General features: G+C 46.6%; 2 protein-coding genes across 4 annotated transcripts in view; both read left to right on the top strand.

The window, feature by feature from the left end:
• Nucleotides 1–534: 534 nt before the first annotated feature.
• Nucleotides 535–26,515, top strand: PRDM15 (PR/SET domain 15). 3 transcript variants are annotated; one of them, XM_072138820.1, is made up of 25 exons: nt 535–676; nt 6,904–6,949; nt 7,198–7,291; nt 7,539–7,692; nt 7,882–8,134; nt 8,496–8,621; nt 8,963–9,061; nt 9,821–10,051; nt 10,148–10,322; nt 11,134–11,309; nt 11,465–11,559; nt 12,603–12,690; nt 12,850–13,017; nt 14,358–14,473; nt 15,065–15,196; nt 15,283–15,417; nt 19,515–19,678; nt 19,914–19,993; nt 20,065–20,184; nt 20,488–20,619; nt 20,702–20,785; nt 21,833–22,008; nt 22,988–23,062; nt 24,410–24,616; nt 25,883–26,515. In XM_072138820.1, exons 2-25 carry the CDS (start codon nt 6,913–6,915, stop codon nt 26,390–26,392), a joined length of 3,627 nt encoding a protein of 1,208 aa, XP_071994921.1. In that variant the 5' UTR covers nt 535–676; nt 6,904–6,912; the 3' UTR covers nt 26,393–26,515. The 3 variants fall into 3 exon arrangements, with proteins under 3 accessions (XP_071994921.1, XP_071994922.1, XP_071994920.1); XM_072138819.1 differs by having other exon boundaries at nt 536–676; nt 21,830–22,008; XM_072138821.1 differs by lacking the exon at nt 22,988–23,062 and having other exon boundaries at nt 21,830–22,008.
• Nucleotides 26,516–57,433: 30,918 nt separating this feature from the next.
• RIPK4 (receptor interacting serine/threonine kinase 4) overlaps nt 57,434–60,948 on the top strand; it is an 18,608-nt gene continuing 15,093 nt past the window's right edge. Inside the window, exon 1 of the mRNA XM_072138818.1 lies at nt 57,434–57,713. Coding sequence (XP_071994919.1) covers nt 57,532–57,713 — 182 coding nt within the window. The 5' untranslated portion in view covers nt 57,434–57,531. The remainder of the gene's footprint in view (nt 57,714–60,948) is intronic.

Genomic DNA, 60,948 nt, shown 5'->3' with positions numbered 1-60,948 from the left:
TGGGTGACAACCATGGGGGAACTCTCTGGCCATTCAGGACTGCTGGAAAGAAGGGTGACAACCATGGGGGATCTCTCTGGCCATTCAGGACTGCTGGAAAGATGGGTGACAACCATGGGGGATCTCTCTGGCCATTCAGGACTGCTGGTAAGATTAGTGACAACCATGGGGGATCTCTCTGGCCATTCAGGACTGCTGGAAAGATGGGTGACAACCTTGTGAGATCTCCCTGGCCATTCAGGACTGCTGGAAAGATGAGTGACAACCATGCGGGATCTCCCTGGCTATTCTGGACTGCTGGAGAGATGGGTGACAGCCATGTGGAATCTCCCTGAACCTTGAGGACTGCCGGGAAGATGAGTGACAGCCCTACATGTGCTGTTAGTAGCAGGTCTCCTGGAAAGATATAAACTATAAAGGGCTGCTGATTTTTGTGCATCATCACGTGACCCCCATGTCATCACGTGACCCTGGTTATACAGGAGGGTTATATCCAGCTAATCATCACATACCTGCAGGATAGAGGCGGCAGGTGCGCGCAGCCTACAAAAACTACACTTCCCGGCAAGCCTTGCGCGCTGACAGCGCTGCTTCCGGTCCTGCGTGATTTCCGGAACGGATCGGAACCCGGAGTCTGGATTCGGTTCCCCGTACCGGCGGGTTCCCCCCGGAGCAGGTACCGGGAGCAGGTGTGAGGAGGGAGGGAAGGTGGAGCGGCGGGGCCGGCCGGGGTGTGCGCACCTGGGCCGGGGGGAGGTCGGCTGCAGGAGATCTACTCCCTGCTCCCCCCGCTCCAGCTGCCAGGCCGCCTGTTCTTTGTTGCAGCAGCCGGAGGGGGCGTCATCCCCGCAGCTCCGGGATCACAGGCAAAACCCGGCTGTGCGGGCCGATCCCGGAGCCCGGACACCCGGCGCACACTCACGTGTATATACTGTATACTCACCCCCCCGGGGATCTGCCCCGTATCGTTACTGTACCACGGGCAAGATCTCTGCTTGCTGCCATGGAATGTGGATACTACATGTGTCTAGACAGCTGAGGGTTTGTTACAATTGCATCCGGTGTAGATGGTCTACACTCCTCCATGCAGACTGACACATAGTAACAGAAGAACAGCAGTGGAAGACTTGTATTACTGGATGGGTGAAAATGTAACAGATCCTCAGATGTGAGAAATTTGGAGAATTGTGTATTTTTAAAAATAAATTTTATTAACTGCTGAAGATTTTTCAAAAAAGTGAAAGATTAAAGGAAATAAATTGTCTATCCATGCCCTCCTTCCTTCTAAAATCATCTTGTATAATTTATGCTAATGAGCCAGTAGGGTGTTACCAGAGCCCCTCCGTGCTGCAGCTTCACAGGCAATTACACTGTCTCCCCCTGCTCCTTTTAGTACTTCCTGCTGTACTGTCGGTGCTGAAAAAGCAGGGGGACAGTGTGACAGCCTTTGAATCTGCAGCACAGAGGGTTATCAGGATGGATTGTGATGGGAGATTCCCCCTGGACACTGGATGACTGAACAGTAAACGGTTTCTCATTGTCCTTTCCTAAGCGCATACATATTCTGTTTAAAGGGTTGTTTTTTGCAGGACCAGTTGCGTTTGAATGGCGCCATTTATCTATAGCCCAGAAAAGTTGATTACGTTTTATTAACCCTTTCTTGTTGAGTATGGGAAAATTTAATCTGTAAAGCGCCATGGAGTTTGGTGCTATTTTAACAAAGTACCCTCTAATTCTGGACTAGTTTCTATATATTATACATTTATTCTAGCAGTCAATATGATTCGTCTGCTCTGTAAATATGTTGAGGGCGCGTTCACACGTTGCGTTTTGTCCTGCGTTTTCATTGCGTTTGAAACGCATTACAACAGCTGAGATGGGGTGATTTGCCTAATTACATTACTGTGAACGTTTGTGTTTTGTTAACACATGGTTAACAAATGCAAAGAGTAATGTTAACAATGTGATAACAATGCGTTTTGTAAATGGAAACGTTAACAGTAATGTAATTCGGCAAATCACCTCATTTCAGCTGTTGTAATGCGTTTTAAAACGCAACCAGAGCGCAATGCGTGAACGCGCCCTTAGGTTTTTTTTTTAGGTTTTATGACATTTTGACAATAAAACCACTTTTTGGAAGAAATACCTTTTTTTTTTTTTTTTTTTTTTTGTCATTTTCTAACTTTAGGCCGTGGTCACATGTGCTGCTAGCTTTGCGTTCATATAGCAACACTAGTGCACGGGGGAGCGAGCCTCGAGCCGATCGCATATGCGCCCCCCCCCCCCCATGGAAATGCATTTTGGCCAAACGCCCTCCCACTGGATGCGTTTAAAAACGTTTCGAAAAACGGCACATGGGAAACTGGTCGTGATCTGTACTTGTGCTTCATTGACACAGAAAATTACGGGATCCTGTTTTGGGTGCGGCCACACGATCCACTAGGTGTCCGTTCATAGCGCGACGCTAGCGCACAGGGGGCGGTCCTAGGCCCCAACGCACATACGCTTCCAGGGAAACGCATCCGATCGGCTTATCAATCACATGCGTTTCCCTGTTAACGCATGTGCATTCGGGCCGAAGACCTCCCCCTGTGCGCTAGCGTCGCGTTATGAACGGACGCCTAGTGGATCGTGTGGCCGCGGCCTAAGGCCCCTTCCACACTAGCGTTTTTCACGCGCGAGCTCTGCGCGTGCTTTTGACGCGCAGAACTTGCATTGCACTCTGTCCCATTGTTTCCAATGGGCTTGTCCTTATTTGCGTTTTTTTTTCACGCGCGTCAAAATCGCAGCATGCTCTACTTTTGCGTTTCACGCGTGTTTTTCCCGCCCCATTCAAGTCTATGGAGATGCATCAAAAACACATTGCACAGTGAAGAATAGAATAAAAACAGTGAACACAGGCTCATTTAAGTGCAGAACACAGTGCAGAATAGATTACAGATGTTCGGCACATCTGCTTACTTGTCGGGAGATACGCGCGGAGCGGTACGAACAAAATAGTATGTGAAGAACAATATATATGTGTGTAAAGAACACATTGCAGATGTTTGCATACATCTGGTTACTTATCAGTAGACATTCTTTTTCAATTAAATAACACATTTTATTCCTGGACCATGGTCCCTATGAAAAATGCTCGGGTCTCCCATTGATTTAAAAAAAACGTGCGTGAAAAAACGCACCGAAAACACAAGAAATAACGCGCGAATAACGCGCGTGAAAAGCGCAAAAACGCTAATGACTCCAAGGAAAAATGGAACAAAAACGCAGCCAAAAACATCAGTTTTTCACGCATTGCGCCCTGACGTGAAATGCAACGCTCGTGTGGAAGGGGCCTAAGTTTAAGATGCGCTAACACCGTGTTTCCATAAACAAGGTCTTAATGAGATATAAACATAATGTTAACGCTATGTTTAGTTGACGTTTAATACATTGTAAACACTCATCGTGTGCGCCAAAATTCATCGCAAAACAGAAATATTCTGGGAAACCCGATGAAAGTGCGCCGTGCGGACCCTTAGTAAATGAGCCTCCATGTGTGATTAAGGGTGAAGACACACGTGGCGTTTTTAGGCCGTTTTTAGTTGGTGCGTTTTCAGATGGTAAAAAACGCATGCGTTTTTAGCCAGTTTGAATTAAGATAATTGGTCAAACCTGTCAAAAAAGCATGCATTTTTTACGATCTGAAAACTAAAAACGGCCTAAAAACGCCACATGTCACCACCCTAACGCCATCTATGTGAGGAATTGAGGAGACACGATGTCATTAGAATATTCCAGTAGCGCGGCCTCAGGCAGTGTTCACACATTCAGGTTTTTAATGTCATTTTGATGTCCAAACTAGGAGTGTAGGGAAGGAGGAGGAGGAGAAGTTATGTTCTCATCCAGTATGAACCACACCTGCTTTTGGCTTCAAAATCTGCATCAGAAAACCTGATTGTGTGAACGCAGCCTCAGGGCGCGTTCACACGTTGCGTTTTGGTTGCGTTTGAAACGCATATACAACAGCTGATGTGAGGCAATTTGCCTAATTACATTACCGTTTACGCTTGTAAATGCAATGTTAACGCATGCGTTAACGCTTTAACGCGTGAGTTAACATTGCGTTTACGATGCGTTTTGTAAACGGAAACGTTAACAGTGATGTAATTAGGCAAATCACCCCTCCTCAGCTGTTGTATATGTGTTTCAAACGCAATGAAAACGCAGGTCAAAACGCAACGTGTGAACGCAGCATCAGGCTCTAGGCCTGTGACTTAGGGTGAAGACACACATGGCGTTTTTGGGCCGTTTTTGGGCTGTTTTTACTAAGTGCGTTTTCAGATCGTTAAAAACGCATGCGTTAAAAAAAGCATCCGTTTTTAAAAAACGCATGCGTTTTTTGAAAACGCATCCGTTTTTGTCCGTTTTTCCGAAATTGCACAAAGAAAAACGGACAAAAACACATGCGTTTTCAAAAAACGCACGCGTTTTAAAAACCGGATGCGTTTTTTAACGCATGCGTTTTTGACGATCTGAAAACACACTTAGTAAAAACGGCCCAAAAACGCCATGTGTGTCTTCACCCTTAGACTGATTAAACATTTTCTCGTGTGGATCCACCACCTGCATCAATAGCTGCATCCTTCATGGTTGTGCGAGTGTGGGGGTATCATGACGTATCAATGTTTTGGGGGATTTGGATCAGAACTTGGTGTCTGAGGGCGCCTTCACACGTTGCGCTTTGGTTGCGTTTTCATTGCGTTTTAAAACTCATTACAACAGCTGAGATGAGGTTATTTGCCTAATTACATTACTGTTAACATTTGCCTTCACAAAACCGATTGTAAACGCGATGTTAACGCATGTGTTAACAATGCATTAACGTATGCCTTTTGTTAATGCATGCGTTAACATAGCGCTAACAAATGTCAATAGTAATGTAATTAGGCAAATCACCTCTTCTCAGCTGTTGTAATGCGTTTTGAAACACAATGGGGGTCATTTACTAAGGGCCCGATTCACGTTTTCCCGACGTGTTACCCGAATATTTCCGATTTGCACCGATTTTCCCTGAATTGCCCCGGGATTTTGGCGCACGCGATCGGATTGTGGCGCATCGGCGCTGGCATGCATGCGACGGAAATCTGGGGGCGTGGCCGAACGAAAACCCGACGGATTCTGAAAAACCGCTGCTTTTAAAACAAAAAATCTGTCGCGGAGCTTTCACTTACCTTCACTCAGCCCGAGCCGGTGAACTCCAGCGCGTTCCGATGCTTTTCAGCACAGTAGCGCCACCTGGTGGGCGGCGGAGGAACTACCTTAATAAATCCCGGCCGGACCCGAATCCAGCGCAGAGAACGCGCCGCTGGATCGCGAATGGACCGGGTAAGTAAATCTGCCCCAATGAGTGCAGTGTCAGGCTGTATTCACACATAGCACTTTGACAGCACACAATTGAAAAGCTTCACCCACGATCACACAGTGAGTTGACTCCATGGGGCTCATTTACTTACCCGGTCCAGTCGCGATCCCGCGGTGCTTTGTCTGCTGCTGATTCGGGTTCTGCCGGGATTCACTAAGGTCGTGCGCCCGATATCCAGCAGGTGTCGCTGCTGCGCCGCGGTCCGCCGGAGTTCACCTTCTTCCGAGTGCTGATCATGCAACACAAATGGTTTTTTAATATTCCGCGTTCTTTCTGAGTCCGTCCGGTTGTTCGACGGCCACGCCCTCTGATTTCTGGCGTGTGAAATCCGGCGCCGATGCGCCACAATCCGATCGTGTGCGCCAAAATTCCAGCGTAATTCGTCGCAATACGGAAATAGTCGGGAAACCCGATGAAAGTGCGGCGTTCGGACCCTTAGCAAATGAGCCTCCATGTGTGATTACGGGTGATGCCACACATGGCGTTTTGAACTCGTTTTTGGTCCGTTTTTGAGCAGTCCGTAAAAAAAAAAAACGCATTTTTCGGAATTTGCGCTAGTAAAAACGGACAAAAACTGATGCGTTTTCAAAAAACAGATGTGTTTTTTAACGCATGCGTTTTTTAACGTACTGCTCAAAAACGTGTTGTAGCATCACCCTAATGGTGGAGACTTTTTAAATACGTTTAAAAATGCAATAGAAACGCCACAAGTGAACGCGGGCACAGGCTTTGGCCCTGTATCTTCACTTGAATATATTTTGGCCTAGTGTCTTCTGGTTTTACAACGTAAATAGTTTTTTTTGTTTTTTTTTTCTTACTGCCCGTGTAAGGCCGCGGTCACACGTACCGGTAGGCGTCCGTTCGTAACGCGACGCTAGCGCACAGGTGGAGGTCCTCGGCTGGAACACACGATTGATAAGCTGATCGCTTGCCCTTCTCTGGAAACGCATGTGCGTTCTGGCCGAGGACCGCCCCCTGTGCGCTTGCGTCTCGTTATGAACGGATGCCTAGCGGTACGTGTGACCACGGCCTAACTGTGACTGAGAAATCCTCCACATGAGAGACAAAATGGCCGACAGTGACAGTAGTCCATAACCTCCAGTCTAGGAATCCCATTACAACACTTCCAGCGTAACAAAAAGTTACACAATTTTGCCTCTTGGTTGAAATTTTCTTGACCCGTTTGACCAATTATCTTAATTCAAACCGGTCAAAAACGATATGAAAACGCACTAACTAAAAACGGCCTAAAAACGCCACGTGTGTCTTCACCCTTACTGGTGAACAGCATGATAAGGAGGACTGTTTAAATGCCAATTCTATTATGTTGTGAATTTTGTTCCGTGTTCTAGAACAGCAAGTTGTGCACAATGTCAGAAAGTATTGAACACTTAGACATGTACATTCACAAGTTTAGAGAAGGTCAGAGGGCATCTTTACATCTAGTGGTAGTGTATGTGTTGTTGGTTAATCATGTCCTCTTTTTTTTTTTCTTCCAGGGGTGCACAATGTCACAGGAAGAGATGGAGGAGTCGGTGTTTATATGTAAGTGTCCTACAAGCTTTGGGCTTCACATGCAGCCTCTGTTATAGCAAAAAATGATTCCCAAAACAGCGCCACATCTGCGCACAGGTTGTGTCGAGCACTGCAGCTCTGCTTTTATTGAAGTGAATGGGGCTGAGCTGCAATATTGTGTATTACCTGTGCTATTTGTGCTATTTGTGGAAGAAAATAGCTACGTTTTTTAATGTCTTGGACATCCCCTTTAAAGGTCACATGTTGATTGTTTGCAGGGTGTGAAGACTGTGGGCAGTATCACGACTCTGAGTGTCCGGAGCTTGGTCCTGTGGTCACCGTCCAGGACTCATTTGTCCTGAGCAGAGCGCGGTAAGTAGACGCGTACATGCACCTTCACAAGGCGGCAGTTTTCCTGTTGCGTCCCAAAACGCCCAATCTATCAAAATCTAAAATAATTATCCCGTTTGATAAACATTGTATCAGATAAATCGGCTAAATATTTGAATCAATGCTTCCGATAATAATTGTGGGATACTATTTTATGGTGATTTTTCTGGCCCCGCCTCCATTCCTGACAGAGCTCCTCCTCCTTTTCTCATGTATCTTCCACCTTCAGGTCTTCGCTTCCCACCAATCTAGAGATCAGACACTTGGGAAACGGTACAGAGGGAGTGTTTGCGGTTACGCCACTCGTCAAGCGAACGCAGTTTGGACCATTCGAATGCAAGAGAGTTGATAAACTAGAGAAGGATCCGGTCTTTCCACTGAAGGTAAATTTTGGATCCCTTTTTATAGTTTTACATAATGCGCCTCTTGCTCCCCTCTCGCAGTGTGCAATCACAGAGCAAGAATCCTGCAGCTGCATCTCCCTCCTCTCCTCCCTTCTCTGTGTATATGCTATTTCTGCAGGTGTAGGGTGAGGGACTACAGGCGGCTTCAGTTGTCTAGTTTCCTCATAGGTGTTCCAGAAGGACGGGCTGGTGGTGCTGTTTGATACCTTCAGTGAGGATGAATGTAACTGGATGATGCTGGTCCGGCCGGCCACTGATTTCACCCATCAGAACCTGACGGCGTTCCAGCACGGTAACGACATCTACTTCACCACCTCCCGAGATATCGCTGCCGGTATGGAGCTACGAGTCTGGTACGCCGCTTTCTACGCAAGGAAGATGGAGAAGCCTTTGTTGAAGCCGCCAATGCCGTTGCACAATGGTAATGTAATAGAGGGTGCTGGAAGGGGTGTATAGGGTGCTGCATATGCAGTAGTGGGTGCCCTCCACATAGAGAGGTGCCAGATAATGTTACCCTTATTATAAAGGGTCCACATAGCACCCCCTCAGGGTCTCCTGCTGTCGTCTATGCTTATCAGTACGGATCCAACCACTGGGATCCCACCTGATAGCAAAAATTGGGGTCCTGATTACCCAGTCTGGTTGCAATTACATTGCCACTGTCCATGGCACTGCTAAAAACCTTTAATAAATGAGTGTTTTTTGGTTCAGATTTGATTCAGGTTTGATCCATGAATTAATTGATCCTAATTTTAGTTTTTCTTCTTATATTCTCCCTGCAGAGGTCGGATTTCTGTCGCCCGAACCCGAAAAAGAAGTCAACTCCACCTCTTCCAAATCCAACCAGCTCGCCTCAATGACCTCCAAAAAGATGAAAATCATCCGGCCCCCGACCACTTTCACATCAGGTAACTTACCTTTCTGATCTGTAAGTCACAGATGAGGATACAGCAAGGTGCGGATTGTGATGTTCTGCAGCAGCTTGGGTCAGAATGCAGCTGCTGCAGGATGACTATTGTAGTAGATGGCTCACAGGGTAAGACACGGATGGTGCCTGTGCACATGTATGGCCTCTTCCTCCTCTGCCCCAGGCTGGCCGCTGCGGCAGGGGATGAGCGGTGCTGGTTCTGTTCTGCTGCTATAGATAAATATACATATGTCAGTTCTGGTATCACAATGTCTTCACACATCTCAGAGCGGGCGCTGGGGATGACTTTTCCCTCCTTGTTATTTTGCTTTTGTTTCCCAGTGAGCTGCCAGGAGAACAGCGACATCATCCACGTGGAGACCTGTGAGTGGGCATGTAAGGTGTGCAGCACCACCTTCATCGAGCCCAACCTGCTGACAGGTACGGACCAGGGTCATCGCCGTTCAGTATCTTCTGCCTATTAACTCCCTCCTATCCAACCTTTATATGGACAGATCAGCCTTTCACTGCTGTATACTTTGTAAACCTCTTCCCACCATCAATAAAATGGTTGGGGCACATGGGGACATCATTGGGGTGCAGCAATCTATTGGAACCCATTAAAGGCTCCCAGGCCCGTCACCTCTTCTGGTGGAATACAAGTGCAGTAGATAAGTGCAGTACTGTAGTGAAAAAAATATACATGATTGTGGGGTGTGACCAGTAGTGGATTATAATATAGACACTTTAGGCGGTGGCCTTGGGCCCAAGCCTTCTAGGGGGCCCATGGCCTCCAAACCACCCACCAAATTTTATATTGCAAGGGACCTTCACTAATGAAATTGTTGTACATCTGTACAAGCTCACAATACAGATGTACACAAGACGTTTCAGGACCTATCAAGGTCCTTTAAACCACAGATTGAAAGCAGGCAGAAGGGACACATTCTCCATTTCAATCTGCCCCCGGAAATGACCACTGGGATCCCAGATGATAAGCGCCAATAGGCTCATGTTCTCCCATTCCGCTAATTGCCTGGGCCCCCACCTTGTAATCTCATCTCTATCCTGTGCATAAAGGGATGGATCTCTTTGCAGATGAAAAATCCCTTTAAGAAGAAGTCTTGTGGAGAACCCCTTTATTCTTCTTTTGCCTATATTATTGTCCGTCTAACCCTGTAATGTTGTGTTACATTTCAGAGCATCTGTTAAGTCACCTGGAAGAGACTAAAGGTCTCCCCCCTCCCCCTGGGGGCTGTGACCCCTCGTATATAGAGGAGGGGGCTGTGACGGTGCCCCCTGATCAGTCCGTGGTCTGCAGTCCTCCCGCTGTAAGGCCGGAGCTAAAGAAGAAGCCGAAAAGGAGCCGCAAATCTAAAGCTGTGAAGCGCGACATCCCCTTAGTGATTGTGGAGGATGACAGTCCACCAGGTGAGGGCGCCGCTGCTCCTGCTGCCCTATACTGATCAGACTTGTTATATTTCCCACAATTCCACTTGTTACAGGCATATATTGTCTTCTCCCCAGAGCACCACCCTATTCTGTACAGCCCTGTCTTCCCATCGGACCGCGTTGCCGAAATTATCACCGAGATCCCTCCCGACGACGTCCCCCTCCCACACGACTCTGACGACAAGTTCATGGAGCTGATGCTGGGAAAACTGCCGACCAACAACAATAGTAACCTACCTCCTGTCTCCAAGTAAGGGGCGGATGCTATTGTTCTTTTATCATATCTGATTGACCATGTGGACTCTGCTTTATCACTATCCTGCATAGTCACCCAGCTTTCCCTGATACAGGTACAACTAGTAAACTGCATCGCTACATTATTTTATAGTAGCTTCTCCAAGTGCCCTTGGGCTGTATCCTCACACTTCTGTGTTCTGTGCAATGATCTTCTTCGCAACTTCTCATCTCTACACTTGTGTGATTGCTGCAGTACTCAACTAGAAAGCTGCAGCTCTTACTCAGAGGTGTTAAAGAACTGGTCAATGCAGAGAGTACAGAGCACAGCAGTGTGAGGACTTGCCCCCAGTCCATTCCGATTATCTACAGTAAGGCTACATTCACACAACCACAGGGGGACGCAAGCAAGAGAGATATGGTGCAACACATAATTGTGAGCCCCATTGGGGACAGGGACTAGCTGTGTGCAGCGCTACGGAATCTGTGTGCGCTATATAAATAAATTATTAAATCCTCTGCGCACTTGCAGAAGATACAACCCTGGAATATAATTTTTTTTTTCACAGTCCTGCTGCTACCAACATACATTTAGGTCTGATGACACATCTCTCCAGGGACAATACGTAGCACTGTGTGCAGTCTGTATGGTCACTGCTGTCCCTTTATTTTTGGGATATTTAGGATGGAGCTCCAGTGGAGGTTATTGCAGGATAAGGGCCTCCTCTATAGGTGATAATTAGTGACATCCCAGCATGTCAGGTTTTTTTCCTGCCTCCTATGGAAATGTTGAGGTTGTGCTCATACCATTTGCATGCTGTTTGCAGGTTTGCTTTCCACCAGGGCAGTAATAACGTGAAGCGGCTGCTGTCCGGATCGCGGCACACCATGAGAAGAAAGTTTGTGCGCCAGCTGGGGGATCACAAGCGCGTCTTCCAGTGCAACATCTGCAGCAAGGTTTTCCGGAACAGCAGTAACCTGAGCCGCCACGTGCGATCCCACGGTAAGAGGAAATGTCCACGGCTGTATCCCACTACAGGACTGTGAGGGGTTAATGGGGCAAGCACATGCTGCCTTCAGCTGGATATTGGACCCAAATGGTCCCTCATGCTGTTTAGTTCTCGTGCTGAGGGGGGCGCTCTTGTATATTCCTTGTAGGGGACAAGCTCTTCAAATGTGAGGAGTGCGCCAAACTCTTCAGCCGTAAAGAGAGTCTGAAGCAGCACGTGTCCTACAAGCACAGCCGCAACGAGGTGAGTGACCGGGCTCCACGGCCCAAGAGCTGCTCATGCAGAGGAGAAGGTCCTGGTTCTGGTCATGCGATGGACACGGTCCTGATAACTGATTGTAAGGAGCCCCAGAGCTCTGCGTCCATCATATTACACTGCAGGTGAACTGCAAGAACAAGCGGAGATTACCCCGGCCGCTACCAGAAACTGCTTCTAGTTTTCTTTCTTGCACCCTCCCTTCTTTTACAACCTCCATACTCGCCTTAAAGGGGTTTTTCCCCCGATCAAAACTTAGGTCCTATGCCATGGATAGGGCCTAACTTGCTGATCAGTGGGGGTCTTAGTGCTGAAACTCCCATAAATCATGAAAACGAGGGGTCCGATGGGGTGCCATGTACCATAGTCGCTCCGTCCGCAATTTCCATCATCTCCAAAGAGATTAATGGAGCAGAGCGGTCCTGCACGGCCATCTGCTCCATTAGTCTGACAAGGGGTCCGACGGAGATACGCGGGACCCCATTGGACCACTCGTTTTTGTGATCAGTGGGGGTATTAGTGCTAAAACCCCCACAGATCATGAAAACGAGGAGTCCGATGGGGTGCCACGTACCTCAGTGGGACCCCTTGTTGCTCCGTTCGCAATTTCCATCATCTCCAAGGAGATTAATGGAGCAGAGTAGTCAGACAAGGGGTCCGACGGAGATACGTGGGACCCCATTGGACCACTCGTTTTTGTGATCTGTGGGGGTCTCAGCACTAAGACCACCACTGAACAGCAAGTTAGGCCCTAATTCTTTCCATTCATCCTTTCTTCTTTCCCCTACTTTTCCTCTCTCTCTCACATTCTTTTTCTTATTCTCTTTCTTTCTCTCTCTCTCTCTCTCCCTTGTCTATTCTCCCTTCTCCGTCCTCCTGTCTTTGTGTTACTAATGGAGAAGCGTCTCTGTACTTGCTGTATGTTATCCCCTCCAGGGCGAGGTGGTGGAGGAGTGATGGCTGCTCATAGTGGGAGGAGTGCAGACACATGTGACCCGGTTATGATGTATTAATCCTCTTGTCTTCTTCAGGTTGACTCTGAGTACAGACACCGCTGTGCCACGTGTGAGAAGGCTTTCAGGGTGGAGGCGTTCCTGGAGTTCCACAACTGCAGAACAGGTGGGAGCCGCGGCTTGCGGAGTCCTCATTCCTAGAGCTATTTGTTGACATATGGGGGTCTTGTCTTTTGCGGGATGAGGTGTATTCTGGTTGTCAGTCGCCTCGGATCAGGTTTGATCTCAGACGCTTATGATCTGCGTCCTCTCCGTTCCTTGACAGATGACAAGTCGTTCCAGTGTGAGATGTGCTACAGGTTCTTCTCCACCAACAGCAACCTCTCCAAGCACAAGAAGAAGCACGGCGAGAAGAAGTTTGCCTGTGAGATCTGTAACAAGCTCTTCTACAGGAGGGACGTCATGCTGGAGCATCAGCGCAGGCACCTGGAAGGTGGGTGTCTGCACTTGTCATGGGGTGGGCAGATAATGCACCCGCAGATTTATCATATACAGGTGGTCCCCTACTTAAGAACACTCGACTTGCATACGACCCCTAGTTACAAACAGACCTCAGGAAATGGGTAAGTTACTGTACTTTAGCCTTGGGCTACAATAATCAGCTGTAACAGTTATCACCGGTGTCTGTAATGAAGATTTAGTGTTAATCCTGGTTCTTATGACAACCCAACATTTTTAAAATCCAATTTCACAGAGACCAAAAAAGTTCCGACTTACATACAAATTCAACTTAAGAACAAACCTACAGACTCTATCTTGTACGTAACCCGGGGCCTGTCTGTAGTCGAATGGCGCAGAGACCTGCGTGTGCACCCGATACAAGAGCATTGTGTGGATAAGGCCTTCACCATACAGGACGTCTCGATGGCCGTCACCGATTTATACCAGTCTATACAGCGGCTTTCATGATACCTGTCTGCTTCCAGATTTAGGATCTACCTGTATGACTAGTACATGGGGTATCCTCAGGCTGTTTGCAGGTTATATTGATGCATCACATGGAGAACTCCCATGTATTCTGTCGTGTGTGTGGTTTTTTTTGTTTTGTTTTTTTATACCTTCTCTCCATAAAACACTTTTACTGAGCATAAAGTCTAAAAATAACATTCAAAAAAACACACGAAAATCACCAGCCCCTTCAAAAATAAAAACTTATAATCTCACACGCTTTGTACGTACACCCCTGTACCAACCCAAACTAGAAAATTATATAATAGAGTATTTATCACAGACAACAAATTGATTTTTTTTTTTTTTTCTTTCTTTTTTTTTTTAATCATCCACATACATAAGATTAAACACTTTCAAAAAATAAACCCCAAGTGTGTCCCAAAAAATTAAATAAAAGCCACAATGAAAATTAAGTGCAAATCTATGGCGCTCGGAAGTAGATGATTCAAAACCTGTTGTTTTTTTTTTTTTTTTTAGTTTTTGGGTTTTTTTTTTTTTTCCCCCCAAAATGAAAAATATATCTATAAATTCCCTTCCTATGTATTGACCCATAGGAAAAAAAAAAGTTTTTGGATATTTAAGCTCCATGGTTATTGCTGAATTGAAAAATAAAAATAAACCAAAACCTAGATTAGCTTTTTTTTTTAACAAAAAAAAGCAGAAATAGTTTCATTAGTGGGACACATGGAACACAAAGTTGTGCTATTAAAAATGACAATTCGTCCCCAAAAAAACAAGACCCCACACAGCTAAAAGGACCGAAAAGTTGTATGTGTAGTGTGCGCATGGAAAATCTGTTACAAGTTACTTTTACATTCTCAGTCTCCATGGCGCCATCTACAGGAGTGAGGCGCCTGAAGCGGGAGTCGTCCATGCACCAGGCAACAGATAATATAAAGTACAAGAAGGAGCCGTCCACCTGTCCGGTCTGTGGGAAAGTAAGTTAATATTCATATTGGAAAGGGAATTTTTTGACTGTAGTTTTGGTCTTTTGATCTGAATGTGTTGGATACTTGCTGAATATGTCTGATTTTCCAGATAAATGCTTTGTTAAAAAAAATACAGGCGGTCCCCTACTTAAGGACACCCGACTTACAGACAACCCATAGTTACAGACAGACTCCTGTGACCTCTGGTGAAGCTTTCTGAATGCTTTGCTATAGTCCCAGGCTGCAATGATCAGCTCTATGGTGTCTGTAATGAAGCTTTATTGATAATCCTTGGTCCCATTACAGCAAAAAATGTTTAAACTCCAATTGTCACTGGGGCTAAAAATTTTTTTTGGATGGATCTACAATTATAAAATATACAGTTTCGACTTACATACAAATTCAACTTAAGAACAAACCTCCGGACCCTATGTTGTACGTAACCCGGGGACTGCCTGTATATAACACTCCGAGGCAGCTCATTGCATACATATGGTTTAATGCCATTTGTGGTGAGCTCCCTCTAGTGGTGGAAAGAATGTTAGCATTTACCATAATGTAAATTCCATCAGTGTTCAGACACATTTGTTTCTTACCCAGATGTTCTCCTGTCGGAGCAACATGAACAAACACCTCCTCACACACGGGGATAAGAAATACACCTGTGAGATCTGTGGTCGCAAGTTCTTCAGGGTGGACGTCCTCCGAGATCACATTCACATCCACTTCAAGGTATCGGTCCTGTCCAGCTGTCTGTCCTGTCCCTGGGTGTTACTTACAGGCGCAGGACTGTCCTAATACTTGTTACTCGTGTTTAGGATATCGCTTTGATGAACGACCAACAAAGGGAAGAATTTATAGGAAAGATCGGCATCTCCTCCGAGGACAACGATGAAAACTCGGATGGAAGCGCCGACTCTGAGCCCCACAAGTACAGCTGTAAGAGGTGTCAGGTAAGAGACCACTAACCTCTGATTATACTCCAGAGCTGCACTCACTATTCTGCTGCTGGTGCAGTCACTGTGTACATACATGACATTACTTATCCTGTACTGATCCTGAGTTACATCCTGTATTATACCCCAGAGCTGCACTCACTATTCTGCTGCTGGTGCAGTCACTGTGTACATACATGACATTACTGATCCTGTACTGATCCTGAGTTACATCCTGTATTATACCCCAGAGCTGCACTCACTATTCTGCTGGTGGTGCAGTCACTGTGTACATACATGACATTACTTATCCTGTACTGATCCTGAGTTACATCCTGTATTATACCCCAGAGCTGCACTCACTATTCTGCTGCTGGTGCAGTCACTGTGTACATACATGACATTACTTATCCTGTACTGATCCTGAGTTACATCCTGTATTATACCCCAGAGCTGCACTCACTATTCTGCTGCTGGTGCAGTCACTGTGTACATACATGACATTACTGATCCTGTACTGATCCTGAGTTACATCCTGTATTATACCCCAGAGCTGCACTCACTATTCTGCTGCTGGTGCAGTCACTGTGTACATACATGACATTACTTATCCTGTACTGATCCTGAGTTACATCCTGTATTATACCCCAGAGCTGCACTCACTATTCTGCTGCTGGTGCAGTCACTGTGTACATACATGACATTACTTATCCTGTACTGATCCTGAGTTACATCCTGTATTATACCCCAGAGCTGCACTCACTATTCTGCTGCTGGTGCAGTCACTGTGTACATACATGACATTACTTATCCTGTACTGATCCTGAGTTACATCCTGTATTATACCCCAGATCTGCACTCACTATTCTGCTGCTGGTGCAGTCACTGTGTACATACATGACATTACTTATCCTGTACTGATCCTGAGTTACATCCTGTATTATACCCCAGAGCTGCACTCACTATTCTGCTGCTGGTGCAGTCACTGTGTACATACATGACATTACTTATCCTGTACTGATCCTGAGTTACATCCTGTATTATACCCCAGAGCTGCACTCACTATTCTGCTGCTGGTGCAGTCACTGTGTACATACATGACATTACTTATCCTGTACTGATCCTGAGTTACATCCTGTATTATACCCCAGAGCTGCACTCACTATACTGCTGCTGGTGGTGCAGTCACTGTGTACATACATGACATTACTTATCCTGTACTGATCCTGAGTTACATCCAGTATTATACTCCACATCTGCACTCACTATTCTGCTGCTGGTGCAGTCACTGTGTACATACATGACATTACTTATCCTGTACTGATCCTGAGTTACATCCTGTATTATACTCCAGAGCTGCACTCACTATTCTGCTGCTGGTGCAGTCACTGTGTACATACATGACATTACTTATCTTGTGCTGATCCTGAGTTACATCCTGTATTATACCCCAGAGCTGCACTCACTATTCTGCTGCTGGTGCAGTCACTGTGTACATTCATGACATTACTTATCCTGTACTGATCCTGAGTTACATCCTGTATTATACCCCAGAGCTGCACTCACTATTCTGCTGCTGGTGCAGTCACTGTGTACATACATGACATTACTTATCTTGTGCTGATCCTGAGTTACATCCTGTATTATACTCCAGAGCTGCACTCACTATTCTGCTACTGGTGCAGTCACTGTGTACATACATGACATTACTTATCCTGTACTGATCCTGAGTTACATCCTGTATTATACCCCAGAGCTACACTCACTAATCTGCTGCTGGTGCAGTCACTGTGTACATACATGACATTACTTATCCTGTACTGATCCTGAGTTACATCCTGTATTATACCCCAGAGCTGCACTCACTATTCTGCTGCTGGTGCAGTCACTGTGTACATACATGACATTACTTATCCTGTACTGATCCTGAGTTACATCCTGTATTATACCCCAGATCTGCACTCACTATTCTGCTGCTGGTGCAGTCACTGTGTACATACATGACATTACTTATCCTGTACTGATCCTGAGTTACATCCTGTATTATACCCCAGAGCTGCACTCACTATTCTGCTGCTGGTGCAGTCACTGTGTACATACATGACATTACTTATCTTGTGCTGATCCTGAGTTACATCCTGTATTATACTCCAGAGCTGCACTCACTATTCTGCTGCTGGTGCAGTCACTGTGTACATACATGACATTACTTATCCTGTACTGATCCTGAGTTACATCCTGTATTATACTCCAGAGCTGCACTCACTATTCTGCTGCTGGTGCAGTCACTGTGTACATACATGACATTACTTATCCTGTACTGATCCTGAGTTACATCCTGTATTATACCCCAGAGCTGCACTCACTATTCTGCTGCTGGTGCAGTCACTGTGTACATACATGACATTACTTATCTTGTGCTGATCCTGAGTTACATCCTGTATTATACTCCAGAGCTGCACTCACTATTCTGCTACTGGTGCAGTCACTGTGTACATACATGACATTACTTATCCTGTACTGATCCTGAGTTACATCCTGTATTATACCCCAGAGCTACACTCACTAATCTGCTGCTGGTGCAGTCACTGTGTACATACATGACATTACTTATCCTGTACTGATCCTGAGTTACATCCTGTATTATACCCCAGAGCTGCACTCACTATTCTGCTGCTGGTGCAGTCACTGTGTACATACATGACATTACTGATCCTGTACTGATCCTGAGTTACATCCTGTATTATACCCCAGAGCTGCACTCACTATTCTGCTGCTGGTGCAGTCACTGTGTACATACATGACATTACTTATCCTGTACTGATCCTGAGTTACATCCTGTATTGTACTCCAGAGCTGCACTCACTATTCTGCTGCTGGTGCAGTCACTGTGTACATACATGACATTACTTATCCTGTACTGATCCTGAGTTACATCCTGTATTATACCCCAGAGCTGCACTCACTATTCTGCTGCTGCTGGTGCAGTCACTGTGTACATACATGACATTACTTATCCTGTACTGATCCTGAGTTACATCCTGTATTATACTCCAGAGCTGCACTCACCATTCTGCTGCTGGTGCAGTCACTGTGTACATACATGACATTACTTATCCTGTACTGATCCTGAGTTACATCCTGTATTATACCCCAGAGCTGCACTCACTATTCTGCTGCTGGTGCAGTCACTGTGTACATACATGACATTACTTATCCTGTACTGATCCTGAGTTACATCCTGTATTATCCCCCAGAGCTGCACTCACTATTCTGCTGCTGGAGCAGTCACTGTGTACATACATGACATTACTTATCCTGTACTGATCCTGAGTTACATCCTGTATTATACCCCAGAGCTGCACTCACTATTCTGCTGCTGGTGCAGTCACGGTGTACATACATGACATTACTTATCTTGTACTGATCCTGAGTTACATCCTGTATTATACCCCAGAGCTGCACTCACTATTCTGCTGCTGGTGCAGTCACTGTGTACATACATGACATTACTTATCCTGTACTGATCCTGAGTTACATCCTGTATTATACTCCAGAGCTGCACTCACTATTCTGCTGCTGGTGCAGTCACTGTGTACATACATGACATTACTTATCCTGTACTGATCCTGAGTTACATGCTGTATTATCCCCCAGAGCTGCACTCACTATTCTGCTGCTGGTGGAGTCACTGTGTACATACATGACATTACTTATCCTGTACTGATCCTGAGTTACATCCTATATGATACTCCAGAGCTGCACTCACTATTCTGCTGCTGGTGCTGTCACTGTGTACATACATGACATTACTTATCCAGTACTGATCCTGAGTTACATTGTGTATTATACTCCAGAGCTGCACTCACTATTCTGCTGCTGGTGCTGTCACTGTGTACATACATGACATTACTTATCCAGTACTGATCCTGAGTTACATCCTGTATTATACTCCAGAGCTGCACTCACTATTCTGCTGCTGGTGCAGTCATTGTGTACATACATGACATTACTTATCCTGTACTGATCCTGAGTTACATCCTGTATTATACCCCAGAGCTGCACTCACTATTCTGCTGGTGCAGTCCTGAGTTACATCCTGTATTATACTGCAGATCTCGTTCGCTCGGGGGAAGGAATACCTGAAGCACATCATGGATATCCACGCAGAGAATGGTTATGACTGCAGTATTTGTCATAGAAGATTTGCACTCAAGGCAACATACCACGCGCACATGGTGATCCACCGGGAGAATCTACCGGACCCTGAGGTCCAGAAGTGAGTATGTAGTGCTGTGTCCTGTCTACTGGGGCACCTACCCTGCAGATCCCTCACCCTACTGTGTCATGACTCCATCGTATACGTCCTCCATACCAATGGAGAGTTGATGCCCCAGTGCAGTCTCTTATTGGGGGGATCCCGGATACTTTGTACTGCTCCCATTACTTTAGATATGTGATCAGTTGTTGTTGATGAGGGATCTGACATCCAGGACGTCTGTGTCCCTCTGCAGGTACATTCACCCCTGTGAGGTCTGCGGCAGGATCTTCAACAGTATCGGAAACCTGGAAAGACACAAGCTCATCCATTCAGGTGATGTGTGTTCCTCCTCCGTGCTGGGCCGCTGGTGGTTTGGTCTCCACTCATTGACTCTTCTCTTTCAGGGGTGAAGAGTCACGGCTGTGAGCAGTGCGGGAAGTCTTTTGCCCGGAAGGACATGCTGAAGGAACATATGAGAGTCCATGACGACATCCGGGAATACCTGTGCGCAGAGTGCGGGAAAGGTACAGGACAGAGTGCAGGGAACATACTGGGATTATAGGAAATCCATCCCGATAAACCAGGGACATTACTCTGCCTGATGTTATCTTGTGTTGGTGGAGGAGGAGACAGTGTAACAGCCTGTGAAGCTACAGCATGGACTCACTGCCTTGGATGGTAGGGTGTAGTAATTGAGGTGCATATGACATGTGTAAACAAAGCAGGAGCTGACATTGATCATGGACAGCCGTGTTTAGAAACATGTGGGTCACTGCAAAACTACAACTCCCAGCATGCTCTAACGGCCTCTGGTTCTGTTTCCTCAGGGATGAAGACGAAGCACGCGCTGCGCCATCACATGAAGCTGCACAAGGGGATCAAGGAGTACGAGTGTATGGAGTGTCACCGCAAGTTTGCACAGAAGGTGAACATGCTGAAGCATTACAAGAGGCACACGGGTGAGGAGCCGGGTATAGGTGTATACGGCGTATACTGTTGTGTTTACGGAGCACGTTATGTGACCTCCCGCTGTGTGTACAGGTATGAAGGACTTCATGTGTGAGGTGTGTGGGAAGACGTTCAGCGAGAAGAACACAATGGAGACCCACAAACTGGTGCATAGTGGTAAGTACATGTCCTCATAGCTAGAAGACACCTGATCCGGGGATCACTGATCTCTAGCACTGGAGCCACGTTTCCGCTAAGTAAAGGAGAGGCCAGACGAGAGCGTGCCCAGCCGCTCCTTTTGCCGTGGTCCTGTAGAGCACGCCCAGCCGCTCCATTGGCGCTGCCCTGTAAAGCACACCCTCATGCTCCAAATTGGCACGGTCCGGTAGAGCGCGTCCTTGTGCTTCCTTTGCCACGGTCCTGTAGAGCGCGTCCTTGTGCTTCCTTTGCCACGGTCCTGTAGAGCGCGCCCTCGTGCTTCCTTTGCCACGGTCCTGTAGAGCGCGCCCTCGTGCTTCCTTTGCCACGGTCCTGTAGAGCGCGCCCTCGTGCTTCCTTTGCCACGGTCCTGTAGAGCGCGCCCTCGTGCTTCCTTTGCCACGGTCCTGTAGAGCGCGCCCTCCTGCTTCCTTTGGCGTGGTCCTGTAGAGCACACCCAGCCGCTCCATTGCCGCGGCCCTGTAGAGCGCACCCTCATGCTCCAAATTGGCACGGTCCTGTAGAGCGCGCCCTCGTGCTTCCTTTGCCACGGTCCTGTAGAGCGCGCCCTCCTGCTTCCTTTGGCGTGGTCCTGTAGAGCACGCCCTCGTGCTTCCTTTGCCACGGTCCTGTAGAGCGCGCCCTCCTGCTTCCTTTGCCACGGTCCTGTAGAGCGCGCCCTCCTGCTTCCTTTGCCACGGTCCTGTAGAGCGCGCCCTCCTGCTTCCTTTGGCGCAGTCCTGTAGAGCACACCCAGCCGCTCCATTGCCGCGGCCCTGTAGAGCGCACCCTCATGCTCCAAATTGGCACGGCCCTGTAGAGCGCGCCCTCGCACTCCCTTTGGCGCGGTCCTGTAGAGCTGGCCCTCGCACTCCCTTTGGCGCCGGTCCTGTAGAGCGCGCCCAGCTACTCCACTCATGCTTTATAGGCCATACTCTGCTGTCTCCTGTACTCGCATAGAGACGTGACGCCTCGTCCTGTACTGTGATGCTGTCTGTCTGTGATGTCTCTCTCTCTGTGTTGAAGTGGGAAAGAAGTGGGCCTGCAGGGTGTGTGACAAGAAGTACGTGACCGAGTACATGCTCCAGAAGCACATCCAGCTCACCCATGAGAAGGTGGAGGCCCAGAGCTGCCATCTCTGCGGAACCAAGGTCTCCACCCGGGCGTCCATGAGCCGACACCTGAGGCGCAAGCACCCGGAGGTTAGTAGGACTCCTCCACCACTAGGCTTACTGGGTCGTTCTATGGGTTCTCTGTGATTTTCTTCATTAATCGCATATTGTTAGAATAGATGATCAATATCAGGGCTCTGGCTGCAATGCCAGGCACCGCCACTGTTCCATATATGGCGCTATGCATGGTTAGCCGTGAGGAGCATGCTGCGCTCTCTTCATCCACTAATCAGCAGAGAGCAGGCCCCCACTAATCCTGAAGAAACCCCCTTTAACCCCTTGACAGCCAGTGCCATAATAGTGAAGCACAGGGGGGCCCCTGCTGTACTGTTATAGTGCACTGATTTAGTTGAAATTGATGCGATCACCTTCGGTTCCTCACACTTTGGTTTATTCTTCAGCTTTGTAAAATTTTGCTATATAAACACTGCACCATTTAGGGTCAACATTCTGTGCTGATTTAGTTTTTTATTGTTTCGGATAATTCTTAACAGTGCTGATTTACTGCTCCAAATCCTCAACGTAGTCTTGGAACAGATTAAAAATTCTCTTTGCCTCAACTAGGGGGAGCTCAAGAGCTGTCTGCAGACTTTTTTTTACATGGAACTTTAAACTTAGCTCCTGAGCTCCCCCTAGTGGTGACAGAATCTTTTAGACTTTTATACATATGAAGGGCATTTGGATCCGTGTATCAGAATTACAACCGCGCTAAACATTTCCGCACAGAATTCTGGATCTATATACAACAAAGTAATAAAAAGTTGATATTCAAAATCCACAATAAACCTTATATTGTCGGTTATATACCTGTACATTTCTGGCAGAAGATGAGCTTGGACCCCCCCTCCACCCCCCCATTCATTACAGCTGAATACGTTCTTGGTCTCCATGTTGTACTAATGATGGTGTGGTGGGGGGTCCCGGCTCTCAGACCCCCTCCCCTGCCCTATAATGAACCTTATAGAACTTCCATGTAAAAATGTAATAAGCTGAACCTAATCCACATCAGGTCCTTTCATTGCGGATCCAAGATTTGGACGATCTACAAGAGCAGACAGCCATTGACGAGGCCTCAGTCGTGCAGGTAACCAGTACGGGGCCCCCTGGGGGCAGATATACGCTCCGTCTACCTACCTCTAGACCTAACCAGTCTGTCATCTATTGCACAACTTCCTTGGTGGTGATTAAAGGGGCTCCAGCTTTGGGTATTAATGGATAGGCTGTTACACTGCAGCGCCCCCGCAGGGGAAATGAAGTATTACAGCACCCATTCACTTCCATGGATGGTTGCTGTAATGAGGCACAAAACAAAAAAATTGTACCTCTCTCTCGGGGGTCCCCCAGCTCCAGTCCCCAGGACAACCCATACACTACATGTGACGTCCATGCGCCATACATGTGATGGCGTCGCTTCTGGTCAGGCTGGACAGCAGCGCCATCGCTGCAATCCAGGGTTATCAGAAGGGTCTCCGGGTGATCTGAGATTGGAGAAATTTAGATTATTCTCCATTTACGTTTGAAGGGGAAACTGTCAGCAGCAGGACTGTGAAATATGGATTTGTATTGAAGGATTGTACTTAGTCCTCACACTGCTGTGCTCTCTGCAGCCGGTGTTTACGTATTTGTGCTGGATAGATGTATAATCATAACTTTTGGGAATATTGTTAGTAGCAGCAGGACTGTGATGTATGGATTTATATTCCAGGATTGTATTTTCCTCAAGTGCACAGTTCTGTCTTTACACTGCTGTGCTCTTGGCCCTCTGCATTGAACTGCTTTACAGCACCTCACTAGTTCTGAGTGACTACTGTAGTATCTGGTACAGCTTTCAGTCTATAAAATCTAAATCCTTTTCAGAATCCAGCTGTAACGCACAAAAAAGATCTGATAGAACCGCTGTGTGTGCTTGCCACCCAATACTGTCTACTGCTTGATGCAGAGAGCAGCAGTGCACTTGGAGAAGCTACAATCCTGGAATATAAATCCATAAATCACAGTCCTGCTCCTACTAACAACATACACAAAGGTCTGACTACACATCTCTCAAGGGACAATACCTAACACTGGCTACATAGAGCACAGCAGTGTGAGGACACACCTACAGTGCAGTTGGAGAAGCTACAATCCATGAATATAAATCCATATTTCACAGTCCTCCTGCTACTAACAACATACACAAAGGTCTGATTGCACAGCTCTCCAGGGACAATACATAACACTGTCTGCAGAGAGCACAGCAGTGTGAGGATACATCCTTGTGCAATCCTGATATACAAGTCCATTTATCACAGTCCTGCTGCTACTAACCACCAGTGTACACCTGATCACTCTATTCCGGTGTACATGGTCATTAATGACCATCTAGGACATAGGAGGGCGGGTGTGCAGGGTGTCGGGTGCCTGTAACGTGGGTGCTTATGTCTCCTCACAGCCGGTATTGGATGTAGAAGATGAAGACCTGTCGAGGGGTAAAGCGATGCGGCTGGGGGCCTCTCACGCCGGCTCGGTCAAGGATGGTGTCGGGGTGGAGGAGGTGGTACACGCGGACTCTCAGTTTGCACAGTATAGTAACAAGGAGGTGGAGTTCAGCAGTGGCGCCGGAGAGGAGGACGGATCTGCTGTGGAGACCCTACAACAGGTCAGTGAGGACCCTATAGGTTGTCCATACATTGCACCAAACCCTCTGTTATTCCCCCTGGAAATGTTACGGCCAGACTGACCATTGGTATGAACAGTTCCCTTGATAATCTTTATCCCCATCTCTGTACACATGATGCTACTAATGGACAAAGTCCGTGTACATATGGACACGCCCGACTGACAAATCTGAAGGGTTAATTTCCAGGAGGAATAATAGAGGGAAACTCCTAAATTAAAGCTGCAAAATTGCTTCCTAAAACAGGAGAACTGAGATTTTACTACTACTTGTCTCTATACTCCAGTCACATCCAGAGCTGCGTTTATAAGTCTTACATCATTCTCATAAATATAAAAAATGATGCATATTTTGTGTTGGGGTTGGATCTCTTTGGCTTCATTTCAGACTCTAAAAGTGGTAGGGAGAATAGTGAATGCAGCTTCGGATGTGACTATAGTAGAATAAGTGACTATAAATTTTTAAAGGAAATCTACCATCACAATCCATCCTGATAAACCAGGGACATCACTCGTAGACCCAGGCCCCGGGACTGTGGTATCTTCTTATATTTGTTATCCATGGCCTCCTAACTTCCAATATCAACTTTTATAATTATGGTAATGAGTCAGAAGTCCTATGAGGTGTTACCAGAGCCCCTCCGTGCTGCAGCTTCACAGGCTGTTACTGTCTCTCTCTCTCCCCTCTTCTCCCTCTGCACTTTCTCCCTCCCACTATATAGTGTAATCTCACACAGTGGGAAGGAGAAGTTCCCCTGCACAGTGTGAGAGTCTCTGAAGCTACAGCACGGAGAGGCTCTGGTAACACCCCCCCCAGAGCCCTTATGGCTCATTACCATAATTATAAAAGTTGATATCCAGGGCCTCCTACCATCTTGATAACACATATAAGAAGATTCCCACAGTCCCGGTGCCTGGATCTATGTGTAATGTCCCTGGTTTATCAGGATGATCATTCATGATTTTGATGGTTGATTTCCTTTAAATGTTGACTTCCTGGGTGTGTCCTAGCAGTACAGGAAGCACTAGAAGAGGCTTCTTATTCAATCGTTGTATGAGGCGGGTCTTCTACCACTGATTGGCTGAGCAACTTTGATAGTAGTGGGCTGTCCACGCCCTGGTGGGAGCATAGACTGCACTGATTGCTATGTAGGATTATTCTTACATGTAAGGGAGGAGGGGCTTGATAACATTGGCCACGCCCCAGTAATTTAAAGGGAGCCCACACTCATATTATTTCATGTTTTAGGTTGTTGTGACGATCAGCGATGGGAACGTCCCTGCGCCGTCGTGCACCGTGGGTTTAACCAACATCAAGGTCACCCCTATCACCACCACGGCCGGAGCGCAGTTTGCCAGCCTGCAGCCGGTAGCGGTGGGTCACCTGACTGCTCCTGACCGCCAGCTCCAGCTGGACAGCTCCATACTGACTGTGACCTTCGACGCGGTGAGCGGCAGCGCCGTCCTCCACAACCGGCCGGCAGAGCTGGCAATAACCGCAGCCCCAGAGGCCGCCGGACCGCACCCCGTGGCCCACTTCATCAACCTCACCACCTTTGTGAATTCTATAGCCCCGCTGGGGGGGCAGATCGCAACCGAAGGACCTCTGACCTGGAGGGCGGTACCCGTGGGGGAAACCCCGCCTCCTACTGAGGAAGAACCGCCCTCGGAGCAGGTGGACCAGGAACCTCATACATCCCCCACACAGGGGGGACAACCGGGAGACGTGGACTCACAGGAACAGATGTACAGCTACTAAACTGGAAGAACCGATAAAATTGTGATCATGAAATTGTGAAAAAAAAACGAGAAAACCATGAAAAGATACTCAGTATTGATGAGCTGCTCATAAAAGGATGTTTCCCCTTTAAATTAAAAGAAAAACCTTCTGGAAAAGCTGGGTGACGAATGATATGTCTCCTGCAGTGTTTATCACCCAGCTTTCCAAGATTATCGGAAATTTTGGTTCACAGCCATAGCGGGATCTGTGATGGCGGCCATATTTGGGTGTAATTCAGCTTTTCCAGTCTCCTGATCTAGTAAAATATACATGCAGAAGCCAAGAAAAGCTGGATGATCACCCAGCTTTCCAAGAACCCTAATCCTGTACATATAGTTTTTTTTTTTTTTTTTTTTCAGGATTCTTCAAAAAGCTGGGTGAAAATTGCAGTGTGGCTGTATCAGTATCCGTATTGGGTAAAATCCAGCTTTTCAAGACTCCTGCATGGATGGTCTACCGTGTTGCATAATGTGGAAAAGCTGGATTTCAACCAATATATCTTCCATTATAGCTTCCAGTCTACTTGTCACCCAGCTTTCCATGAACTCTGATCTAATGAGAAGAGATTCTGTACAATCTGAGCACATAGAAAGCTGAATGACCATCCAGCTTTTCCAGGCTACATTGTCACCCAGCTTTCCATGTTTCCAGGAATCCTTATCTGCCTAGTTATGAAGCGCTAATACTGGAAGTGGAATTCTAGAAAGGCTGTCCGTGCAGGAGCCTGGGTGAGCTGGGTGGATTTTTTTTTCTTTTTCTGCCCAGAGGATCATGTGGTCACGGAGCAGATGATTATTGTGCAGCTCTTTTCTTTATTTTTTTTGTAAAATATAATTTATTGTAAATGAAATGCGTCACATCATTTATTATTCCTGTTAATAAATGCATCATCTCGCTGCAGGGGGCGGAGCCTAATATGTTATAGGGGTCCTGACACAGAACACTGAATCCCCTGCTCATATAGGTCTCTCTACCAGCAGCCACCACCAGGGGGAGCTCACTACATACAGATTATACACCACCACTAGGGGGAGATCACTACATACAGATTATACACCACCACTAGGGGGAGCTCACTACATACTGATTATACACCACCACTAGGGGGAGATCACTACATACACATTATACACCACCACTAGGAGGAGATCACTACATACACATTATGCATCACCACTAGGGGGAGATCACTACATACACATTATACACCACCACTAGGGGGAGATCACTACATACACATTATACACCACCACTAGGGAGAGATCACTACATACACATTATACAGCCACCACTAGGGAGAGATCACTACATACACATTATACACCACCACTAGGAGGAGCTCACTACATACAGATTATACACCACCACTAGGGGGAGCTCACTACATACAGATTATACACCACCACTAGGGGGAGATCACTACATACACATTATACACCACCACTAGGAGGAGATCACTACATACAGATTATACACCACCACTAGGAGGAGATCACTACATACACATTATATACCACCACTAGGGGGAGATCACTACATACAGATTATACACCACCACTAGGAGGCGATCACTACATACAGATTATACACCACCACTAGGGGGAGATCACTACATACACATTATACACCACCACTAGGAGGAGATCACTACATACACATTATACACCACCACTAGGGGGAGATCACTACATACACATTATACACCACCACTAGGGGGAGATCACTACATACAGATTATACACCACCACTAGGGGGAGATCACTACATACACATTATACACCACCACTAGGGGGAGATCACTACATACAGATTATACACCACCACTAGGAGGAGATCACTACATACAGATTATACACCACCACTAGGGGGAGATCACTACATACAGATTATACACCACCACTAGGGGGAGATCACTACATACACATTATACACCACCACTAGGGGGAGATCACTACATACAGATTATACACCACCACTAGGGGGAGATCACTACATACACATTATACACCACCACTAGGAGGAGATCACTACATACACATTATACACCACCACTAGGAGGAGATCACTACATACAGATTATACACCACCACTAGGAGGAGATCACTACATACAGATTATACAGTCACCACTAGGGGGAGATCACTACATACAGATTATACACCACCACTAGGAGGAGATCACTACATACACATTATACACCACCACTAGGAGGAGATCACTACATACACAATATACACCACCACTAGGAGGAGATCACTACATACACATTATACACCACCACTAGGAGGAGATCACTACATACACATTATACACCACCACTAGGGGGAGATCACTACATACATATTATACACCACCACTAGGAGGAGATCACTACATACACATTATACACCACCACTAGGGGGAGATCACTACATACATATTATACACCACCACTAGGGGGAGATCACTACATACACATTATACACCACCACTAGGAGGAGATCACTACATACAGATTATACACCACCACTAGGGGGAGATCACTACATACAGATTATACACCACCACTAGGAGGAGATCACTACATACACATTATACACCACCACTAGGGGGAGATCACTGCATACACATTATACACCACCACTAGGGGGAGATCACTACATACACATTATACACCAGCACTAAGGGGAGATCACTACATACACATTATACACCACCACTAGGGGGAGATCACTGCATACACATTATACACCACCACTAGAGGGAGAGCACTACATACAGATTATACACCACCACTAGGGGGAGATCACTACATACACATTATACACCACCACTAGGGGGAGATCACTACATACACATTATACACCACCACTAGGGGGAGATCACTACATACACATTATACACCACCACTAGGGGGAGATCACTACATACACATTATACACCACCACTAGGGGGAGATCACTACATACAGATTATACACCACCACTAGGAGGAGATCACTACATACACATTATACACCAGCACTAAGGGGAGATCACTACATACACATTATACACCACCACTAGGGGGAGATCACTACATACACATTATACACCACCACTAGGGGGAGATCACTACATACACATTATACACCACCACTAGGGGGAGATCACTACATACACATTATACACCACCACTAGGGGGAGATCACTACATACACATTATACACCACCACTAGGGGGAGATCACTACATACACATTATACACCACCACTAGGAGGAGATCACTACATACACATTATACACCACCACTAGGAGGAGATCACTACATACACATTATACACCACCACTAGGAGGAGATCACTACATACACATTATACACCACCACTAGGGGGAGATCACTACATACACATTATACACCACCACTAGGAGGAGATCACTACATACACATTATACACCACCACTAGGAGGAGATCACTACATACACATTATACACCACCACTAGGAGGAGATCACTACATACACATTATACACCACCACTAGGGGGAGACCACTACATACACATTATACACCACCACTAGGGGGAGATCACTACATACAGATTATACACCACCACTAGGAGGAGATCACTACATACACATTATACACCAGCACTAAGGGGAGATCACTACATACACATTATACACCACCACTAGGGGGATATCACTACATACACATTATACACCACCACTAGGGGGAGATCACTACATACAGATTATACACCACCACTAGGGGGAGATCACTACATACAGATTATACACCACCACTAGGGGGAGATCACTACATACAGATTATACACCACCACTAGTGGGAGCTCACTACATACAGATTATACACCACCACTAGGGGGAGATCACTACATACAGATTATACACCACCACTAGGGGGAAATCACTACATACAGATTATACACCACCACTAGGAGGAGATCACTACATACACATTATACACCACCACTAGGAGGAGATCACTACATACACATTATACACCACCACTAGGAGGAGATCACTACATACACATTATACACCACCACTAGGGGGAGATCACTACATACACATTATACACCACCACTAGGGGGAGATCACTACATACACATTATACACCACCACTAGGGGGAGACCACTACATACACATTATACACCACCACTAGGGGGAGATCACTACATACACATTATACACCACCACTAGGGGGAGATCACTACATACACATTATACACCACCACTAGGGGGAGATCACTACATACACATTATACACCACTACTAGTGGGAGCTCACTACATACAGATTATACACCACCACTAGGGGGAGATCACTACATACAGATTATACACCACCACTAGTGGGAGCTCACTACATACAGATTATACACCACCACTAGTGGGAGCTCACTACATACAGATTATACACCACCACTAGGGGGAAATCACTACATACAGATTATACACCACCACTAGGGGGAGCTCACTACATACAGATTATACACCACCACTAGGAGGAGATCACTACATACACATTATACACCACCACTAGGAGGAGATCACTACATACACATTATACACCACCACTAGGGGGAGACCACTACATACACATTATACACCACCACTAGGGGGAGACCACTACATACACATTATACACCACCACTAGGGGGAGATCACTACATACACATTATACACCACCACTAGGGGGAGATCACTACATACAGATTATACACCACCACTAGGAGGAGATCACTACATACACATTATACACCACCACTAGGGGGAGATCACTACATACAGATCATACACCACCACTCGGGGGAGATCACTACATACACATTATACACCACCACTAGGAGGAGATCACTACATACACATTATACACCACCACTAGGGGGAGATCACTACATACAGATTATACACCACCACTAGGGGGAGATCACTACATACAGATTATACACCACCACTAGGGGGAAATCACTACATACAGATTATACACCACCACTAGGGGGAAATCACTACATACAGATTATACACCACCACTAGGAGGAGATCACTACATACACATTATACACCACCACTAGGAGGAGATCACTACATACACATTATACACCACCACTAGGAGGAGATCACTACATACACATTATACACCACCACTAGGGGGAGATCACTACATACACATTATACACCACCACTAGGGGGAGATCACTACATACACATTATACACCACCACTAGGGGGAGACCACTACATACACATTATACACCACCACTAGGGGGAGATCACTACATACACATTATACACCACCACTAGGGGGAGATCACTACATACACATTATACACCACCACTAGGGGGAGATCACTACATACACATTATACACCACTACTAGTGGGAGCTCACTACATACAGATTATACACCACCACTAGGGGGAGATCACTACATACAGATTATACACCACCACTAGTGGGAGCTCACTACATACAGATTATACACCACCACCAGTGGGAGCTCACTACATACAGATTATACACCACCACTAGGGGGAAATCACTACATACAGATTATACACCACCACTAGGGGGAGCTCACTACATACAGATTATACACCACCACTAGGAGGAGATCACTACATACACATTATACACCACCACTAGGAGGAGATCACTACATACAGATTATACATCACCACTAGGGGGAGGTCACTACATACAGATTATACACCACCACTAGGGGGAGATCACTACATACACATTATACACCACCACTAGGGGGAGATCACTACATACACATTATACACCACCACTAGGGGGAGACCACTACATACACATTATACACCACCACTAGGGGGAGATCACTACATACACATTATACACCACCACTAGGGGGAGATCACTACATACAGATTATACACCACCACTAGGAGGAGATCACTACATACACATTATACACCACCACTAGGGGGAGATCACTACATACAGATCATACACCACCACTCGGGGGAGATCACTACATACACATTATACACCACCACTAGGAGGAGATCACTACATACATATTATACACCACTAGAGATGAGCGAGCACTAAAATGCTCGGGTACTCGTTATTCGAGACAAACTTTTCCCGATGCTCGAGTGCTCGTCTCGAATAACGAGCCCCATTGAAGTCAATGGCCATGACAGAGTGACAGAATGAAGCTAGATAGCATCTAAAACATGCAATAATTGGGGACAGCATGCAGAGGCAGCGGCAGCAGCGGCAGGCTAGAGAGTGGCATGGCGACATACTCTAAATGGACTCAGGCTTCAAACCAATGGGTGGCAGAGAGGAACCAAAGGAGGTGAGCAAGAAGCGCTCAAATAATATCGCTACATGATAAAAGTTTGCCAGTATATTTTGTGGATTACACAGCAGGGTGGCGACAAAGTTAACATGGAAGCCATGAAAACAACCCAAAATTCTGCCTGACACAGCTCGTTTGATAAGGGGACCATGTATGGAGGCAGTGAACTAGTAGTAGATTAAAGGTGCTGCAGTTAAAACTATGTTAGTTGGATCTTGGGATGGAGCTGGCGCTCCGCTGCCAGGCGAGCTTTCGCCAATCCAAGCCCCTGTCTCTAGGCTACTCCCCAAACAGCACTTCTAAGAACCTTTTGTATAAGATCAAGTGTAGTAGCGTTCTTATAAGTTTAGGATATGGCGGGTGAGGGGAATGTAAACAGATGCGCAAGAAGCGCTGAAATAATATCGGTAAATGATAAAAGTTTGCAAGTATATTTTGTGGATTACACAGCAGGGTGGCGACAAAGTTAACAAGTTTGATGTGGAATGCCCTGTAATAGCTCTTGGGCGGTGTGCCTTTTATCGCCTAGGCTCAGCAGTTTGAGCACCGCCTGCTGTCGCTTAGCGACGGCACTGCTGCTGTGCCTAGAGCTACCGACTGATGGCGCCATGGCCACGGATGGTAATTCGGAGGAGGAGGAGGTGGAGGAGGGGTGGGAGGAGGAGGAGGTATACTAGACCTTTGAGACCTGGACCGAGGTAGGCCCCGCAATTCTCTGCGTCGGCAGTATATGACCAGCCCCAGGGTCAGACTCGGTCCCAGCCTGCACCAAGTTAAGTGTAGTAGCGTTCTTATAAGTTTAGGATATGCCGGGTGAGGGGAATGTAAACAGATGCGCAAGAAGCGCTGAAATAATATTGGTAAATGATAAAAGTTTGCCAGTATATTTTGTGGATAACACAGCAGGGTGGCGACAAAGTTAACAACTTTGATGTGGAATCCATGAAAACAACCCAAATTTCTGCCTGACACACCTCGTTTGATAAGGGGACGATGTATGGAGGCAGCTATATGGACGACTTTTGGAGGTAGCAATGGAGACAACGTGTGGAGGCTGCTATGGAGACAATTCAATTTGGATAGTGCCTGTATGTGGCAGTCCAAAAAAGTTTTCAAACCAGAGGAGCAGGTAGGTGGCCCTCCAGAAAAATGAAATAGATTGAGTGCCTGTATGTGGCAGTCCAAAAAAGTTTTCAAACCAGAGGAGCAGGTAGGTGGCCCTCCAGAAAAATTGAATAGATTGAGTGCCTGTATGTGGCAGTCCAAAAAACTTTTCAAACCAGAGGAGCAGGTAGGTGGCCCTCCAGTAAAATGGAATAGATTGAGTGCCTGTATGTGGCAGTCCAAAAAACTTTTCAAACCAGAGGAGCAGGTAGGTGGCCCTGCAGAAAAATTGAATAGATTGAGTGCCTGTATGTGGCACTCCCAAAAATTGTTTAAAACAGAGGACCGGGTAGGTGGCCCTCCAGAAAAATGGAATAGATTGAGTGCCTGTATGTGGCACTCCCAAAAATTGTTTAAAACAGAGGACCGGGTCGGTGGCCCTCCAGAAAAATTAAATGCATGAAGTACTATAGCTAGAGCCAGTGGGCCCTGTCAAAAAATAGCCAGTTTCCTCTGCTTTACTGTACAAAGAGGAGGAGAAGGAGGAAAATGAGGAGGAGGAGGAGTGGATCAATTATTCAGGTTGAGCTTCCTTCACCTGGTGGAGATTGGAAATTATGAGAAATCCAGGCTTTATTCATCTTAATAAGCGTCAGCCTGTCAGCGCTGTCAGTCGACAGGCGTGTACGCTTATCGGTGATGATGCCACCAGCTGCACTGAAAACCCGCTCGGACAAGACGCTAGCGGCAGGGCAGGCAAGAACCTCCAAGGCGTACAGCGCCAGTTCGTGCCACATGTCCAGCTTTGAAACCCAGTAGTTGTAGGGAGCTGTGTGATCATTTAGGACGATGGTATGGTCAGCTACGTACTCCCTCACCATCTTTCTGTAAAGATCAGCCCTACTCTGCCGAGACTGGGGACAGGTGACAGTGTCTTGCTGGGGTGACATAAAGCTGGCAAAAGCCTTGTAAAGCGTACCCTTGCCAGTGCTGGACAAGCTGCCTGCTCGCCTACTCTCCCTCGCTACTTGTCCCGCAGAACTACGCACTCTGCCGCTAGCGCTGTCAGAAGGGAAATACTGTTTCAGCTTGTGCACCAGGGCCTGCTGGTATTCATGCATTCTCACACTCCTTTCCTCTCCAGGGATGAGAGTGGAAAGATTTTGCTTGTACCGTGGGTCCAGGAGAGTGAACACCCAGTAATCGGAGCTGGAATAAATTCTTTGAACGCGAGGGTCACGGGATAGGCAGCCTAGCATGAAATCTGCCATATGCGCCAGAGTACCAACGCGTAAGAATTCACTCCCCTCACTGGCCTGACTGTCCATTTCCTCCTCCTCCAACTCCTCCAACTCCTCTTCTTCTGCCCATACACGCTGAACAGTGAAGGACTCAACAATGGTCCCCTCTTGTGTCTCGCCAACATTCTCCTCCTCTTCCTCCTCATCCTCCTTCACCTCCACCTCCACCTCCTCCGATATGCGCTGAGAAACAGACCTAAGGGTGCTTTGGCTATCAACAAGGGAATCTTCTTCCCCCGTCTCTTGTGACGAGCGCAAAGCTTCCGACTTCATGCTGATCAGAGAGTTTTTCAACAGGCCAAGCAGCGGGATGGTGAGGCTGATGATGGCGGCATCGCCACTGACCATCTGTGTTGACTCCTCAAAGTTACTCAGCACCTGACAGATATCAGACATCCACGTCCACTCCTCATTGTAGACTTGAGGAAGCTGACTGACCTGACTACCAGTTCTGGTGGAAGTTGACATCTGGCAGTCTACAATCGCTCTGCGCTGCTGGTAAACTCTGGATAACATGGTCAGTGTCGCACAACAGTCGGTGAGCGGGCAGTTGGAGGCGGCGCTGCGCTGCCCTGAGAGTGGCAGCATCTGTGCTGGACTTCCTGAAATGCGCACAGATGCGGCGCACCTTCGTGAGCAAATCAGACAGATTGGGGTATGTCTTGAGGAAACGCTGAACTATCAGATTTAACACATGGGCCAGGCATGGCACATGTGTCAGTCTGCCGAGTTGCAGAGCCGCCACCAGGTTACGGCCGTTGTCACACACAACCATGCCTGGCTTCAGGTTCAGCGGTGCCAGCCACAGATCAGTCTGCGCCGTGATGCCCTGTAATAGCTCTTGGGCGGTGTGCCTTTTATCGCCTAGGCTCAGCAGTTTGAGCACCGCCTGCTGTCGCTTAGCGACGGCACTGCTGCTGTGCCTAGAGCTACCGACTGATGGCGCCATGCCCACGGATGGTAATTCGGAGGTGGAGGAGGGGTGGGAGGAGGAGGAGGCATAGTAGGCCTGAAACACCTGGACCGAGGTAGGCCCCGCAATCCTCGGCGTCGGCAGTATATGACCAGCCGCAGGGTCAGACTCGGTCCCAGCCTCCACCAAGTTAACCCAATGTGCCGTCAGCGATATATAGTGGCCCTGCCCGGCAGCACTCGTCCACGTGTCCGTGGTCAGGTGGACCTTGTCAGAAACGGCGTTGGTCAGGGCACGGGTGATGTTGTCTGACACATGCTGGTGCAGGGCTGGGACGGCACATCGGGAAAAGTAGTGGCGGCTGGGGACCGAATACCGAGGGGCGGCCGCCGCCATGAGGTTGCGAAAGGCCTCGGTCTCTACTAGCCTATAGGGCAGCATCTCCAGGCTAAGCAATCTGGAGATGTGGACATTAAGGGCTTGGGCGTGCGGGTGGGTTGCACTATATTTGCGTTTCCGCTCCAGCGTCTGGGGTATGGAGAGCTGAACGCTGGTGGATGCTGTGGAGGATCGTGGAGGCGACGATGGGGTTTTTGTGGCAGGGTCCTGGGCAGGGGGCTGACTATCAGCTGACACAGGGGAAGGAGCAGTGGTGTGCACGGCCGGAGGTGAACGGGCTTGTTGCCACTGAGTGGGGTGTTTAGCATTCATATGCCTGCGCATACTGGTGGTAGTTAAGCTAGTAGTGGTGGAACCCCTGCTGATCCTGGTTTGGCAAATGTTGCACACCACAGTCCGTCGGTCATCCGGTGTTTCCTTAAAGAACCTCCAGACTTCTGAAAATCTAGCCCTCGCCGCAGGAGCCCTCGCCACAGGAGCTTCACTAGTTGACACATTTGGCGCTGATGCACCAGCTCTGGCCCTGCCTCTCCGTCTGGCCCCACCACTGCCTCTTCCAACCTGTTCTGGTCGAGGACTCTCCTCCGTCTCAGAAGCACTGTGTTCACCCGGCCTCTCAACCCAGCTTGGGTCTGTCACCTCATCATCCTCCGATCCCTCAGTCTGCTCCCCCCTCGGACTTCCTGCCCTGACAACAACTTCCCCACTGTCTGACAACCGTGTCTCCTCATCGTCGGACACCTCTTTACACACTTCTTCCACTACGTCAAGAAGGTCATCATCACCCACAGACTGCGACTGGTGGAAAACCTGGGCATCGGAAAATAGCTCAGCAGCAACCGGACAAGTGGTTTGTGACTGTGGGAAGGGTCCAGAAAACAGTTCCTCAGAGTATGCCGGTTCAAATGCCAAATTTTCCTTGGAGGGTGCAGACTGGGGGGGAGGAGGCTGAGGTGCAGGAGCTGGAGGAGTGCCGATTTCGGTGACATGGGTGGACTGCGTGGAAGACTGACTGGTGGACAAATTGCTCGAAGCATTGTCGGCAATCCACGACATCACCTGTTCGCACTGTTCTGGCCTCAACAGTGCTCTACCACGAGTCCCAGTAACTTCAGACATAAACCTAGGGAGTGTAGCTCTGCGGCATTCCCCTGCTCCCTCATCAGCAGGTGGTGTCTCACCCCGCCCAGGACCACGGCCTCTGACCCCTGCAGTAGTTGGACGCCCACGTCCCCGCCCTCGTCCTCTACCCCTAGCCCTCGGGTTAAACATTTTGAAAATGAGAGTTATAACTTTAATTTTTTTTTTACTTTTTTTTGTGTTTTTTTGTTTTTTTTTGTGTTTTTTAGTTTTTAAAACCAAACGATGCTATCCTATTGCTATGGCTATTTTCTAGCCAAGTATGAAAGCACACTACTATGCCAGATGAGATGACACTGAGTTATTAAACAAAATAAACGTAAAATAAAAAAGGAAAAATGGCAGACTGTGCCTAATTGAAATCCAACCCCTACTAAATTTTCCCACTTCGGTCTTTGCAATGGATATGTGCGTCACTAAGCGCAAAACACAGCGGTCGCAAGTCTCACTACAAATTGCTCACAATTGGCTAGTAGATGCACTGCAGCAAGTACAGCCACCAGCAGATCAACCAGAAATCAAATATATATAACGCTACTGTAGGCGTAAGGAAGCCGTTTGGATTCTCCTATGGCTATTTTCTAGCCAAGTATGAAAGCACACTACTATGCCAGATGAGATGACACTGAGTTATTAAAAAAATAAACGTAAAATAAAAAGTAAATGGCAGACTGTGCCTAATTGAAATCAAACCCCTAATAAATTTTCCCACTTTGGTGTTTGAGGTGGATATGTGTGTCACTAAGAGCTAAACACAACGGTAGCAAGTCCCCCTGCAAATTCCTCACAATATGGTACTAGCTGCAAATAAAAAAAAAAAAGTAGAACGTTATTGTAGCCCTAAAAAGGGCTGTTGGGTTCTTGGAGAATCACTCCTGCCTAACAGTAAGCTAATAGAACACCCTAACGCTTTCCCTGACCAGCAGCAGCTCTCTCCCTAGCGGCATCCAGACACAGAATGATCCGAGCTGCGCGGGCAGCGGCTAGTCTATCCCAGGGTCACCTGATCTGGCCAGCCAACCACTGCTATCGACGTGTAAGGGTACCACGTCATGCTGGGTGGAGTGCAGAGTCTCCTGGCTTATGATTGGCTCTGTTTCTGGCCGCCAAAAAGCAAAACGGCGGGAGCTGCCATTTTCTCGAGCGGGCGAAGTATTCGTCCGAGCAGCGAGCAGTTTCGAGTACGCTATTGCTCGAACGAGCATCAAGCTCGGACGAGTATGTTCGCTCATCTCTATACACCACCACTAGGAGGAGATCACTACATACAGATTATACACCACCACTAGGGGGAGATCACTACATACACATTATACACCACCACTAGGGGGAGCTCACTACATACAGATTATACACCACCACTAGGGGGAGATCACTATATACACATTATACACCACCACTAGGGGGAGATCACTATATACACATTATACACCACCACTAGGGGGAGATCACTACATACAGATTATACACCACCACTAGGGGGAGATCACTATATACACATTATACACCACCACTAGGAGGAGATCACTACATACACATTATACACCACCACTAGGGGGAGATCACTACATACACATTATACACCACCACTAGGGGGAGATCACTACATACAGATTATACACCACCACTAGGAGGAGCTCACTACATACACATTATACACCATCGCTAGGGGGAGATCACCACATACAGATTATACACCACCACTAGGAGGAGATCACTACATACACATTATACAGCACCACTAGGGGGAGATCACTACATACACATTATACACCACCACTAGGGGAGATCACTATATACACATTATACACCACCACTAGGGGGAGATCACTATATACACATTATACACCACCACTAGGGGGAGATCACTATATACACATTATACACCACCACTAGGAGGAGATCACTACATACACATTATACACCACCACTAGGGGGAGATCACTACATACACATTATACACCACCACTAGGGGGAGATCACTACATACAGATTATACACCATCACTAGGGGGAGATCACCACATACAGATTATACACCACCACTAGGAGGAGATCACTACATACACATTATACACCACCACTAGGGGGAGATCACTACATACACATTATACACCACCACTAGGAGGAGATCAGTACATACACATTATACACCACCACTAGGGGGAGATCACTACATACAGATTATACACCACCACTAGGGGGAGATCACTACATACACATTATACACCAACACTAGGGGGAGATCACCACATACAGATTATACACCACCACTAGGAGGAGATCACTACATACACATTATACACCACCACTAGGGGGAGATCACTACATACAGATTATACACCAACACTAGGGGGAGATCACTACATACACATTATACACCACCACTAGGGGGAGATCACTACATACACATTATACACCACCACTAGGGGGAGATCACTACATACACATTATACACCACCACTAGGAGGAGATCACTACATACACATTATACACCACCACTAGGGGGAGATCACTACATACACATTATACACCATCACTAGGGGGAGATCACCACATACAGATTATACACCACCACTAGGAGGAGATCACTACATACACATTATACACCACCACTAGGGGGAGATCACTACATACACATTATACACCACCACTAGGAGGAGATCACTACATACACATTATACACCACCACTAGGGGGAGATCACTACATACAGATTATACACCACCACTAGGGGGAGATCACTACATACACATTATACACCATCACTAGGGGGAGATCACCACATACAGATTATACACCACCACTAGGAGGAGATCACTACATACACATTATACACCACCACTAGGAGGAGATCACTACATACAGATTATACACCACCACTAGGGGGAGATCACTACATACACATTATACACCATCACTAGGGGGAGATCACCACATACAGATTATACACCACCACTAGGGGGAGATCACTACATACACATTATACACCACCACTAGGGGGAGATCACTACATACACATTATACACCATCACTAGGGGGAGATCACCACATACAGATTATACAACACCACTAGGGGGAGATCACTACATACAGATCATACACCACCACTAGGGGGAGATCACTACATACACATTATACACCACCACTAGGAGGAGATCACTACATACACATTATACACCACCACTAGGGGGAGATCACTACATACACATTATACACCACCACTAGGAGGAGATCACCACATACAGATTATACATCACCACTAGGGGGAGCTCACTACATACACATTATACACCACCACTAGGGGGAGCTCACTACATACAGATTATACACCACCACTAGGGGGAGATCACTACATACACATTCTACACCACCACTAGGGGGAGATCACTACATACACATTATACACCACCACTAGGGAGAGATCACTACATACACATTATACACCACCACTAGGGGGAGCTCACTACATACACATTATACACCACCACTAGGGGGAGATCACTACATACACATTATACACCACCACTAGGAGGAGATCACTACATACACATTATACACCACCACTAGGGGGAGATCACTACATACACATTATACACCATCACTAGGGGGAGATCACTACATACAGATTATACACCACCACTAGGGGGAGATCACTACATACACATTATACACCACCACTAGGGGGAGATCACTACATACACATTATACACCACCACTAGGGGGAGATCACCACATACACATTATACACCACCACTAGGGGGGGATCACTACATACAGATTATACACCACCACTAGGGGGAGATCACTACATACAGATTATACACCACCACTAGGGGGAGATCACTACATACACATTATACACCACCACTAGGGAGAGATCACTACATACACATTATACACCACCACTAGGGGGAGCTCACTACATACACATTATACACCACCACTAGGGGGAGATCACTACATACACATTATACACCACCACTAGGAGGAGATCACTACATACACATTATACACCACCACTAGGGGGAGATCACTACATACACATTATACACCACCACTAGGGGGAGATCACTACATACACATTATACACCATCACTAGGGGGAGATCACTACATACAGATTATACACCACCACTAGGGGGGGATCACTACATACAGATTATACACCACCACTAGGGGGAGATCACTACATACAGATTATACACCACCACTAGGGGGAGATCACTACATACACATTATACACCACCACTAGGGAGAGATCACTACATACACATTATACACCACCACTAGGGGGAGCTCACTACATACACATTATACACCACCACTAGGGGGAGATCACTACATACACATTATACACCACCACTAGGAGGAGATCACTACATACACATTATACACCACCACTAGGGGGAGATCACTACATACACATTATACACCACCACTAGGGGGAGATCACTACATACACATTATACACCATCACTAGGGGGAGATCACTACATACAGATTATACACCACCACTAGGAGGAGATCACTACATACAGATTATACACCACCACTAGGAGGAGATCACTACATACACATTATACACCACCACTAGGGAGAGATCACTACATACACATTATACACCACCACTAGGGGGAGCTCACTACATACACATTATACACCACCACTAGGGGGAGATCACTACATACACATTATACACCACCACTAGGAGGAGATCACTACATACACATTATACACCACCACTAGGGGGAGATCACTACATACACATTATACACCACCACTAGGGGGAGATCACTACATACACATTATACACCATCACTAGGGGGAGATCACTACATACAGATTATACACCACCACTAGGAGGAGATCACTACATACAGATTATACACCACCACTAGGAGGAGATCACTACATACACATTATACACCACCACTAGGGGGAGATCACTACATACACATTATACACCACCACTAGGAGGAGATCACTACATACAGATTATACACCACCACTAGGAGGAGATCACTACATACACATTATACACCACCACTAAGGGGAGATCACTACATACACATTATACACCACCACTAGGGGGAGATCACCACATACACATTATATACCACCACTAGGGGGAGATCACTACATACACATTATACACCACCACTAGGGGGAGATCACTACATACAGATTATACACCACCACTAGGGGGAGATCACTATATACACATTATACACCACCACTAGGGGGAGATCACTACATACACATTATACACCACCACTCACTACATACACATTATACACCGCCACTAGGGGGAGATCACTACATACACATTATACACCACCACTAGGGGGAGATCACTACATACACATTATACACCACCACTAGGGGGAGATCACTACATACACATTATACACCACCACTAGGAGGAGATCACTACATACACATTATACACCACCACAAGGGGAGATCACTACATACACATTATATACCACCACTAGGGGGAGATCACTACATACACATTATATACCACCACTACGAGGAGATCACTACATACAGATCATACACCACCACTAGGGGGAGATCACTACATACACATTATACACCACCACTAGGGGGAGATCACTACATACACATTATACACCACCACTAGGAGGAGATAACTACATACACATTATACACCACCACTAGGGGGAGATCACTACATACAGATTATACACCACCACTAGGGGGAGATCGCTACATACAGATTATACACCACCACTAGGGGGAGCTCACTACATACAGATTATACACCACCACTAGGGGGAGATCACTACATACACATTATACACCACCACTAGGGGGAGCTCACTACATACAGATTATACACCACCACTAGGGGGAGCTCACTACATACAGATTATACACCACCACTAGGGGGAGATCACTACATACACATTATACACCACCACTCGGGGGAGATCACTACATACACATTATATACCACCACTAGGGGGAGATCACTACATACACATTATATACCACCACTAGGGGGAGATCACTACATACAGATCATACACCACCACTAGGGGGAGATCACTACATACACATTATACACCACCACTAGGGGGAGCTCACTACATACAGATTATACACCACCACTAGGGGGAGATCACTACATACATATTATACACCACCACTAGGGGGAGATCACTACATACATATTATACACCACCACTAGGGGGAGATCACTACATACAGATTATACACTACCACTAGGGGGAGATCACTACATACAGATTATACACCACCACTAGGGGGAGATCACTACATACAGATTATACACCACCACTAGGAGGAGATCACTACATACACATTATACACCACCACTAGGAGGAGATCACTACATACACATTATACACCACCACTAGGGGGAGATCACTACATACACATTATACACCACCACTAGTGGGAGCTCACTACATACAGATTATACACCACCACTAGGAGGAGATCACTACATACACATTATACACCACCACTAGGGGGAGATCACTACATACAGATTATACACCACCACTAGGGGGAGATCACTACATACACATTATACACCACCACTAGGGGGAGCTCACTACATACACATTATACACCACCACTAGGGGGAGCTCACTACATACAGATTATACACCACCACTAGGGGGAGATCACTACATACACATTATACACCACCACTAGGGGGAGATCACTACATACAGATTATACACCACCACTAGGGGGAGATCACTACATACAGATTATACACCACCACTAGGGGGAGATCACTACATACATATTATACACCACCACTAGGGGGAGATCACTACATACACATTATACACCACCACTAGGGGGAGATCACTACATACACATTATACACCACCACTAGTGGGAGCTCACTACATATAGATTATACACCACCACTAGGAGGAGATCACTACATACACATTATACACCACCACTAGGGGGAGATCACTACATACACATTATACACCACCACTAGGGGGAGCTCACTACATACACATTATACACCACCACTAGGGGGAGCTCACTACATACAGATTATACACCACCACTAGGGGGAGATCACTACATACACATTATACACCACCACTAGGGGGAGATCACTACATACACATTATACACCACCACTAGGGGGAGATCACTACATACACATTATACACCATCACTAGGGGGAGATCACTACATACAGATTATACACCACCACTAGGAGGAGATCACTACATACAGATTATACACCACCACTAGGAGGAGATCACTACATACACATTATACACCACCACTAGGGAGAGATCACTACATACACATTATACACCACCACTAGGGGGAGCTCACTACATACACATTATACACCACCACTAGGGGGAGATCACTACATACACATTATACACCACCACTAGGAGGAGATCACTACATACACATTATACACCACCACTAGGGGGAGATCACTACATACACATTATACACCACCACTAGGGGGAGATCACTACATACACATTATACACCATCACTAGGGGGAGATCACTACATACAGATTATACACCACCACTAGGAGGAGATCACTACATACAGATTATACACCACCACTAGGAGGAGATCACTACATACACATTATACACCACCACTAGGGGGAGATCACTACATACACATTATACACCACCACTAGGAGGAGATCACTACATACAGATTATACACCACCACTAGGAGGAGATCACTACATACACATTATACACCACCACTAAGGGGAGATCACTACATACACATTATACACCACCACTAGGGGGAGATCACCACATACACATTATATACCACCACTAGGGGGAGATCACTACATACACATTATACACCACCACTAGGGGGAGATCACTACATACAGATTATACACCACCACTAGGGGGAGATCACTATATACACATTATACACCACCACTAGGGGGAGATCACTACATACACATTATACACCACCACTCACTACATACACATTATACACCGCCACTAGGGGGAGATCACTACATACACATTATACACCACCACTAGGGGGAGATCACTACATACACATTATACACCACCACTAGGGGGAGATCACTACATACACATTATACACCACCACTAGGAGGAGATCACTACATACACATTATACACCACCACAAGGGGAGATCACTACATACACATTATATACCACCACTAGGGGGAGATCACTACATACACATTATATACCACCACTACGAGGAGATCACTACATACAGATCATACACCACCACTAGGGGGAGATCACTACATACACATTATACACCACCACTAGGGGGAGATCACTACATACACATTATACACCACCACTAGGAGGAGATAACTACATACACATTATACACCACCACTAGGGGGAGATCACTACATACAGATTATACACCACCACTAGGGGGAGATCGCTACATACAGATTATACACCACCACTAGGGGGAGCTCACTACATACAGATTATACACCACCACTAGGGGGAGATCACTACATACACATTATACACCACCACTAGGGGGAGCTCACTACATACAGATTATACACCACCACTAGGGGGAGCTCACTACATACAGATTATACACCACCACTAGGGGGAGATCACTACATACACATTATACACCACCACTCGGGGGAGATCACTACATACACATTATATACCACCACTAGGGGGAGATCACTACATACACATTATATACCACCACTAGGGGGAGATCACTACATACAGATCATACACCACCACTAGGGGGAGATCACTACATACACATTATACACCACCACTAGGGGGAGCTCACTACATACAGATTATACACCACCACTAGGGGGAGATCACTACATACATATTATACACCACCACTAGGGGGAGATCACTACATACATATTATACACCACCACTAGGGGGAGATCACTACATACAGATTATACACTACCACTAGGGGGAGATCACTACATACAGATTATACACCACCACTAGGGGGAGATCACTACATACAGATTATACACCACCACTAGGAGGAGATCACTACATACACATTATACACCACCACTAGGAGGAGATCACTACATACACATTATACACCACCACTAGGGGGAGATCACTACATACACATTATACACCACCACTAGTGGGAGCTCACTACATACAGATTATACACCACTAGGAGGAGATCACTACATACACATTATACACCACCACTAGGGGGAGATCACTACATACAGATTATACACCACCACTAGGGGGAGATCACTACATACACATTATACACCACCACTAGGGGGAGCTCACTACATACACATTATACACCACCACTAGGGGGAGCTCACTACATACAGATTATACACCACCACTAGGGGGAGATCACTACATACACATTATACACCACCACTAGGGGGAGATCACTACATACAGATTATACACCACCACTAGGGGGAGATCACTACATACAGATTATACACCACCACTAGGGGGAGATCACTACATACATATTATACACCACCACTAGGGGGAGATCACTACATACACATTATACACCACCACTAGGGGGAGATCACTACATACACATTATACACCACCACTAGTGGGAGCTCACTACATATAGATTATACACCACCACTAGGAGGAGATCACTACATACACATTATACACCACCACTAGGGGGAGATCACTACATACACATTATACACCACCACTAGGGGGAGCTCACTACATACACATTATACACCACCACTAGGGGGAGCTCACTACATACAGATTATACACCACCACTAGGGGGAGATCACTACATACACATTATACACCACCACTAGGGGGAGATCACTACATACAGATTATACACCACCACTAGGGGGAGATCACTACATACACATTATACACCACCACAAGGGGAGATCACTACATACACATTATATACCACCACTAGGGGGAGATCACTACATACACATTATATACCACCACTAGGGGGAGATCACTACATACAGATCATACACCACCACTAGGGGGAGATCACTACATACACATTATACACCATCACTAGGGGGAGATCACTACATACACATTATACACCACCACTAGGAGGAGATAACTACATACACATTATACACCACCACTAGGGGGAGATCACTACATACAGATTATACACCACCACTAGGGGGAGATCGCTACATACAGATTATACACCACCACTAGGGGGAGCTCACTACATACAGATTATACACCACCACTAGGGGGAGATCACTACATACACATTATACACCACCACTAGGGGGAGCTCACTACATACAGATTATACACCACCACTAGGGGGAGCTCACTACATACAGATTATACACCACCACTAGGGGGAGATCACTACATACACATTATACACCACCACTAGGGGGAGATCACTACATACACATTATATACCACCACTAGGGGGAGATCACTACATACACATTATACACCACCACTAGGGGGAGATCACTACATACAGATCATACACCACCACTAGGGGGAGATCACTACATACACATTATACACCACCACTAGGGGGAGATCACTACATACAGATCATACACCACCACTAGGGGGAGATCACTACATACACATTATACACCACCACTAGGGGGAGCTCACTACATACAGATTATACACCAGCACTAGGGGGAGATCACTACATACATATTATACACCACCACTAGGGGGAGATCACTACATACACATTATATACCACCACTAGGGGGAGATCACTACATACAGATCATACACCACCACTAGGGGGAGATCACTACATACACATTATACACCACCACTAGGGGGAGATCACTACATACACATTATACACCACCACTAGGAGGAGATAACTACATACACATTATACACCACCACTAGGGGGAGATCACTACATACAGATTATACACCACCACTAGGGGGAGATCGCTACATACAGATTATACACCACCACTAGGGGGAGCTCACTACATACAGATTATACACCACCACTAGGGGGAGATCACTACATACACATTATACACCACCACTAGGGGGAGCTCACTACATACAGATTATACACCACCACTAGGGGGAGCTCACTACATACAGATTATACACCACCACTAGGGGGAGATCACTACATACACATTATACACCACCACTAGGGGGAGATCACTACATACACATTATATACCACCACTAGGGGGAGATCACTACATACACATTATATACCACCACTAGGGGGAGATCACTACATACAGATCATACACCACCACTAGGGGGAGATCACTACATACACATTATACACCACCACTAGGGGGAGCTCACTACATACAGATTATACACCAGCACTAGGGGGAGATCACTACATACATATTATACACCACCACTAGGGGGAGATCACTACATACATATTATACACCACCACTAGGGGGAGATCACTACATACAGATTATACACTACCACTAGGGGAGATCACTACATACAGATTATACACCACCACTAGGGGGAGATCACTACATACAGATTATACACCACCACTAGGAGGAGATCACTACATACTTATTATACACCACCACTAGGAGGAGATCACTACATACACATTATACACCACCACTAGGGGGAGATCACTACATACATATTATACACCACCACTAGGAGGAGATCACTACATACTTATTATACACCACCACTAGGAGGAGATCACTACATACACATTATACACCACCACTAGGAGGAGATCACTACTTACACATTATACACCACCACTAGGAGGAGATCACTACATACAGATTATACACCACCACTAGGGGGAGATCACTACATACACATTATACACCACCACTAGTGGGAGCTCACTACATACAGATTATACACCACCACTAGGAGGAGATCACTACATACACATTATACACCACCACTAGGGGGAGATCACTACATACAGATTATACACCACCACTAGGGGGAGATCACTACATACACATTATACACCACCACTAGGGGGAGCTCACTACATACACATTATACACCACCACTAGGGGGAGCTCACTACATACAGATTATACACCACCACTAGGGGGAGATCACTACATACACATTATACACCACCACTAGGGGGAGATCACTACATACAGATTATACACCACCACTAGGGGGAGATCACTACATACAGATTATACACCACCACTAGGGGGAGATCACTACATACATATTATACACCACCACTAGGGGGAGATCACTACATACACATTATACACCACCACTAGGGGGAGATCACTACATACACATTATACACCACCACTAGTGGGAGCTCACTACATATAGATTATACACCACCACTAGGAGGAGATCACTACATACACATTATACACCACCACTAGGGGGAGATCACTACATACACATTATACACCACCACTAGTGGGAGCTCACTACATACACATTATACACCACCACTAGGGGGAGCTCACTACATACAGATTATACACCACCACTAGGGGGAGATCACTACATACACATTATACACCACCACTAGGGGGAGATCACTACATACAGATTATACACCACCACTAGGGGGAGATCACTACATACAGATTATACACCACCACTAGGGGGAGATCACCACATACACATTATACACCACTAGAGATGAGCGAGTATACTCGTCCGAGCTTGATGCTCGTTCGAGTATTAAGGTACTCGAAACGGCTCGTTGCTCGGACGAGTATTTCCCCTGCTCGAGATCGAGCATTTAATTAAACAAACACAGTGAAGAACAATGAAGAATAGAATAAAAACAGTGAACACAGTGAACACAGGATCATTTAAGTGAAGAACACAGTGAAGAATAGATTACAGATGTTTGGCACATCTGCTTACTTGTCGGAAGATACACGCGGAACGGCAGCAGGGAGACATCGCACAGCAGGGAGACATCTGGCGCAGCAGAGACACATCTGGCGCAGCAGAGACACATCTGGCGCAGCAGAGACACATCTGGCGCAGCAGAGACACATCTGGCGCAGCAGAGACACATCGCGCGCAGCAGGGAGACATCGCGCGCAGCAGGGAGACATCGCGCGCAGCAGGGAGACATCGCGGGCACCAGGGAGACATCGGGCAGCAGGCAGACATTGGGCAGCAGGCAGACATCGGGGAGACTTCAGTGGAAGAAGAGGAGCGGATCCCGGGACAGCGTATCTCCTCTCCCGACAAGTAAGCAGATGTGCCGAACATCTGTAATCTATTCTTCACTGTGTTTTTCACTTAAATGATCCTGTGTTCACTGTTTTTATTCTATTCTTCACTGTTCTTCACATCTGTTAACTTGTCGGGAGATAATATACGCGCGGAACAGTGAAGAATAGATTGCAGATGTTTGCATACATCTGATCACTTATCAGAAGACATTCTTTTTCAATTAAATAACACATTTTATTCCCGAACCATGGTCCCTTTGAAAAATGCTCGAGTCTCCCATTGACTTCAATGGGGCTCGTTATTCGAGACGAGCACTCGAGCATCTGGAAAAGTTCGTCTCGAATAACGAGCACCCGAGCATTTTAGTGCTCGCTCATCTCTATACACCACCACTATCTCTTAATGTGAGACTTCAGTCTTGTTTTTACAGTAACATTATTTGTGGCGTATTCTATATTGCAGCATGAGGTTCTGCAGCAGCTGAGGTGAATTAGGAGACGCTGCAGTATTTGCCATGTATAAACTTCTGCAGAATGCTTTTAATAGCTGGGGGTTTGCTACCTTTTATATTCCTTCTAGATCATCTTCTAGAACCTTAGACTGATACATTGTAACAAACACAGGAGAGATTTCGCCTTCTGTTCTATTCTGGTCCTTGGTCCCCGAGGCGACGGCTCCTGTCATGGTGACTGTCACCCTGCAGACTGTCGCTTCGGGAATTTCCAATACTGAAGCATCAGACAGGACGCGGCGGAGAACCTGGTGCCCGGTATTATGACACCTCTGCTTCCTGTCATCACATCTGCTGTGTATATCATCTATTTATATATGTCTAATGCCCCGCCCATTTACTTAGGACACGCCCTCAAGAACCTGAATTACTAGAAATAACCCCCTTCTTCATGTTCCCCCCATTAAAAGGCGTCTACCACAAGGATGAAGGGCTGTATGCAAATGAGCCTGAGGGGCTCCAGGCTCCATAGGTTTTAATAGAGACTGAAGCCCCTCAGACTCATTTTCCTAGTCTTTCATCCGAATGGTAGATGTCCATTAATAAACAGAGAGGACACGAGACCCTATAACTAAATACCTCCCGATCCCAGTATAAAGTACAGACCCCCTAAACTATAACAAACCCAAAAAAATCCCTTAATATAGAGTATAAAGCCCCCCAAGAAGTCTCCAAAATACAGACCCCGATTATCCAATACACAAATAAGTTATGACCCCTCTCCTCTCCTGTAGACAACTAATTCAATCCTTCAAGGTTTTGTCCACATCTAGATTGCCCCCGCAGTCATGCATTGTGTCCAATCTGATAGTTCGCCATTGTCCGGGGGTCCGGTAATGATTGATGCCCCTCAACGTATTGTTAGTGATTAAATAAATTACAGATTATCAGTCTCATCAAACATTGTAACCCCTTCATATATACAGTGCAAATACATCCAATAATCCAGAGAGTCTGATAGTCCGGCACCTCCGCAGACACGTATTGTCTCTATACTTCTCTATAACCATCCAATAATCCAGAGAGTCTGATAGTCCGGCACCTCCGCAGACACGTATTGTCTCTATACTTCTCTATAACCATCCAATAATCCAGAGAGTCTGATAGTCCGGCACCTCCGCAGACACGTATTGTCTCTATACTTCTCTATAACCATCCAATAATCCAGAGAGTCTGATAGTCCGGCACCTTTGCAGACACGTATTGTCTCTATACTTCTCTATAACCATCCAATAATCCAGAGAGTCTGATAGTCCGGCACCTCCGCAGACACGTATTGTCTCTATACTTCTCTATAACCATCCAATAATCCAGAGTCTGATAGTCCGGGACCTCCGCAGACACGTATTGTCTCTATACTTCACTATAACCATCCAATAATCCAGAGTCTGATAGTCTGGCACCTCCGCAGACACGTATTGTCTCTATACTTCTCTATAACCATCCAATAATCCAGAGTCTGATAGTCCGGGACCTCCGCAGACACGTATTGTCTCTATACTTCACTATAACCATCCAATAATCCAGAGTCTGATAGTCTGGCACCTCCGCAGACACGTATTGTCTCTATACTTCTCTATAACCATCCAATAATCCAGAGAGTCTGATAGTCCGGCACCTCCGCAGACACGTATTGTCTCTATACTTCTCTATAACCATCCAATAATCCAGAGAGTCTGATAGTCCGGCACCTCCGCAGACACGTATTGTCTCTATACTTCTCTATAACCATCCAATAATCCAGAGAGTCTGATAGTCCGGCACCTCCGCAGACACGTATTGTCTCTATACTTCTCTATAACCATCCAATAATCCAGAGAGTCTGATAGTCCGGCACCTCCGCAGACACGTATTGTCTCTATACTTCTCTATAACCATCCAATAATCCAGAGAGTCTGATAGTCCGGCACCTCCGCAGACACGTATTGTCTCTATACTTCTCTATAACCATCCAATAATCCAGAGAGTCTGATAGTCCGGCACCTCCGCAGACACGTATTGTCTCTATACTTCTCTATAACCATCCAATAATCCAGAGAGTCTGATACGAGCACAAAACTACAGTATAAATTTCCACTCTATAATAATCCAATAATCCAGAAATTCTCATAGTCTGTCTGTTTCCTGCACATAATTATCCAAACCATTTGCTATAACCATCTGCTAATCCAGAAAATCTGATAATCTGTTATGTTTCCAGCACATAACTGCAATTTATTGCCCATAGTCTTCTCTATGATCATCCAGTAATCCAGAAAGTCTGGCACGTGATCAGCACCGGGCTCCATCATCTATCCTCTATACATCTCTTTGTCCATCCAGTAATCCGGAAAGTCTCACATATTCCCTGAACGTCCTGTGACCGTCCAGTTATCCAGAATCTGATTATCCGGCGTGGTGCCATTGCTTCTGAATTACATTGTAACTAAACTTGTGGTGTTCTGTATTCTGTCTGGCAGGTCACAGCTTCCCATTAGCTGCATACAATCTGATCCGCAATACCACACACAGCCCATAGTCAGGGGTGGCGCTGCATACAATCTGATCCGCAATACCAGACACAGCCCATAGTCAGGGGTGGCGCTGCATACAATCTGATCTGCAATACCAAACACAGCCCATAGCCAGGGGTGGCGCTACATACAATCTGACCTGCAATACCACTCACAGCCCATAGCCAGGGGTGGCGCTGCATACAAACTGATCCGCAATACCACACACCGTCCATAGTCAGGGGTGGCGCTACATACAATCTGACCTGCAATACCACACACAGCCCATAGTCAGCGGTGGCGCTACATACAATCTGATCCGCAATACCACTCACAGCCCATAGTCAGGGGTGGCGCTGCATGCAAACTGATCCGCAATACCACTCACAGCCCATAGTCAGGGGTGGCGCTGCATACAATCTGACCTGCAATACCACTCACAGCCCATAGTCAGGGGTGGCGCTGCATACAATCTGATCCGCAATACCACTCACAGCCCATAGTCAGGGGTGGCGCTACATACAATCTGATCCGCAATACCACTCACAGCCCATAGTCAGGGGTGGCGCTGCATACAATCTGATCCGCAATACCACACACAGCCCATAGTCAGGGGTGGCGCTGCATACAATCTGACCTGCAATACCACTCACAGCCCATAGTCAGGGGTGGCGCTGCATACAATCTGATCCGCAATACCACACACAGCCCATAGTCAGGGGTGGCGCTACATACAATCTGATCCGCAATACCACACACAGCCCATAGTCAGGGGTGGCGCTACATACAATCTGATCCGCAATACCACACACAGCCCATAGTCAGGGGTGGCGCTACATACAATCTGATCCGCAATACCACTCACAGCCCATAGCCAGGGGTGGCGCTGCATGCAATCTGATCCACAATACCACACATCCCATAGTCAGGGGTGGCGCTGCATACAATCTGATCCGCAATACCACACACAGCCCATAGTCAGGGGTGGCGCTACATACCATCTTATCCGCAATACCACACACCGTCCATAGTCACGGGTGGCGCTACATACAATCTGATCCGCAATACCACACACAGCCCATAGTCAGGGGTGGCGCTGCATGCAATCTGATCCACAATACCACACATCCCATAGTCAGGGGTGGCGCTGCATACAATCTGATCCGCAATACCACACACAGCCCATAGCCAGGGGTGGCGCTGCATACCATCTAATCCGCAATACCACACACCGTCCATAGTCAGGGGTGGTGCTGCATACCATCTAATCCGCAATACCACACACCGTCCATAGTCACGGGTGGCGCTGCATACAATCTAATCCGCAATACCACACACAGCCCATAGCCAGGGGTGGCGCTGCATACCATCTAATCCGCAATACCACACACCGTCCATAGTCACGGGTGGCGCTGCATACCATCTAATCCGCAATACCACACACAGCCCATAGTCAGGGGTGGCGCTGCATACAATCTGACCTGCAATACCACTCACAGCCCATAGTCATGGGTGGCGCTGCATACAATCTGATCCACAATACCACACATCCCATAGTCAGGGGTGGCGCTACATACAATCTGATCCGCAATACCACTCAAAGCCCATAGTCAGGGGTGGCGCTGCATACAATCTGATCCGCAATACCACTCACAGCCCATAGTCAGGGGTGGCGCTGCATACAATCTGATCCGCAATACCACACACAGCCCATAGTCAGGGGTGGCGCTGCATACAATCTGATCCGCAATTCCACACACAGCCCATAGTCAGGGGTGGCGCTACATACAATCTGATCCGCAATACCACACACAGCCCATAGTCAGGGGTGGCGCTGCATACAATCTGACCTGCAATACCACTCACAGCCCATAGTCAGGGGTGGCGCTACATACAATCTGATCCGCAATACCACACACAGCCCATAGTCAGGGGTGGCGCTGCATACAATCTGACCTGCAATACCACTCACAGCCCATAGTCAGGGGTGGCGCTGCATACAATCTGATCCGCAATACCACTCACAGCCCATAGTCAGGGGTGGCGCTGCATACAATCTGATCCGCAATACCACACACAGCCCATAGTCAGGGGTGGCGCTGCAATCTGCAATGTGCAAAATGTATTTTATCAGTTTTATGAGTATTTTTTTGGCTATTTTGTGGAGCCTTTGTATCACTTGGCGACACCGAACTGCAATACCAGATGCGACCTGTAGACAAGAGTGGCGCTGTTCCTAGAAACAAACACAAATCTTATCCTTCTGTGTGACCTCATGTAACCTGTACGCAGCGCCACACTCCATTGTTTGCTCGCTCCGGAGGACAATTAGTGGAGTTGATCAGGTTTCCCCCCCCTCGGATCAGGACAAGGGAGGGAGTGTGACCATTGTAGTCAGGCACAGGATCTATCAGACACTCGTTATGGGTTCGCAGCTCCTCAGCCAGACACTTGTCCTCCTTGTTGTCAGTGAAGTGGAGGCTTTGATGTGGAGATGAGGCGTCTCATCCCATTGTCACATCCTCCTGATAACATTTCTTCTCATGTCCCTGATGAACTCACTTTCCCGTAGTGGCGCCCCCTATCTGTAGTGTCACTATCACTGCATTGGGACCCAAATTTACCAGAAATATGGGGTCCCCTGATTACTGTGATCTTCTTATAGGGTAGAGGGTGGATTTGTTACCCCGACTTCACCTATAGTTACCCCCGACTGTGCAGCTGAGGCCATAGATGACCATTATATAAGAAGATACTTGTCTCTATGGCTTAAAGGAATTTACCAGACTCAAAATATAATGATTGATATCTGATTAGTGGGGTCCGACACCCAGCGGCGCCAAAATTCTGCTTTTCTCTGCTAAACAGAGAATGGAACAGGTAGCAGACAGCGCCGCTCTCTGTGTAGTGGCTGAACTGAGTCATTGCATCTCAAAGAAATAGCTGATGTGCAGTAACCTGGTCTGACCACTACATAGAGAACGGCACTGTCTACCTAATAGAAGTCTCCCTTATAATTGACTTTGGTTCTAATACTGGGGGGTCTAAAGCTGTGCTACACCCCTCTATGGTGGGCTTATCCCTTAAAATGGTTTTTCCATCTTGCATCTTCCAATGTGTCGGGATTTGATCCCTGGGTCTCCCACTGATTGTGAGAATCTATGGCGCCCCCAAACCTGCTGAGCAGAGAACTGCAGCCCAGCCCTGCGGATACATAGAGAGGGGAGACCCTCATTTATCATGGGGCGAGGGCATATCCATACATGGGGGTATCCCTTTAATGGGGTGTATGGATGGGTTGTCCTATTGCTCCCCGCACCAGTGACATTCAGAACCAGGTCCATATCCCCTGTCTACTACATGACTACTCATGGGGTGCAGCAGAGCCACCAAATATGAAGAGACCAATATTATAGACAATACATTATAATTGGGGGTCCGGTACAGATCTGACACATGTAGTTCTGGGTTTGTAGCTGGACAGCAGCAGAATCTTTATAAAATGTTTCCATATTTTGATTAACTTGCAACAATGTAACAATATCAGATGCAGCGGCGCAGAGTCCCCACTAGGAGGCAGCACCAAACCCCTGGAATCAAACTCCTGTGAGCCCTAGAGGAGTAAAGGTAGAGACAGTCAGGAAATGATGTCAGGCCCAGAACACACCTTATTCACCTGGGCAGGAGCTGAGGGCTCCACACACACAGGGGGGACGCAGGGAGCAGCACCATGGACAAGGAGGCCTCTTCCCCCTGGGACATGGGGCTGCTCAGGACCTTTGACTCCAAAGAGTTTTGTGGATGGGAGAAGATCGGATCCGGAGGCTTTGGACAAGTCTACAAGGTGAAACACATCTCCTGGAAGACGTGGCTGGCCATCAAGTGCCCCCCCAGCCTGCATGTGGATGAGAAGTGAGTGGCAGCCGCGGGGTTAATACTGCTTGTTACTATTTGTGCAACGCAACATTGTATTTGTGGAAAAGATGCGTTACATGCAGGGGGAGTAGGGTGCAGCTTTGGCAGGGTTTGGAGCAGGGGCTGTGCTGATGGTGGTTTTGATGGACTTTGGTTAATTTATTAATATCGAGCAATTGTTGGAATTTTTGTGAACGGCGACTAGAGAAGATCCGAAAAAGGGATCATTAACCCTCCGATCCCTTTTACACTAAGTGGTGTAGTGGTTATGCCATGGCCCCTTTAAGGGCTTGGTTGGCTGTCAGCGAGGATCGTGTTTATGCCTGGGTTGTTATGATATGTCATAAATTTGAGCAGATGTAGCATAGCCGAGCTTGTGCCGCAGCAGAGCCGAGCTTGTGCCGCAGCAGAGCCGAGCTTGTGCCGCAGCAGAGCCGAGCTTGTGCCGCAGCAGAGCCGAGCTTGTGCCGCAGCAGAGCCGAGCTTGTCCCGCAGCAGAGCCGAGCTTGTCCCGCAGCAGAGCCGAGCTTGTCCCGCAGCAGAGCCGAGCTTGTCCCGCAGCAGAGCCGAGCTTGTCCCGCAGCAGAGCCGAGCTTGTCCCGCAGCAGAGCCGAGCTTGTCCCGCAGCAGAGCCGAGCTTGTCCCGCAGCAGAGCCGAGCTTGTCCCGCAGCAGAGCCGAGCTTGTCCCGCAGCAGGCGATGCTATGAGTCAGTGAGACCCTGATGCAGCCCCCAGGTTTAGCGCCGCGTGCTATTCCCAGGTCGGGGTATGTTGTCGCTGTCAGGTAATGAAGGTAAACAAGCGCAGCCGCACTATGTCCTGGTCTCCTGGCAGCGATCAGGACACAGATGTAGCAGAGCTGAGTTTGTCATCCAACCTTTATTGCGGTTTTATCTATTTACCTACAATCTTATTACAGAAAACCAAATATTGTGATACATGACCACCGACGCACTCAGCTCTGCTACATCTGTACATGCAATATCAATATTACGTATATTGTAAAATCCGGCGTTTTTTCTTCTGCCCTTCTACTATTACCTGCCTCTCGCAGACGTGACCAGGGTCAAAACATGGGAGCTAAAATATAATAATTAGACATAAAAAATTTATATATTTTGCATAATATGTATTTTTTCCTATTTCTAGTTGAATCGTTGCATATTTATAGATTTTTATACATAGAAATGTTTTCATTTATATTATTTATTATATTATTCTCTCTATTATTTTAGAATGTTTTCCATTCATTGATACTTATATTTTATGAATGTATTTCCTTCTTTTTAATAGTTTTATAACTTTTTTTTTTAAAACTCCTCAATTTTTACTTAATTTTTTTTATCTTAAATTGACTTGTATAAAAAACTTAATGTATAAAAACTTTTTTACCCACTACCTACGGTACCTTATATTTGTACTTGTTCGTTACAATCATTTCAGAGATTTCGAAACTAAATTATAAATATTTTGTTTTACTTATCGTTGATTTTGTGTAATTGTAAATAAAGCCAAAATGAAAAAAAAAAAATGACCATATATGGAGATCCTGTGGGTGCGGCTTAGAATATTTAGAGCTCTGTGATTGGATGAACGTGAGGTGTCAGTCTTCAGGATGGGGCATGCTGAGACTAGTGGTTCCTGCCACACCTGCAGTCAGATGGGACGTGGATTTCCCAGAATTCAATGCTAATTAATATCTTATAAGATACATTTTATATATTCACACGTGTAGCAGAGCTGAGTTTGTCCTTTGATGGGCAATGGAGTCCGCGCAGAGATATTTTGATATCTCTCTCATGGTTAAGGACAAGAACTTGGGCCCCTCTGTCTAACTAATTGGGGACCCCCAACTTTTACACCCCTATGACCTTATCACACCTATGGATTGAATATATTATGGCCATGAGACACTATACAGGAAGTCCCCGGGTTACATACAAGATAGGTTCCGGAGGTTTGTTCTTAAGTTGAATTTGTATGTAAGTCCTTTGGTCTTCCCCTGGAGTGTTTAGTGTCTATCCAGTATGTTCTCGGGTAAGTGTGCAATAGGTTTGTGACGTTCTTTCACCAGCACTGGATGGTACCTCCAGCGCTGTGTGCGGTGTATTTACCCTTTTACTGCACTACTGCCACTTTCTTGCCCAAAGTGTACTTAAGTCCAATATTATGACTATACCACATGTAAATTTTTATTAGATGATATAGACTCTGCACTTACGGGGGTGGCCACTGGTCTCCTGTATTGCCCTCTTTCCATCTAGGGCTACTCGTGTCCCCTTCACATGATATTTACTATTTTTTCCCATTCCGGGAGTATATATGCTGTAACTTTGTATTTTCAATAAAGATTATTTAATTTTATATATATGAATTCATTGCTCCTCTGGTTTTTTTCTTTTTTGGTATTCTGAATGTGTTGTTGCAGAGGCTCTATTTTGGGGTATTTTTTGGTTTTGCCCTAGAAGCTATAATCCCTGAATATAAATCAATGTTTCATAGTCCTGCTGCTACTAACAGCACACATCCAAGGTATGATGATTACTCTGGCTTAACTCTGGCTGCACAGAGCACAGCAGTGTGAGGACCCCCCAGTACAATCCAGGAACATAAATATATATATCACAGTCCTGCAGCTACTAACAACATACACATAGGTCTGAGTACACATCTCTCCAGGGACAATACATAGCACTGGGTGCGGTCTGTATGGTCACACCTGCTGATAGGTTCCCTATGTGGAATGAAGCCTTTGTATAGACACTGTATCTCTCGGAGGGTGTTGGAGGGGCTCTGGTAACCCCCCATGTGATGTGTGTTGTCCTCTTCTAGCAGAGGGGGCGCTATCCTTGTATTTCCATTGTGTCTCCCTCTCCCCTTGATGTCTATAAGATGATAATTAGTAGGATTCTGCTCCTCTTCGTGCCGCAGCTCATATTCTCCGCAGCAATTAAGTCATTTTCAGATTTGCTGGTGCCCCGGAGCGCTGCCAAATTCCCTGGAAGACTTTCATGTTTCTTACTCCATGATCAGGGGGAGGGGAGGGCTGGTGCTCTATCTATCTGCTCTGGGGGCGTATGAACTAATACATTGTAACAAACTACCAGCGCTGGAGAGTTCTGTGATGACATTGGGTGTTTGTTGGGACCCCCACTAATCATGAGAATGGGGTAGCAGTGCCCGTATTTGGTGTTGCGTGCATCCTATGACTCCATTCACTGCCTGGTGTCG

Source organism: Engystomops pustulosus, chromosome 2 (genome assembly GCF_040894005.1).
Source record: "Engystomops pustulosus chromosome 2, aEngPut4.maternal, whole genome shotgun sequence".
Taxonomy (NCBI): domain Eukaryota; kingdom Metazoa; phylum Chordata; class Amphibia; order Anura; family Leptodactylidae; genus Engystomops; species Engystomops pustulosus.
This window is presented reverse-complemented; position numbering and strand designations above follow the sequence as displayed.

Bases quoted from the DNA above. Each gene is read 5' to 3' on its own strand.
- PRDM15 (XM_072138819.1), top strand. From the start codon at position 6,913: ATGTCACAGGAAGAGATGGAGGAGTCGGTGTTTATAT. The intron at 10,052-10,147 runs GTGAGGGCGCCG...TCTTCTCCCCAG, and splicing joins GGAGGATGACAGTCCACCAG to AGCACCACCCTATTCTGTAC. The intron at 15,418-19,514 runs GTAAGAGACCAC...ATTATACTGCAG, and splicing joins ACAGCTGTAAGAGGTGTCAG to ATCTCGTTCGCTCGGGGGAA.